This window comes from Prunus persica, chromosome G4 (genome assembly GCF_000346465.2).
Source record: "Prunus persica cultivar Lovell chromosome G4, Prunus_persica_NCBIv2, whole genome shotgun sequence".
NCBI lineage: Eukaryota > Viridiplantae > Streptophyta > Magnoliopsida > Rosales > Rosaceae > Prunus > Prunus persica.
The window spans coordinates 15,913,794-15,977,472 of NC_034012.1; the positions used below are offsets into that span (position 1 = coordinate 15,913,794).

Consider the following 63,679-nt stretch of genomic DNA (forward strand, 5'->3'; position numbering starts at 1 on the left):
CCCAACTTGTCCACAATTAAAACATGTCAACCCAGTGTGCCTAGAAGGAGCCTGGTTGTGCTAGCTGTTGGTCCTGAATACTGAGTCCAAGCCGGACGAGAACCGGATCTCCCACTACTAGAACTAGATCCCCGTCCTCCTGACCATCCCCCACTAACAGAACTGGAACTAGATCCTCCCCTCTTTGATGGACCCTGACTGGGCCCACCAATTCCTGATGTATCCCTACGACGCCTACCTACATTTCCACCAAGTTTCCTTGACACCCTCTCAGCTGCCTGAGCCAAAGCCCTCATATTTGGATAAATGTTAGCGGTAACCACTGCCTGAATTTCCCACCATAAACCTTCCTCAAAACGTCTACATCTGTCCTCCTCTGTGGCAACCAACTCTGGAGCAAATCTGGACAACTCATTAAACTTGTATTCATACTCCATTACTGATATAGACCCCTGTTTCAGGTAGAGAAACTCTGACTTCTTTGCATGTCTATAAGAAGGTGGGTAAAACTGATCTGAAAAGACTCGCTGAAATTATTCCCAGTTTATAGCAGCCGGATTTTCATAACCCCTTTTTATTGCTTTCCACCAATGATATGCATTGCCCTTGAGTAGAAAGGTAGCCAAGTGGACTCTACCTCAGCTGGGCATTCCAGAACCTCAAAAATTCTTTCCACATCCGTAATCCATGATTCTGCTTCTGCTGGGTCTGTACTACCCACGAATTCTTTAGCTCCAAGTTCCTTAACTCTCTTAATTTCTGAACTTTCCGTACCACGCCTTCCCTGTAAGGCTGTAGCCATTGTGCGAGTAAACTGGCTGAGCACATGCCTCATATCCAAAGCATTATCTCCAGCAGGTGGAGATGGTGGAGGCGAAGGAAGTGGTGGTGAAGGAGGGGGTGATGAAGATGGAGGTGGAGGATTCGGCCCCCATCTCTGCCTGCGACCTCTTGTCCTAGCTCTGCGAGCTGACATGATTCTACACAAAGAAATCATGGAATCATTAGATCAACAATGCAACAAAAGTGCAATAGTCGAAGGAAAATGAACCTAATGCTCTGATACCAAGCTGACAGGACCCGCCCTGAAATTTTCCGGAAACCGAAGCGGACCCCGTCTTTATTCCGACATCATCCCGATGTCGGGCCCACTTACTAAGAAATCGAGATTTTCTACCAAAATTTTGGCAGAGTCTCCCCTGTAATTTAAGCAATCCCAACAAAAAAAATTACTCAACCTGCAACATACATAAAAATAAAAATAATCCCAACCAGCAGCATGCTTTCAAAAATCTACAAGTCAAACTAGAGTGGCCTCCGGTCTCACAAAAAAAAAAATCTACCATGGGCAATACAGAGCATCTACTAAATTTAGATTACAAGAACAGTTGAGTAGAAGAAATTACTCAGTTCCTAACTAGAAAGATGCACAGTTTGAGCTTCGTACACCACTTGCACGCTTCCAGGAGCGACTACTGGCTGGGGGGCGCAAAACAGAAAACATGTGAGTGGACAAAAATAGATTTGCAGTTAAAAACAATATAGTAACCCCACCATGTAAAAATAATGCTCAAGTCATGCAGGCTCACAATTCAATAATTAATTACTCAAAACATGAATCATTAAAACTCTTCTAAAAACACCAGTTGTCTCCTTTTAAAAAAAAATAATCCCATTCTCTCACTCTTACACTCCTGTCAACAACTAAACAAACTCTAACTCCTTACACACTCAACTATACGTATACATATAAATATACATATATATATATATAAATATAACTATCAAAAGTTATACGATATACTCATCACACCACCTAGGTACCGGGGAAACAATCCAACTAGGGCATCGTTTGACTAGTCCGCAGGATTTCCAGGTGCTATCCTGCGTCTAGGGATGAGCGATCCAACCGGGGGACGAAACTCCAAAGCTCCCACACCGGAACATCCAACGCCATGTGTAACTCCCAAACTATGTCCTACGCGCGCAGACTGGATCATCACACACCGGAACATCCCACACCATGGTGATGACCCTAAACTCTATACAAAGTCTTTTCCATACGCCGGAACATCCAACGCCGCATATGGGAAAGTGTCTCACACGCCGGAACATCCAACGCCGCGAGTGAGACTAGTAACTGGGGAAGGTACTTACGTAGTGTAATCACACAACTTCTCTCAAAATCAAATTCTTCCACAACACCCTCCAACAACCCAAGTATCTCGTCTATAGAGAATATATAAATATGCTTCCCCACAATCCATATAAAATGCACTCTCTAAAACCCAAAATGCCAAAACTCACAATATATTGCCAAGTGCTATACAACCATCATAATCAACCCATGAATAATATATATATTCCATAAGCCATTTAAAACATTATGCAAAAATCTTTCATCAATTAAAACCATGCATATGATTGAAAACAAAGTCCATTCACAAGTATTCCCTCGCTGCCTGACTACGTGAGGGTCCTGCTTGCTGAGTACGTGCCGTCGAAACACCTATTTCGAGATACGAACCGTTACTTAATATAAAATTACGTCAAAACGGAAATCACAAATAAAGTGCTTAAATTCCCAAATTCCCCATACGTGCATGTTGAAGAAAGTATCCTAAGGTCCGATTACAGGTTTAGGAATCGTTCACGATTTTACGGTTATCGCTAACCCGCAAACTTTGCATTATTGAATCGGAACATCCGGGCATCCGATTCATAATTCGTGAAGTCCCATACGGTCCTAGGAATACCTAGAACAACATATTTTAATTCGGGAAAGATCTAACGGTCAAAACCTATCGAACTCAGATAACGCACAATATGCGAATATCCGTTCGATAGTCAAACGACATCCGAATTGAGATCCGCGAATTCCTATGCGCTTGTGACAACCTAAGGATCTCATCGGGTTAATTTACAGCTTCACCAGCCTAGCCCACGCGCCGCCACAAGCGCCGGCAGAGCGTGGGTGTGTAGAGTAATTCCGGGAACGGAAAAACTCCACACCCGAGCTCACCCTTCCTACCCTAGCTCCTACTCGAGGTCAGGATCACTTCATTCAACTACGGGAAGGTCCAATTCGGGCGGCAACTGGCCGGAATTTCATTTTGAAATTCGGCCAAAACCTAGATTTTCTAATCGATTTCCTAGACAACGAATCGGTCCAAACCTATACAACAGTCAGCTAGGACTCGAAAAATGGATGAGAAACCATACCTTACTCACCGAGTTTGGGAGGCGGAGGCGGCTGCGCGACGGTGGGAAAGCTCTGGTTCAAAACAGTCGAGCTCGCGGCCGGAGTTCGTAGTTTCCGACGGGGAAAACGGGCAGGTCTTGATCGGGACGTTGAGGCGAGTCGATCGGGACCGGTCTTGTGTCCTGCCGTGGCCGGAGCTGAGAGAACCGAGGAGAGAGAGAGTCGGTGTCGAGGAGAGAGAGGGACTGAGGAGAGAGAGAGTGTCGAGCGCGCGCGAGGAGAGAGAGAGCTGAGGTGAAAAATCTTATTTTTACCACATTTTTTTGAAATATTTACAGTTTTGCCACTAATAGTGTTTTGCCTGTAACTTTTTCGTTACAACTCCGATTCAAGCCTACCGCATGTCTACGAATTCGTCTCAGAACCACCTACTCAGAAATATCATCCACGGTCCCAAAATCCTTTCGATGAAGAAAGTGACCAATTTACCCCTACCCCAAGGGAAAATTCGTAATTTATTCTAAATAGGTTAAAATAGACATTTAATTTGGAGTCGGGGTGTTACAAATTTATCCCTATGTAAAATGACTTCTAAAACCCTAAAAATAAAACAAATTTTAAAAAGAAAATAAATTTTTTCTTTTACTCTCCATATTCTTTCCATCTTCCTGACCTCAACAAATTCAGCGAGCATTGATCTACCCATCCCAATCCTTTGAAAAGTTTAAAAAAAAAAAATTCAAATCAAATTCTCAACTCCACCTTTAATATTGTGTCAAGGTTGGTATGTGTTGATAATAGTGGCCAAATTTTATTCCATTTTAAAGATTTTTTAGTCTGATTAACCCACATACGGGTCCTTATTCCATATAACATCACTTCAATTAAAAATCCATTGTAGTCTTATTGGTTGTATGTTGTTGTGGTGGTGGTGTCGCGGTCGTGAAGCCACCAGTACTGCTAAGGGGTTGATGAGAATATTAATATGGTAGGGTAAGGTCGTGATGTTGAAAACACATGAAGAAGATGGAGAATGTTTTTTTGTTTTTTTGTTTTTTTTTTTGGGTTAAAATTTTTATGTTTTTAACTTGGACTTGATGGTGTTTGGTCGAATTAATAATTAAAGGGTATTTTAGGAATAATGGTGGGTGAAGAAGTAGGATTTTAATTTTTCAAATTTACATAGTGGGTGAGAAAATAGGACAGGTGGGTGGAAATAGCAGCACTCTATATGTATAACAAATGTTATATATATACAGAGTGAGCAAATTGTTGACACAAAGACGTTTCTAGTTGTGTTGGTTTGTAGGGCCTCAACTTCTATTCAGGACTCGACTTCAAAACCTGCTTGTGTTAAAGGCTTGTCCGATGTCAACACCAACATTCAATATCCCATCTACTTTCACAACCACAAACTGAAATAATAAATACCCGATCACAATGAATTAGTCAGTAATTATGCTCAGATATTCAATTTCGCAAAAAAAAAATGCATCCAACTAAGTCAACCAAAATAATTGCATCGAATTAATGATGTCCTTGGAATATTGATACAAAATAAATTAGGTGTTAAAAAATATTTAATATCTGAGTATGACCTATGATGACAAAGAATCATCGTCACAATCATGATGATTATTCAAAAGGTGTAACATCTCTGACCCAATGTAATCGATTTAATCCAATTTAATTCTTTTGCGAAATTTCAATTTTGTCCTTGGGAGTAGGGGTACTTTGATCACTTGAAGAAAAAAAAACATTTATTGTATGGCATTACATAATGGTGTAAGTTTGTGTTAGCTTATGTGAGGCCCCAATTTAAGGTTTGCACAGGGCCTTCAAAATCTCAAGACCGGCCCTGCCTAATACATCTATACACACCCCACCGAAAACAAGTTCAAGTGCATGGCTCAATATCCCACCACGCACCACCCCTCCTACTCCCCACCGCCTTGTCCATCAAATCGAGAGGACGGTCACCAGCTTATACATCGTCATGGTCCAGCTGCTTAAACAATAAGAAATTGGGATTTGAGGATTTTGGTTGGTGAATTGATTTAAGTTTTGGGAGATTGATAAAATGGGAAATTGGGAAACACCCCAATTTGCTGGGCGCGGAGCTTCCATGTCCCTTAACAGGGGTTTTGAGCTGCAACCCAATTGAAAAACTCAAGGGAAAGAACATAGTCCTGCTTAAATCTTTAGCAGGACAATTAGATGGCTATTTGCAACATTAAAAAATTCAAGGTCCTACCTTTGGGTTCATGAAAGGACTCACCCCGAATTTCCCAAAACCCAAGGCGAACTCTGTGGAAAATTCCGGACATCACCCCGATGTCGGGCCCACTTAATAAAGACCGAGACTTTTTGCCCAAATTTCGGCAGAGTCGACCTTATAACTTGGACATTTCCCAAAATTTCAACCTGCATAAAACACATTTAATATTCCCAACGGGCAGCATGCACAATATAATTTCATGCAATTTACATAAACGGCCTACGGCCTTCCTAAAATTCTCAACTACCAAGCATGCTAGCAAATTAATTCATGCCTTAAGCAAGGCAAACGATAAATTCAAAATATAAACTAGGACTGTTAAATTTCAACATGCATCATTTAACCTTTCACATTTCAACATACGAGGTTTTAGCCTCCTAACACAATCACATTTTCACCTCAATTTCATGACCAACAACAAGGTCCGAACCAATCTCCGTATAATGATATGACTAACATTTAGTCTACGGCTGCACCTAATAACCTTAGGCTGCCTACGTACCCTCCTTGAGGGATCAAGCCACACGTAGTTCTTCCCTTAAAACCTAAGTCCACATATAGGCAATACCTTATTTTATTTCTCTGTATATCACATAATCTCCTCATACGCCGGTACTACCAACGCCACATATGAGGCCTGTCAACACGCCGGATAACCTACGCCACGTGTGACCATACCATACTATCACAATATCTCCCCATACGCCGGTACAACCAACGCCACGTATGGGGCCTGTCTCAACGCCAGATAACCTACGCCACGCGAGACCTGCACATCATATCACATATCTCCCCATACGCCGGTACAACCAACGCCACGTATGGGGTCTGTCAACACGCAGGATAACCTACGCCATGCGCGACCTCAACATAATATCACATATCTCCCCATACGCCGGTACAACCAACGCCACGTATGGGGCCTGTCTCAACGCCGGATAACCTACACCACGTGAGACATCAACATCACATCACAGTATCTCCCCATACGCCGGTACAACCAACGCCACGTATGGGGCCTGTCCGCACACCGGATAACCTACGCCACGTGGGACCTAACTTTCACAGGGTGGTACTTGTAGTGTAACTAAAATCCGGGAAGGTACCTTAGGTAGTGCGTATAGCACTTCAAATTGACATTCTAGACTCTTTTGTACCCTCATACAAACATATATAAATATATATATATAGGGGGCGGATCCGTGGCACCATATTTTTGACACAACTTTTGACACAAATTTTGAACCCTTAGATTTAAGCACTATTAATGACTCAGATTAAATCTCACAGCTAATTTATTATTATCTTGGAAATAATACATTTATTCTAATTATTATTATTTTAATCTAATAATTATGAATTGGACTGTCTCCAAATTCTACATCCCCCTTCCTCCATGCCCAGCGTAATCTCCTCCACAGCCTCGATGTGCCAAAAATCTCCATTTGCCTACTGCTAGTTATATGCAATTACTTTCTCTCCACTCAGAATCAAAACGAATTTGGGGGAGTTCCATGGAGGGCAGGGTAATCATGCTCTTAGGTTCTTGAAATTTCATTGGGGATGATCAAAATGAATCTCAATCAACTAACTGCTTGATCCTTTTTTTGTTTTTCTCAGCAAGGGGAAATAGAGGTTTTAATTTAGCAGCACCAGAAAAAAAAAACGAAAAAAAAAAAATTACAAAGATCAACCTTCCTCCTCCCTACGTCAATCTTCCCTACTGGGTATTTGATTTTGCTATATGGGGTTGGGTTCGTTGTTTCTTGTTATGGAGGAATAGTGTGTGGGCAAAAAGAAGAGAGAAGTAAAAAAAAGGGAAAGTCATGAAAAAGAAGAAGAAGATGTCGTGAGATAGAATGTTGATGCTTTTAGGAAGAAGTGAAAATATAAATGTGGAGAGAGAAAATTGAATAGCAAAGTTAATTAAATTAAATTATAATTATTTTAAGTTGAAAGAATTAGTTTATTTAATCTCAGCCATTTATTGTAGTCTAATCTAAGGGTTTAAAATTTGTGTCAAAACTTGTGTCAAAAACATGGTGCTACGGATCCACCCCCATATATATATATTCTAATATTGTGTAAACCTCAACAATAGTCTAGCACCCGATAATCCCCCTGGGAAGGTGAGACTACTCCGGAAGACTCACGGTCAACTAAGGGTCAAACTACCCTACCCCTGGTCAAACGGGTCTACGGGGCCCACGACCTCCAAATTCCGATCCGAAAGTTCCTATGGGTTCTACAAGGTATAGGACACTTGTCCTGCAAGTTTGGTCCAGATCGGACGGTCAGATCGCTTACGATCGTACGATCTAATGGTTATTATAAAACATAAACTTTAAATTATTTAATCGGAACATCCGGGGCTCCGATTCCCGATCCGTGAATTCCTACATGATCCTAGAAATACCTAGATTATCATATATTAAATAGGAAACGATCCCACGGTCAGAACCTATCGAACCCGGATAACACACAATATGCGAAAATCCGTTCGATAATCAAACGATGTCCGAATTGAGATCCGCAAAATCCTACGCACTCGTGACAACCAGGAGATCGCATTGGGACAATAATGCCCCTATGCTACAGTGACCAAGCGCTGCCACACTCGCGGGCAGGGTGTGGGTGTCCAAAGCGATAAAGCTTCACCGGAAAATCTCAACATCTCGGGCCAAGACTTCTACCCTAGGTATAACACCCTATTTGGAGTCACTTTTGTTCTTGGGCCTACCCCAAAAAGTGACCGGAAGTGGCCGAAAACAAATTCCCAAAATCGGCAGAATTTCAAATCGAAGATCAACTATCCTAGGCTCAAAATTAACGAAATCCTATCCAACCATCAGGTAGAGCATGGAAAATAGGTGGAAAACTATACCTTACTCGTCAAATTTGGAGAAGAAATGAGAGAGAACGAGCTCCTTAAATTTTGGGTTAAAACCGGTCGGATTTTTGCATTTTCCGGCGAGCACAGGTGGTTCTAGTGGCTGAGATTGGTCGGGATGGGAAGAGGAAGATGGCACGGTTCTTTTGGGACCAGTGCCACCCCCAGCGGTGGCCGGATGCGATGGTGGTGGCCCAAAAACCACCGCAGTGAACAGTAACAGGGGGGCTGTTTCTGCGCAGGGAGAGAGAGAGAGAGAGAGAATCTGATTTTTATAAAAAATCTCATTTCGAAATATTTACGATTTTGCCACTGAACTTGTTTTGCTCGTAACTTCTTCGTTCCAACTCCGAATTGAGCCCACTACGTGTCTACGGACTCATCTCTGTACGACCTTCCCAAAAATACTAGTCACTGCCCCAAACTCCTTTCGGGTAAGAAAATGACCAAATTACCCCTATCTCAAGGGTAAATTTGTAATTTCCCTTAAATAATTTAAATAAGGGGTTTAATTTGGAGTCGGGGTGTTACAGTTCAGGAATTTTTCTTTGGGGTATAGAAGGTGGGTTCCAATTCCTTTTTCCAAATTTCCCAGAAATTGTGGGGTTTGTAAAGGTGGGTTCTTTTGCAATTGAATTGGGCAAACTACAAAACTGACGAAATAGGAACTTAATAAGTTATTAGATCAATCCGAGGGTTAAGTGGGGTGTATGGGGTTTGTGTATAAATTAATACTTAATTTGAGGGTAGTTTAGGAAGATAATGGGGTTTTCTTAGAAATTGTGAAATTTTGAATTAGAAGTTGGGGTGAACTTTGAACATGGGTGAATAAAGAGAAGTGTGGGGTTTAAATAGAAAAACTCTTTTGGAATCCAAAGAAATAATAAATCATATTTTAAGTTATATTAGATAACTACTTAGTTGGATCCTAGTCATCGGGTATTATTTGAAAAAATTGGGTATTTTAAATAGAAAAATAAAAAGAAGGGATGTAGATGATTTTAAATGAATTTTATGGGTGTAACCTCAACTTACTTTAAAAATAATCCAACATTCCATTTAGAGAAGCTAAAGATATTGTCTTCTTCTAAGTTTCTTTATCATTTCTATATCATAATCCAAGCTCAAAATTTTTGCCCATGTCACGCTATTTCTAAAAGTCAGAATAAGATAGACTTTAGTAGAGATTATCGTCATATGTGTCATTTTCATCCAATGCGAAACAAAATTATTTTTGATACTCAAGACCATCATATTATCATAGCATCATCATATGTACGCCTATAATAAAAGACCTCTTTAACAAAAACATATAACTATTGTAATAAATATCGAACTATAAATACTACTTACACAAATAAAATATATTGTTCTTTTAAAAAAATATATATACAAGATTTCACACCACTTCAATGCTGCTTCTTTGGGCAATGGTTTTGGTGAAATAGCATAAGTTGCAAAACTTTGAAATTCTATTTTAAAATTGAATGTCAAATCACATCCCCATTTTTCTCTCCATCATGTACAACCTTCCTTCCCACAATTCAAGTCTCTTACTCATTCTTCAACTTCAAAATAATAAGGAATATACCATTTGCATTTGCACCCACCTAACATTGTTCTTTCTTGGTCCCTCTAAAATTTGTGAATTCTTTTTCTCTCCTTCTCTCTTTTTCTCATCACCCACCACCCACTATCCCAATTTTTCTCTCTCCCCCTATCTTTTTCTCATCCCCCAAACAACCATTTTTCTCTCTCTAGAGAATATTAACTATCTTTACCTCTTGCCCACTCTATATACCACTTCTCACCACATCACTTATTATACTTTCCCTCGTGCAAGAGAAAAGTCTTGCCAATCTTTGTCCAAAAAAAAAAAAAAAAAACCTTTGATGTCCTAGGTCCCACCTAAAGTTGTAATTATACTTTTCTCTCTCCCCTTATCTTTTTCTCATCCCCCAAACAACCATTTTTCTCTCTCTAGAGAATATTAACTATCTTTACCTCTTGCCCTCTCACCACATCACTGGTTGGCAACTGTGGTGTGGATTCGAGCCGCGTGTTGATGGGGCAGCGCGCTGAAGTTGGAGCAATAAAGGCCTAGGCTGGGTCTTGGAGAAGCATGCACTGGTGCTGAAGCTAACGTGACTAGGTTGGCGAAGTGGGCCTCGTGCGCTAGAAGGGAGTTGGGCTTGGCTTTATGTTTACTACTCCATGCGGCTTGGGCCGCCTCTGCTTGGGCTGTGGGCTTGCGATTGGGGTGCAAGCTCACGGCTTGGGCCTTTTTTTTTCTTTTTTTTTTTTTTTTTTGTATCCTGACTTACAAAATTTTCTTTTTATCTTGCAATGGTCTAGTCATCATGTCTTCTGGAGATGGTAGTAGGTAACTGAACTCTCAAGTGCCTTTGTATTTGTGGGGAGGTTCTAAAGTACACAAGAAGAAGTTCATGGCCAATATGCACCATGTGATGTCTGAAGCTCAGTTCCAGAAGTGGCGAGCCACTTATGCTTTTGTCATTCCTGATGACGAGCATATCAAGCTTGTGGAGCCTTTGACTATCGACGTGCCTTGTGTGGATGCGAATGATCCAGATGCTAGGACCATAACCTTTCGTCCCTTTTATTTTTCCTTGGGCTTCACGTTCCCATTGTTAAAGCATTTTAAGGAGGTGTTCTGCGCCATAGAGTGTGCTTTGAGTTAGTGTACTTCGACTGTCTACTGGGGCGATCATGTGTTTTGAGAACTTGAGCCGTTTCTTCAAGCTAGAACTGACGGTGCGAGAATTCTTCTACTTCTTTGAAGTGAGGCATTATGTGAAGTATGCTCAAGTCTGATTTGCCATGCCAAGCGGTTTGACAACTTTAGCCAAGGAGATCACTTGTGGCATGATGATGTGTTAGAAGTCAGCAGATAGTGGGAAGGAGATGTTGGCAATAGTCCACTTGTTCCCATCACCTACTGCAACAATACGTCATATTGTTGTCTTGATCTGCTTTCTTTTATTTGAATTTCTTGACGTGTGACTGACTAACTTCTATCTTCTGCTTGCAGTTAATGACATCTTCAAGACACTGGAGCTTAGGTCGAACATGGCTAAGGTTGGCTGGGCTTTGAGCGTTCCCCTGAGGTTTTGGGAATGATGTTGGCTGTTGAGCGAGTATCGGGAGAAAGCAGGGGGTCTGCTCGCTGCCCAAGATGTGGAGAGCTAGAAGCTAAATGGTCCAGACTTTGATGATCTGCCGGTTGAACAAGAGGAGTGTTCTACCAAACCCCTAAAAAAGGAATGCTAACATCAAGTCTTCAAGAAACAAAGATGCAACTTATCGGGCGAAGGATGTGTCTCTATTGAGGAAGAAGCCAAGCCTCCCTTCTGCTAAGAAGACTCAAGTAGGAGCTATTCCCTGGTCATTTGCTAGGGTTAAGCATCTCATCGGTGCAGACAGCAAGAAGATTAGCAGCATGCACAATATTCGGGACCTTCCCCTCAAGCCTCCTGCTGACAAGCTTGGAAACTGTGATCTACTCCATGAAGTGGTCCATTCGCGAACCAGCTCCCCTATCAAAAGTCAAAGAGATGCTGATATTCCTTTTTGAAATTCGAATTGCCTACACTAGTCAAGGGATAGAGATCGAACTAGGTGGTCTGCTCATCCGCCCAACCATCACGATCCAGCTATTGAGTCATCAGCAGTCAAGCGTGAAGTTGATTCAGCGTCATTGACTCCTTTGGAGGTGAGGATGGTGACGACTAAGAAGGCGAGAGAGTCATCTGCCCAGACGAAGTGTTCATCTACAATACTAGTGCTGATCCCAGAGTTGACAAGTCCAACACTATAGAGGATGCAGGCATGTCTGATTTGCTGAGACGAACTTCTTGTCAAGCGCGTCTACTTTGTGTTAAGCTGGGTGATTATATCCGTCAAGCTGGCAACCTTGATACCTTTTTAAGCCTTTCCTTGGAATAACAAAGGGAAGCAACAATTCATTTGCTTCAAAAATGAGTAGTTTTTGCTATTGACACTATTCGAAACTCGTCTGCTGTTGTCCTATCTTCTGCTCAGGTCAATGAGTTGGAAAAAAAGAATGTTGAATTGACTAGCAAGCTCTAAGCTGAGCAGATCTGTTATGAAAGAAGACGTCTAAATTGAGGATGATGATATCTGAGCTGAAAAGTTCCTTTGCTAAGAAAGATTCTGAACATAGCTCTTTTACTACTGATTTTTTAAGTCGAAAAGATGCCTACTTCCGTCTTGAACTCAAGAATGGTGGCATCTCCGTTTGGACAAGCGTCTGGCTAGATTTAATGCCTATCACAAGACAATTGAAAAATCCAAGCTTGAAGCTATCACAAATGCATACAAGCTGGGCTACTTGGACTACACAAATGGGATTGCTTCCTTTTATGCCATTAGAGATGAAGACATCAAGACGCTCTGCCTTGACTTGTTTCTCGTTCAACGTGAGCAGGTCAATGTTGTGGACATGGATAGAGTTTAAGAGCAGGTAGCAGGCGATGTGGTAGCAGAAAAAAATAGAACAGGAGAGGACATGGCTGATGAGATGGCGGTAGGTGTCGCAGAGCAGACATGTGAAGCTGCTAAAGGCGTGGATGATCAGGTGGATGCCGAAGAAGCTGCAAATCTGAGGTCTCCTATTGGCATTAGGGGTGGGCGCGGTCCAGTTCGGTCCGGTTCTCACCTCTAATTGAAATCGAAACCGATACTATTTAACTGGTCCGGTTTAGGCAAAAAAATTCAAAAACTGGCCGGTTCGGTTCTGACCAGTTTTGATTTTGAACCGGATTATTATTTTTTTATTTTTTTATTTTTTTAAAAAAAATTATAATAAATAACTTATTTTTTTGGCTTAAAAATTAACAAATAATCCAATTCATACATTTAGAAATTTTTTTAAGTTGAACTTGGAAAAATAGTAGTTATAAAATTCAAAATATGGCATTATATTTTAAAATTTTGTAAAAATAAAAATATATATATATGACCAGTCCAGTTCGGTCCAATCTAGTGCGGTGGAGTGTAAAACTATAACTGGAATCGGTTTGGTCCGGTTTGTTGACTTTTTTGGTCAACAGATTTTTTTTCAGTTTTTTTTCACTAGTTCGGTTTGGTGTTCCAGTTTTTCGGTTCCGATGCCCACCCCGAATTGGCATCTCGGAGTAGATGAAGACCTTTTTTTTTTTTTTATAGCTTTTGTAGTCTGCTATCTTGTTTAGAATAATTGGTCTTGTTTGACCATCTTCTTTTTGTTGAACTTGGCGTGTTGGTCATTTTGCTATGGAAATTTCAATTATTTTTTCAACTTCAATTTGCATCTTGTCTTATGAATTGCTTGAGTAACCAGCTAGTGTCTTGGACGTGCCTTTCTTCTTAGAATGTTTGACTGTTCATCTACCGCCTGCATGAAGGGTGCGCTTCTGCTCCCTCTTCAGGATGCTTCGTATTTCTCACCCTATGTCTCTCTGAAGAAACGACTTATGGGCAATGGTCTGAGTGATCTACTTCGCAATTTTCGTCCAACATCTCCCTGAGGATGCATCTTATGGACGATGATGTGCTTGACCTGCATTATAGTTTACACCCTACATCTACTTGAGGATGCAGCTTATGGGTGATTGTCCAGGAGGATACTTTATGTCCTACATCGCCCGGAGGTGCGACTTAGGGGCAAATGCGTGTTCGACCTACTTTGTAATTTACACCCTGCATCTCCCTATGGATGCGGCTTATAAGTGATTGTCCCGGATGATGCTTTATGCCCCACGTCACCCAGAGGAAGTAGTTTAGGGGCAAAGGCATATTTGACCTACTTTTACACCCCGCATCTCCCTGAGGATGCGGCTTATGGGTTATCGTCCTAGAGGATGCTTTATGCCTTACGTCTCCTGGAGGACGTGGCTTAGGGGCAAAGGCGTGTTTGACCTGCTTTTTAGTTTACACCCTGCATATCCCTGAGGATGCGGCTTATGAGTGATGGTCCCGGAGGACGCTTTGTGGAGACCTGCACACTTCTTATAAATGAAAAGCTGAATATTGCATTGATACTTGGATGATTACATTGCCTTATTCGAAATAACGAGATAAGTAACCCAGAATCTCTGACAGCTGTTTTTCTTCTTCAAAGGTGTGCAAGAATCAATCGTATGCCAGGAGCCTAGCTTGTAGGAGGAAGTCTTATGGGTAATATCTTTGGAGGTGGTAGGCATTCCACTATCTCGGAATTTCTTTCCCTTCCATAGTGTCAAGTGTATAGCGTCCTCTGCCTCCTAACTGGCTGATCACGTAAGGGCCTTCCTAATTGGGTTTCATCTTTTTGGACCCTTGTCTTTCTGCAGTAATGAAGGTCTTTCTTAGCACAAGGTCACATGATTGAAACTGTGTGGCCTTGACCCTTTTGTCGTAGTAAGACTTTAACTACTGCTAATAGGAGGCAACTTGGATAATGGCTTTCTCACTCTCACCTTCAAGTAAGTCAAGGTAGAGCCTCATCTACACGGAATTCTAATCAATACTACCTACTTCAATACTTATGGAGGCGATAATAATGTGTAGAGGAATGATTGCTCCAGTTCTGTAGGGGAGGGAAAATGGGGTTTCGCCAGTTGATCTCCTTTTGGTGGTTCGATAAGCCCATAATACTCTGGGGAGCTCATCTACCCATTTCCCTTCAGCACCTTTTAATCTATTCTTTAGGCAGTCCAATTTAATTTCGTTGGATGCCTTAGCCAGGCCATTGCCTTGCTAATACCTCGAGGTGGACAAGTGTTGCTTGATGCCATATTTGTAAAGAATGCGGTGATCTGCTTACCAATGAATTGTGAGCCATTATCAATAACTAGTGACTGTGGACAACCAAATTAGCCGATAATGTTTCCCCAAACAAATAGTTCCACATTGGCCTCGATCCATTTAGTAAAGTAGTCAGTGGCAACGATCATCATGTCTTTCTTGGCAGGTGCCGTTGGCATGGGGACCACTATGTTGATAACCCATTGCATGAAAGGCCATGGACTATTCTGCAGATGGTAGACTTCAGCAAGAAGGTAAGAACTTGTTTGTACCGTTGCAACAATCACATCTTTTGACATATTCGGTAGAGTTATAGTACATGGTAGGCCATAAATAGCCTATGTTTAGAGCCTTATAGGTAAATGACCTGCCCTCCGAATAGTTGCCACACTCGCCATCGTGAATCTTGTAGAGCACCTTAAGTGTTTGAGGATACTTTATGCATGTGAGATGAGGGCTGGAGTATGATCTGTGAATGAGCTTGTTGTCTTGCATGTTACTCCTGGCCTTCTGCTGGACCTTCCTAGCTTCAGATTTCCTTTTTGGCAGATTTCCATTTGCCAAGTAGTCAATGATGGGGTCTTGCTAGCTAGGATCCTCGTTAATTTGCATTAAGTCAATCTGCTCAATCTCTTCGATGCTGGATCAGTGGCGCAGTGATGATGGACTTCAGATCCCATCAAGAGGCCACGAGGAGGATTGCTAAATTCTGCTGCAAGGTGGTGCGGCAGTAAGGTCGTGGCGCATGGGTCCATGTGATTGCGGACAGGTTCCGTGTGTTGGAGCTGCTGCCGTGCTTGGTGCAAGGTGGCCGTGGAATGGCACGGTGGTGCATGCCTTGAGGCCTTGCAGCTGCAGCATGGAGGAGCGCATCATGGTGACGCTCTTGGTCACGAGACCGAGAGAAGGAGCAGTGGCGACAGGTAATCATCAAAAGGAACTTGCAAAAAAGTTTAAACCTACCAAGCCAATAACTATTAATTTCATTTTTCAACCCATAAACTGCTAACTAAGTACGAAAAAATGAATGAAAGAATAGTGTCCAAATGTGCTAATTACATGGAGATTAGCTCCTCAAAGAGAGTCAAAACTCCAAAAAGAACTTGCAGAAAAGTTTAGACCTACCAAACCAATAACTATGAATTTCTTTTTTCACATCTAAATTCTGCTACAGCACAAAACTTTACCACAGGGTAAGCAAATCCAAGCTACGAAATGATCAAATCAATGAAAGGGTGGCTTGCTCATTACTATCAACTCCTTTTCAGGATCCATATGAACCAATACACATCTCTGAAAATAAGTTTGACTTAAACAGGGATGAGTATTCAGAAAGCATTTGCTTATTTGTTTTGGTGCTATCGATGATGGTGTGGCATTTACATTCCACTTGCAAAAGACTTTTATTTCCCAAAGTATTGCAATGGCATGTAATTGTTTCTGACCATTCAAACCTCTCATTATTTCCGTCTCTCACTTTATCATCCAATGAGTTGTTGAAACCTCATCAGCATTTGTTCTTCTCTCTATTGCAAGAACATCCACAAACACTGATGCAACAATATCATGGGCATCCTCTGCAGTCCATAAGAAAGGGAAAATCTTTTTCAAAAGATCTGTCCCTAGATATTTAAAGAACAAAGCCTCATTTAGATTCTCCATAAATATAAGAGGAGGTGAACAAGGTTAGGAACCACAACTATAAAAATTCAATCAAAACAAAAACACTCAAAGTAACACTATCGAATTAAAAAAAAAACATCAGTTGATCTCAAAAAGTCTTCAAACTCTGAAGCAATCAAACCCTTTGATTCACAAAAGACAGATCAGCCAAAACTCAGGTTTTTAATTCCAGTTCAATTCAAAAAAGTAGTTTACAAAGAAAACAAGATTTCTCTCGTTACAAAAATTTGGTTGAGCACAAGCCAAATCAAGCAGAATTCGGGTTTTTCATAACATGAAAACCTGAACAAATTTACAGAAATGCCTTGATCTCTCAAGATTGCTAGAATAGCTCTTGGATGATTCATAATCAAGCAGAACATGTAATATGGTGTAGCTCCAGACCAAAAATCATCAATCCAGCCACTTCTAGCCTCATCCAGACTAAAGAAATCTCACTTCTGCCTATCTAGCAAGCCTCTCCATGGCTAGGTTAGATTAAAGCTCTGCCAGTCTCGACATTGGTATCGATTTCCAGCTGAACACTAACCAGTTGAAGATGCTGACACTTGAATCCAGCATAGATACACCCAGTCCAGCCTAAGTTACAGGCGAAAATCTAAATAGAAATCAAAGCCCACTGTTCTGTCGTCCCTTCAGACATGGTAGTCCCCTTTTGTCTTAAAAGTTGTGTAATAGGCAGTTTTTCTTGAAAAATAGTTTGATTTATTTTCAATATTCATTCTTGCCAGAAGTACCAGTTTACTATGATAAATTATGAAGTCTTCACCAGTCTGAGGCAACAAAAGAACTTACTTGGGAGATATTCCTCACCCAAATTCACAATCACTTGTTAAAGCAGTAACTTGGGGCGCAAGGTAGCTTTGTTTCATAAGTCTGTTAAGATTTTTAACTGCTGACAATGGCACACTCGCACACCAAAGAAAGGTGATTTGTTGCCACCGATGGTTTTTAAGTCAGTGGAGAATTTTACCCTACAATCACAGGATCAAACCAAAATGGGTGAACAACTTGGCATGCCCAGTGGGACTTCTTAGTATACATACTCCTAAAAGACATCTTCTAGTGTATGAATATTGGAAATTCTAGCCAGAATCCACGCCTTATCATGGAAAAAGGTCAACCAACTTTCCAAGAAGAAAGACATGAATCAGTAGAAAGTGATGTTGGGCATTCAGCTCATGGTAGTGATAGCCATAATGCAGTGACAAGTCAACAGGCAATTCAGGAAGGATCGCGAGGCTGTTATCGATAGGAATCCAATTCCAGACATTATGGTCTAAGAGCTAGATCTCCCTTTTGGACCTCCACCAGGGTTGGCATGGCTATATCAAGAGAACCCCCTTATTGCACAAATACCTGGAGTGCCTGAACAGGTAGAGATCCAGGTCGGACAAAGGGGAGGGGCTTTTGTTGCCCAAGAACAGGGAGCTACAGCTCTTCCAGCAGGTCCAGCACCCGTTCAGGCCCCCTAGAACCAACCAGAACTTCCACATGTTCCACGGCTAGCGGCTCCATGTAATCAGCCAGTGGCATATCTGCCTGAACAGCCAGCTGTGTTACCCTACAGACCCAGAAGGATGGATCCCAATCCATTTCCTCTACTTGCAAGAGGCAGAAGAAGCAGATAGGGGATCAACCCTTTTGCCAAGACATGAATAGGCTGGGAGCAAACTGGAGAAATCATCTAGATTTCGAAGACAAAGAAGAACAAAGGGAAGAGATCGTACAGAATGGAAAAAAGGGCTAAACACAATCAGCCAGAACAAGGACAGAACCTACCTAACACCGTGAATGACATGGGAGCACTACAGAGAATGATTAGAGAAATGATGGACCTTGAGGCCAAAAGAGGTGAAAGACCCACTTATAGGAACCATATCCAAGTTACATTGATCAGATGCCTCTATCCCCTAGTTTTAAAGTACCAAACTTCACTCTGTTCAATGGAGAGGATGCTCATGCATCATCATTGGAACATATAGGCATGTGTTCTATCCAGTGCATAGTTATAGAGAACAATCCCTTATTGAAGCTTGGGCTTTTTGAGAATTCGCTGTCCGGGCAAGCTTTTACCTAGTATCCCAACTTACCAGCCAATTCTGTCCAAACATAAGACCAAATGGAGAATGCTTTCCACGATAACTATTTCAAAACTCAGCCATAAGTGACCATTAGTGACCTCGCTGCTCTGCAGCTGCAGTAGCTCTCATACCTTCAGGGTCTACAATGGTTCCTCTAACCCCTGCATTATTTACCTATAGATTAAGTTAAAACTTACTGAAGGAAATTGAGGTTCCAGCCCAAACCTAATTGGCAATGGGGTGGAACCTCAAGTTCCTTCATGGTATCAGAGCGGGTTAGCCCACATGTGAAAGCCCAACGACCACACATGCTCTACATCACCTAATATGTGTTGTCCATGTGTTAGGCTTGAAAAATCGTCACACGTGCGGGGGCGTGTGAGAATGTGAAGTGAAAAATATCCCACATTGGAAAGTTGAGAAACCTAACAAGGGCTTATAAGGAGTTGAGCTACTCCCCCCATTACCAATTGATTTTGGGCTGGAACCTCAATTTCCTTCGCTCACCAGTAAGTAATTTGATTGTTACATCAAGTTGAGGAAAAACCACCAGGTCAGAGAGGCCACACTCTCTCAATTTTTCAATTTCTTTTAAAATCTTCAAGTTCTGGTCTTTGATTGCTCTGTATTGTTTGTTGATAGATTCTTTTGTAGATGCTCTCTTCTTTTTTGACTAAACAAATCAAGGTTGATCCAACAAATGAAACAAATTAGCAATAGTATTATATTGCAAACTTGTGGAAGATATGTTATTTCTTGCTTGAAGAACAATAAGATAATGCAAATGAGAATGTGATAAGGCCGCTGCTTGCCTCTTAAAGCAAATCCAAAAACATCTCAAATGCAATTTGAATCCAATATCAAATTTCTCCTTCCTTTTAGAAAAAAGTGCCAAATTTATTATTATGTTAGTGAAGAATCCACTGACAATATGTACTAAAATAATTGTATATGTATTTAAAAAAAATAGCCTCACTCACAAGCAAAAGAAACATATGGGTGTAGCATCACCCTGCTAACCAACAAATTAAGAAGTGAAGAATATCCAAGAGCTTAAGCCGCTATGATTAGGCCAATAATTTATATCAAGGTGATGGCCTACTTTGGTCCCATTACACATAAGTAATGCATACGTTTGGAAGAACAAGCAAAATGTTCACAAGCATGTGCGATTAGCAGATTAGCACTTAGGAATACTTTAGAGAATATATTTCCTTGTATTAAACAAATTACACAAAGTCCCTATTTATACAAATATAGGAAGTCTACTTAAGGTAGGAAATAATATAGACATGAATACCATCCGATTTACAACAGGAAAGCTAATTGCTAGGAGGAGATTGTGAAGTTGACTTCCGTGTGTGCTAGGAAAGGAAAGCTGCGTCCCCCAGTGCCCCCCCCCCTCCGGGCGGGCAAGCGACGGGCAAACTAGACGTCACAGGATGCACAAGTTTGGAACACACATGTTGATGACGTGGTTTGTGAAGGGCCTTTGTAAACAGGTCCGCAGGTTGATCGACGGAAGGAACAAAGCAAACTTTCATGGACAAAATGGTAGTCCAACTCAATGTGACATGTGTAGGCATGGAAAACTGGGTTGGTAGCCATGTAAGTGGTGCTAAGATTGTCACAATAGAACCCTAAACCGTAAACCCCCCCTGGGCAAGCGACGGGCAAACTAGACATCGCAGGATGCACAAGTTTGGAACACATATGCTGATGACGTGGTTTGTGAAGGGCCTTTGTAAATAGGTCCGCAGGTTGATCGACGGAAGGAATAAAGCAAACTTTCATGGACAAAATGGTAGTCCAACTCAATGTGACATGTGTAGGCATGGAAAATTGGATTGGCAGCCATGTAAGTGGTGCTGAGATTGTCACAATAGAGTAGGACCGGGAACTCAAGACGAACACCCAATTCATGAAGAAGGGAGCAGAGCCAAGTGATTTCCATATAAGCATGAGAGAGGGCATGATATTCCGATAGACAATGGGTTGTTTCTTGGATCACCAGGAGATAAGGTTGGTTCCAAGAGTAATCACATAGCCAATGGTTGACCGACGAGAATCAGGCCACCCAGCCTAATCAGCATTGGAGTAGGCGGAGAGACGAGCTACGACAGTCAGTGTTGACAGCAAAAGATATGGCAGGCGAGTAAGAATGAGACATTGTAAACTACCAACAAGCTTGCAATACTCAGTTGGGTTGGAGATGAGAGCACCATCAGAGACAAAGAGGAGAACCTTGGCAGCCAATAGGGTAGATCCGAGTTTGGAGTTGAGAAGATTGGCTTTTATGTAAAAGATCATGTGAATATTTGAGTTGATTGATGTGGAGAGTACCGTCCTTATGAAGAACTTGTAAACCTAAGAAATAGTTGAGCGAACCAAGGTCATTGATGTCAAAGTGGCCACCTAAAAGAGAGATGAATTGTTGGGGATGGGTGGAATCACTGCTATCAAAATTAAATGGTGCATCCTTAGCCAATAAAGTGCACAAAGGTCGACTAATCTTGGAGAAATCCTTGATGAACCGACGATAAAAACCTGCGTGTCCTAAGAAGGACCTCATACCTTTTACTGATGTAGGAGGTGGCAGCTTTGCAATAACTTCAATCTTTGCTTTGTCAACCTCGATGCCTTTGCTAGAAATTGAATGACCCAAGACAATTCCCTGTTCAACCATGAAATGACACTTTTCCCAGTTTAGCACTAAATTTGTCGCTTGACATCTCTGAAGAACTAATGATAAATTCTGTAAGCACTGATCATATGAATCCCCAAAAACAGAAAAATCATCCATAAAAACTTCCACAATATTTTCGACCAAGCCAAAAAAAATACTCATCATACAACGTTGAAACGTAGCAGGTGCATTGCATAATCCGAATGGCATCCTCCGATAAGCATAAGTGCCAAATGGACAAGTGAAAGTAGTCTTCTCTTGATCCTCTGGTGCGATTGGAATCTGATTATACCCAGAATACCCATCAAGAAAACAGTAAAAAGCCCGCCCAGCCAACCTTTCTAACATCTGGTCAATAAAAGGCAATGGAAAATGGTCTTTTCTTGTCCCTGTGTTAAGCTTCCGGTAATCTACACACATTCTCCAACCCGTAGTCAATCGTATTATCATTTTTCACCACTGTAATACCGGTTCGTTTAGGCACAACTTGAGTCGGGCTAACCCATTTACTGTTAGAAATAGGATAAATCATACCTGCATCAAGTAATTTCATAACCTCTGTTCTGACCACCTCTTTCATAATTGGGTTAAGACGGCGTTGAGCATCAACTGTTGGCTTTACGTCGTCTTCCATTAATATTCTGTGCATACATAGTGCTGGGCTGATTCCCTTGATGTTCGCAATTGTCCATCCCAATGCATCTTGATATTTTCTCAACACACGAAGTAATTTATCCTCCTCTGTCGGTGTTAAATCTGCTGCAATTATAACTGGCAGCGTCTCTGCAGCTCCTAAATATGCATATTTAAGATGTTGTGGTAAAGGCTTCAGCTCCAATTTTGGCGGCTGTTGTCTGGATGGTTTAAGGGGCTGTTTGGGCTCCCCTAAACTCTAATACACATTCCTAAATTTTGGCAACACTGTGGGCAGAATGTTCAATGCGTGTATGTACTCATGAACACCTTCATCTTCAGAATCTGTCTCAAATGCCCCTTGTAAAATATGCAGCAACTGATCTGTTTTTGAATTAGTATAAAATCTGTCCTGCACATACTGTCTACCATGTCAATACGCATACAATCTAGCTGTTCAGCAGGACGTTTTGCTGCCTCAAACAAATTAAACACCACAGATTGGTCCTGAACCCGTAAAGTCAATGTTCCAGCTTCCACATCAATTAAGGTCCTAGCTGTTGCCATAAACGGCCTCCCCAAAATAATAGGTGTTTGAAGGTCTTCATCCATGTCTAAAACCACAAAATCTGCCGGTAGATAAAGATTATCAACCTTAATAATTAGATCTTCAATAACACCTCTTGGATAAGTGATTGAACGGTCAGCTAGTTGAAGTATAATTGATGTAGGCTTTAAATCTCCTTGCCCCAATCGCTGGAAAACAAAAAAAGGCATCAAATTAATACTTGCACCCAAATCAATTAAAGCACTTTTAAAATTAGAATTTCCAATAGTGCAAGAAATATTAAAACTCCCTGGATCTTTTTTCTTAAGTGGTAGTTTGTGTAGCAAAACTGCACTGCACTGTTCTGTCAAAATAACTTTGTCCAAATCTGAAAGCTTCTTTTTGCTGCTGCAAACTTCCTTCAAAAATTTGGCATATGATGGAATTTTCTTGATTGCATCCAGTAAGGGAATGTTGATTTGAACCTTGGATAATGTCTGCATAAAGTCCTTGAGTTGTTGATCTTTTGCTTTAGGCTTCAAACATTCTGGATATGGAATTGGGGCCTCATAAACACGCACAGGAACTTGTTTTGGAACAGTTTCTAGATCTGCCAAATTATGTTTTTCTGCACGTTTGGCAAGTTCTGCTGCTGCAAAATTTTCTGTATTATCCTCTACTGTTTGCTGCTCCTTTTCAATGCTATTTTCACGATTGTCATAGCTTTTTCCACATCGTAAAGTCCGAACAACTTTGCAATCTTCACGTCCATTTGGATTAGGAATTGTTTGACTAGGAAATTTGCCCTTTTCTCTGTCTGAAATCTGTGTAGCTAGCTGTCCAAATTGTTGCTCCAAAATTTTAATTGATGCTTCAACATTTTGAAATCTTTGATTGTTGCCCTCGATGAATGATTGAGTTGTTGCTGCCAGTTTAGCAAGTTGATCTTCCAGAGATGGTTTGGAGGGAACAAAAGGTTTCTGTGCATGCTGGAATGGTTTGGCATTAGTCTGATTGTCACCCCATTTGAAATTAGGGTGATCCCTCCATCCAGGATTGTAATGAGTTGCATATGCATCATTCCTAGGCCTTTGATAGCTGTTCATCATATTGACATGTTGTTCAACAAGCTCTGGGTAAGAGTCTCTATGTGGGCAGCCCATTATGTCATGTGTAGCCATACTGCATATAGTGCAAACTGTTGATGTAGGTGGCTGCTGTGTAGAACTTGCTATATGTTGTAGAAGCATATCAAACTTTGCATCAATTTTCTTATCCATTTTTTCCATTTGTGCAGACATGTTGGGAGAACCTACTGATAACTCAAAAATGCCATTTTTCTGTGAATGTTCTGCTGCCCATTGCTGAAATTCTGTAGCCATCATATCAAACAGTTCAAATGCCTCTCTTGCATATTTATTTGACAATGATCCTCCAGCTGATGCATTCACATGGCTCTTAGATGTAGGATTAAGCCCATCAAAGAAAATATTCATTTGTGTATCTGAATCAATTTTAACATGTGGACACTTTATGTGCATCTCTATATATCTCTCCCACGCTTCATGAAACTCTTCATTGGGCTTCTGTGTGAATGTCAAAATCTCCCTCTTGTAATTCAATGTCTTGGATGCTGGATAATATTTGTTCAGGAATTTTGTGTGTAACTGCTGCCAAGTAGTAATGCTATTAGCTGGTAGAGTGAATAACCAAGTTTCTGCCTTGTCCTTCAAAGTAAAAGGGAAAAGACGTAACTTAATAGCCTCAGCAGAAAAACCCCTAATCAAAATATTCTTGCAACCCACAATAAATTTTGCAATATGTATGTTTGCAATATGTATGTTTGCATCTTCATTAGGCAACCCTCGAAAAGTAGGTAGAATTTCAAGCATATGGTGCCTGATCTCGAACGAATCACCCTCTTCTTGTTCAGGATACACAATGCAATTGGGAACATCAGTGGCACGGGCTTCCAATGACTCCCTGAGTGGTCTACCTGCCGCAGGTAATTCTAACGCCATGTTACTCTCGTTTGCAAACAGATTCTGCAGAAAAGTGCCTTGCAGTGAACAGTCCCAAGCCAAGTAACTTCTCTCCGCTGTCTATGCAGTGTGCGCTCTGGTTCTGGATCAAATTGTACAATCTGTGCAGTTCCTGATCTGGTCTGGACCATGCAGTCTGCAAAATCTGCAACAGAAACAAAATTGTTCAATTTCAATTTTTTGTTTTGTTTTTTTTTTTTGACGAAAATTAAAAATAAAATAAAATAAAATAAATCAGAAAAAGGTTAAACAAAAATTGTCTAAAATAGTCCCCGATAGCGGCGCCAATTTCTTGATAGGATTTTTAGTACTTGTGCAAACAGGGTTAAAATCACATAAAATACTTGCAAGAATACAAGACTATTGTAGTATAGATGCTCATGCAAGGTCGTTTTCCTCAAGGACTAATTAGCAATTTATGTAAAAACAAATTCCAAATAACTACTTAAAATAAAAGGTCAAGAAAGATGATTATGAATTTGGTTGATTCTAAAAACAAATACGATTGAAGGAAAGAGTTTTCAATATCAATTTATAAAAACACTAGGGTTTCACCATCACCTAGCAACCCTATGAACTTTTACCAATTACTTATGATTTGCACATGCCACTTTGAAGGTTAGGTTTTCCTAATGTATATTCTACTTGGTACCTCCAACACAGAACGTATATCTAACATGCAACCCGTCCGGACGTTCGGATCAAATCTGAACATGAAAGATTCATTAAGTTTTGTGAAAACCCTTTAAAAAACCATGCAACCCTTAAGACGTGGTATTCATCTTAAGTGAAATTACAATTATTAATCACAAGAAGCTAGCATCAATTTCAGGGAACCTTCCGACCAAAATTGCATCCAATTACTTTTCTAAAGATCCTACCGGTAATTAGGCATTAAGACAATTAGATAGTTTAAAACAGTGATTAACAATTCAAGTAGGCATGCACTCATCATAAGCAATTAAATAAAAATCACATATTCATGCTAAAGTTCAAGGCTTCACCCTAGCAAAAGAAATTTAGTTACGCATACTCATAATTGAAATCCAAGAAAATATCATTAAGAAGAAAAGAACGAAAACACCTGAAAGTTGTGAAAACCCAAAACCCTAGCAATTGCTCTCCACAATGCAAAGTTCAAAAGTGAAAAAGGGAGTCCTAAATTCCTTGTGAGAAAGAGCTTAAATACCCCTTAAAACCTAGCTGCCAATGTATAGCTTTTCTATCCCCACAAGGAAACTAATTAAAATAAAATAATACTAGAAAATAAAGTCCAAATTGGAATAGGAAAATCTGCCCAAAATCTGCCCAGCCACGTTTTGGCCCCAAATATCCTCCAAATCTGGCCCAAGATAGCTTGTTTTAAAGATAAAAATGTTCTGAACACTTCTCTAGAAGGCCACGAACCCATCCGAGGTCATCTTGGGCTCCAAAAACGCAATAAAAGCCCAACACATCACTATTCCAGCACCGCGCACTGCTCCTTTATTTTATTGCTAGAAAATAACCGCTTGGAAGAAAAATCTGAAATTTTGATACGATCAAGCTAAGTGACTCAAGAACGTCCTCCAATTGGAATTACTCCAAAATTCCTCAATTTGATTATGTTTTGCTCCAGAGAAAGTCGAAAGTCCTATATTGGAAATATAATTCAAAGTATCAAAATTCTTCCAAAATATTAACCAAAATATACTAAGAATGAGGTTAAATATATAATATAAAATATGTCCATCACTCATGTATTAGGCAACTATGTTGACAACATAGGAGATGTCAGGTCGAGTTATGCACCAATATTGTACGCATCCGAATATTTCACGAAATTCAGACTGGTTGGCAAGCAAGTCACCAACAGTAGCCGAGATGGAGGCTTTAGTGGTAACAGGAGTTGATGCGGGTTTGTTGTGAAACAAATTAGGGCGCTGCAGTAGATCAATAGACTACTTGAGCTATAAGATATGGAGGTTGCTTGCAGATGAGAGAACTTGGAGGCCGAGAAAATAGTGTAGAGGGCCAAGGTCTTTGATGTCGAAGGTGCAACCCAAGGAGAAGATAAATTATTGGAGTAGGGTGGGATTGCTGCAGTGGCAACGATGTCGTCCACATAGAGTAACAAGAAAATTGTGTGAGTTGAGTGCTAAAAAATGAACAAGGAAGAGTTAGAGCCTTACTTTGGTTGAAGCAAATGGAGCAAAGGAATGTACTTGTCCTATGAAACCAAGCCCTCGGGGCTTGTTTGAGACCATATAAGGCTTTGTGTAGTTTGCAAACATAATCACGATGATGGGGATCAACAAACTCGAGTGGCTGAGTCATATACACATCTCTCTGTAAAAACCCATGTAAAAATGCATTCTTGACATCAAGTTGGCAAAGAACCTAGCCACAGGAGACAACCAAGCTAAGAACCATGCCTATAGTGGCAGGTTTGATGATGGGACTAAACTTCTCCGCATAATCAATACCAAGTTGTTAGTGAAAACCCTTGGCCACCAAGCGGGCTTTGTACCATTCAATAAGCCCGTCCGAATGATGTTTAATGAGAAAGATCCAATTGCAACCGACCATATTCTGAGAAGAGGATGGAGGAACAAGAGTCCAACTCTGATTTTTGAGAAGGGCATTAATTTCATCTGCCATAGCTTGACGCCATTTAGGACTTTTCTATGATTGAGAAAAACAATAGCGGTTTCGATTGGTGCACACCCTAACATAGCAGTGTCTGTCAACAAGTCTAGAAATTTATTGACCCAAATTCGGAGCCATCAAGCCTTCCCTTCACACTTTAACGTGATTGAATTTCAAGGACCCACAACTAAGTCATTTTCCTATTGTTCTCTGCCTTTGTGATCAATTTTCTATTTATAAATGTTATATTTGAATGATTCATTAACCAAGTTTGGGAAAACTTTAATTTTTTATTAACAAAGTTTGGGTTTTTTTTTTTCTTTTTTTTTTTTTGTAGTTCATGAACCCATGCTTGAGTTTCTACAAATATATTGTATTTTCATCTATGATATTAAACTCTTTTTTTAAATTAGTTTTAATAACCAAAATAGTGATTTACTGCAATAAAAGTAAAATAAAAGATGACATATTTATATTTAAACCAGTTTTTTCTCAACCCTTAGATTAGATCCAAGGGTAAGTAACCACAACTTTCTTGAAACCAGAAAACAAAACTTTTATTATATTGACACACCACCCACCCAACCTCTAGTATGTTCCCCCTTAAAGCACTTAGAGCAACTCCACCCATAAGTGCTAAGTCTAAGGCAAGGGCAAGCAAGGGCTGCCACTATTCACATGAATAGTGGCAGCCTTGCCATTTGTGGTTCCACCCACGAGGGTTAAGTCTAGGGCAAGTCTAAGGCAAATACTATTCATTGTACTTTATTTTCTATTTTTTTAATACTTTAAACCATTAATTTTGATAATCTTTTGTAATTAAATTTTCGGATAATATTTTTGGTTGTCACGTGTCCATTATTTTTCAGAAAAGATTTTCATATGAGAATCTCGATTGCCACGTGTCTTATTCCAGATAAAATTTTCGGATATTCATTAAAAAAAAATTATAATCTCAGATTTCAGATAACATTTTCACCCTCTAAAATTGTGTCACGTGTCCCATGTCAGATAAGATTTTCAGATATTTAAAAAAAATTATAATCTCATATTTCAGATAAGATTTTCACCCTCTAAAATTGTGCCACGTGTCATCTCTGTCAGATAAGATTTTCATATTTTTTTTAAAATTATAATCTCAGATTTCAGATAAGATTTTCATCCTCTAAAATTGTGCCACGTGTCATCTCTATCTTCTGAATCCCTCTATAAAACTACACCATCAACTCATACCTCTCACACCATCTCTTATCTATTCCTTCATTTCTCAGATTTTACAAAACACATTCTACTCTCAATGTCAAACTTGAGGAGGGTGTTAGAGAGGCAACAGAAAGAAAGGGAAGAAATCCGGCATAGACGTGCTGAAGAAGATCAGGACGCCGATGAAGAAGAGGAACAAATGCTTGCAGCAGCGGTGTATATGCTTAATCAATCAAGGCAACACCGTCGTCCTCGTACCCCAAATGTGGACAGACGTAGAGAGTCTCAGGGTAAGAATCTCTTGGAGGATTACTTTATCCCAAATTCGTTATATCCTGCTCATAAGTTTCGAGAGAGATATAAAATGCAGCCACATTTGTTTCAAAAAATCATGCATGATATTTGTAATTACGACACATACTTCATTCAAAAGCATGATGTTGTTGGAGTTTTGAGTCTTATCCCGAAGCAAAAACTTACAGCTGCTTTGCGGATGCTTGCTTATAGGGCATCTGCAGAGCAGGTGGATGAGATTGTAAGGATGGGAAAATCAACTATCCTAGAGTGCTTGGTGAGATTCTATGATGCAGTGGAAAATTTGTACATGAGAGAGTACCTTCGCAAACCCACGCCGAAGGACCTGCAAAGGCTGCTACAAAAAGCAGAGGCTCGAGGTTTCCCAGGCATGATTGGAAGCATTGATTGCATGCACTGGCAGTGGAAGAATTGTCCTACTGCTTGGCAAGAAGAGTAAGGGAATTGAAAAGGCCAAAAAAGTATAATTTTGGAGGCCGTAGCTTCATTCGACTATTGGGTTTGGCATGCCTTCTTCGGGGTTGCCGGATCTCAGAATGACCTCAATGTCCTTGGTCAATCCCCGGTGTTTGACAAGGTATTGCGAGGTCATTCCCCCCAGGTCACGTTCCAAATCAACAATACCGTATACTCTGGTGCGTACTACCTTGCCGACGGAATTTATCATAGGTGGACGACATTCGTGAAAACAATTCTGAATCCCCAATTCGAGAAGGAAAGAAGTTTTGCTTCATTTCAAGAAGGTTACAGGAAAGACGTGGAAAGGTGTTTCGGTATCTTGCAAGCTGTTGGGCAATTATCAGGGGTGCTGCTCGGATGCTAGACGAGGAGGTGCTGCGGAGTATTATGATGACTTGCATCATCCTCCACAACATGATTGTGGAGGATGAGTATGACTATGATGCTCCAGAGGTGTTTGAACCTGATCCCATGAACACGGCGTTGACAAGAATATATGAAAGGCCGATGGGACCAAATGGACTACCAATGGAGCCCGAACCGTTAGTTCGGGATGGTCAATTCAACAACCCCATGATTGATCGTTATGAAGAAATGCAATCTTCATATGTTCACGAGAGACGTCAAGTTGACTTGATCGAGCACTTGTGGGAGATGAAAGGCAATCACAATGGATGAAGTCAAGATTAGTGCTTTGTTTGGAATTATGCTTTGTTTTTAATTATGCTTTATTTTGTGTGTGGTGTTTTTTGGAATTATGCTTTTATTTATTATTATTATGCTTTTATGTATAGTTTATTTTGTGTGTTGTTTGCAATAAATTAAGGTTTGATTTTAATTAATCTTTGTTTTGATGCTCAAATGTTTTTAATAAATAGTCATATTATTTAATGCTTTTTTTATTTAATGAAAAGGAAACAATACAACAAATTAAAGGATAATACAACAATACAACAATACAACATATGGCAAAGGTGTTTCAATACAACATAATGATTTTCATCATTTAACAATCCGTATTGCTAGGTCCGTCGTCATGGAAAAGTTTTCTTCTCATCACATCCCTTCGTCTATGCTTCCAATAGGCCTTTGTTTCAAGAGACATATGGCTCGTATCCATGGCCATGATTTTCATCTCTCTATCATCCATGTCTTTTTCTTGTGCATGCTGCTGTTGAATTGCAAATGTTTCCTCTCGTGCCTTGTCCACTTCATCTCTTTTCAAGTCTCTCTCAATTCTTAGTGAGGTGTTCTTAGCTATTTGCTCCAATAATTGTACACATTCATTGTTCGAAGTGCCCCCTCTCTTGGCCTTTGCCGCCTTTCTCCTAATCGGTCTCGGCGGACGTGGGAGTGGTGACTCTGTTTTCATTGGGGAGTCCAATGGCGAATCGGTTGATGGTGAATTGTGGAGCAGCGTCTCATTCAACACAACCGGCGGACCGGTGGGAATAATTTTGAATCTCGAACAATCTTTCACAACTTTCCAACATTGAAAATGCACGAAACTTTTTTTGCCTTGCCCCGTGGTACCAAACCACATTTGTGCTTGTATGATCTATTAAAAATAAATAATTGGAAGTGCAAGAAAAAAAATTATTATGCAAGAAAATATAAACTATTTTGAAATGCAAGAATAAAATTGATTATGCAAGAAAATATAGACAAATTGGAAATGCAAAAATAAAAAAAAAAAAGATTATGCAAGAAAAAGAAATAGAATATGCCAAAAAAAAAACAAGTTACATTAAATTGATGAAAATGGCAATTATAAATATTTTACCTAATCAGATAGATTTTGACTGCTTTAAATGTTCTCCCTTGCTTTTGTCAAGGCATTTCTCCATTTGCCTAACTCTTTATTCAGAAGTTTCCATCTACTAGACATCGCCATTTCTGTCCGAATGGAACCCAATCTTTTACAAAATTCTACATGAATTTTGCTCCACATATGATGGAACTTCATCTCATTGCCCGTGATAGGGTCATGACTAACGTTCACTCAAGACTGACACAATGCAATATCTTCCTTAATTGACCACGAGTTTCCGGTTTTGACAGAAGATGCCATTTGTTTTATTTTTTTTATACAAATGGAAAGTAGTAGAAAAATGTGAGTGAAGAGTAAAAAATATTGGAAGGAGAAGAGTTTGTATGGAGAATTGGTGTGGGAAGTGAAAAATTGTGAGTGGAGAGTAAAAAATATTGGAAGGAGAAGAGTTTGTATGAAGATTTTGTGTTGAAAGTAAATAAAATGGTTAGGTATTTATAGGGGTGAGGAAAGTAAATAAAATGGTTAGGTATTTATAGGGGTGAGGAAAGTAAATAAAATGGTTAGGTATTTATAGGGAAAAAATACATAATTTTTTGGTATTTTTTAAAAAAAAATTCAGAATTTTTTCGAATTTTTTTGCAATTTTTTAAGCCAAAAAAATGAGGATCGTCGGATTTCTGCCAGGGCTGATTCTCTCGTGCTGGAGCGTTGTTAGGCTCGCCTAGGAGGCCTTTCCCCCGGGTTGGGTCTTGCGCTGGCGTTGCTCATACACCCATTTGCCATTGTAAAGGGTAAGGGCAAGTAAGGGTGGTGCTGTTCGTATGAATACTATCTGACCTAAATTTTTTTGTGTTTTTCCATCCATTGCCATGGTAACTCAAAAGCAATTACTATTCACATATGTATAGATTAATAAATAAAAATTTGCTAGGTATGTATTTTAAAAATTTTCTGAATTTTTTAAAATTTTTTTCTTTGCTGACGTCAACCATTAAACAACAGTTCGGGCTATCTTGCCTTGGGCCTTGCCAGCTCTTGCCCGGGCTGGATGTCACCGCTGGAGCTGAATTTGGGGGACCAGGGGCCTTTTGCCTGGGCTGGGCCCTTGCAATCCATTCGTCCAAAAAAATCCTCTCCGAACCCAATATCTTCCCTTCCCCTTTGCACTCTCTCTCATATACCCTAGATTGCTCGTCTGTTGTCCGTGGTGAGCTGCTGTTCTGTAGCAGCGAGGTCGTCTATCAGGTATTGTTCTCGCCGCTGGAACTGAGTCGTTAAATGTTTCGTTCCAGATGGATACCGTACCGCGATTGGGTACGCTTTTTAATTTGTATTATGTGATTATGGTTTTATAGATTCTTGCCGAGGCTTCCCCGTGAATTTTGACAACAAACCGAGAGCGACAAACTCTCTGCAACCATGGTTCGTTCTCCATCTCTCTCTGTCTTTTTATTTTTCTCTAACTTTCATATTGTTCAGGACATGATTTCATATGGTATACTATTGTTGTTTGTGAAATACAGCCGCAGGGAGATTACATAGAGCTTCACAGGAAGCGGTATGGATACCGACCAGACCACTTCGAGCGAAAGCGCAAGAAGGAGGCTCGTTTGGTCCACAAGCGTTCAGAGACTGCTCAGAAGGTCATCAATTCTCTCATTTTCTTCTATTTTCCTTAAAAGTTAAAAATCAAAGTGAAAATTATGCTTATTCTGTTTCTTTCGAATGTTTGTCATGGAACAGGCTCTGGGTATCAAGGGTAAGATGTTTGCTAAGAAACGCTATGCAGAAAAGGCTCTCATGAAGAAAACGTGAGTTCTATTATGCATATTTTAATCCAGTTTATCATTGTGTTCTGTTGATTATTCTCTGAAAAACTACTCATTAACTCTTTAAGTTTCTTAGAAATGATAGCTTCTTACTTAATAGCTTTTCATGTAGTCAACCATATTCCCTTTAGATTGTTAAGATGAATCTGTAAGAACTTACAATTGCATTAAATTGATGCTTTTAACTTTTATTTTTCATATTGCACTGGTGACATGTTTATTAATTTGATGTAACATTACACCTAGACATAGCTACGTTCATATTTACTACTGCATGACTCTACGTATATACCTAGACATAGCTACGTTCATATTTACAACTGTATGACTCTACATGAGTTTATCTGCGTCTTTTTATTGTTTCTAAATGTCTATCATAGGTAGTTTGCCTGTATGTCAATACATCAGTGTATTAGATTTATGTGCATGCAACTGGTGAATTATATTTATGTAAAATAAAAATATTGTTTGTGAATGTCGACAGGTTGGCTATGCATGAGGAGTCATCAACTAGGCGCAAGGTGGATGATGATGTTCATGAAGGAGCTGTTCCAGCATATCTTCTGGATCGTGACAACACAACACGTGCAAAAGTAATGTGTGCCCGCTATTATTGATTTTATGAAAATATATTTCATCATGTTTTTTATCTAACGTTATGCTGGAAACAGATTCTCAACAACACCATCAAGCAAAAAAGGAAGGAGAAAGCTGGGAAATGGGAAGTCCCTCTACCCAAGGTAAGAAGATCTGCCACATTCTTCCTTTAGCCTCTTTACTTTTCTGTGTGAATGAATTTTCGGTACAGTGCGATAGCATTTCTCTTTTGTTAATCTTGATATAATTTTCTGACTGAGCTATATCTTCTCCAGGTAAGGCCTGTGGCTGAAGATGAGATGTTCAAAATTCTTAGATCTGGAAAACGCAAGAGTAAGTATTCTCTAACTTTTCCGCACTATTCCCATACCAACCACCACAGTCTTGGTTGTTTTTTCCCCTAAATTTATGATTATTAATTAGGCTTATGGGAGTTAAATTTCCCTCATAACGAGATGAAGTTATTCATTATCTTGATTTTTTCATGCTAAGCTTGTATAAATAATATTTATGATATGTGAAAACTGATGCCAGTATTTTCATTAAATTTATTGTTTTAGTTCCTGGCAGCTTATATACTTGGTTCTGTTTTGTAGCCAAGCAATGGAAGAGGATGGTCACAAAAGCCACATTTGTAGGACCTGGTTTCACGAGGAAACCTCCGAAGTACGAGAGGTTTATCCGGCCCAGTGGATTGCGATTCACCAAAGCTCATGTGACACACCCTGAACTTAAGTGCACTTTTAACCTTGAGATCATTGGTGTGAAGAAGAATCCCAATGGTCAAATGTATACCTCTCTTGGTGTTTTGACCAAGGGAACCATCATTGAGGTACCTCATTTGTTATGTGATGATTTATTGCATGTATAAAGCCAATCCACGGTGTATTTCGTTATTTACTCATCTATTTTGTGGATATCAGGTGAATGTAAGTGAACTTGGTCTAGTCACACCTGCAGGGAAAGTTGTATGGGGTGAGTTCAACCTTTATGTACCTTTTTGCTATCATGCATTCTTTTAAACGTGGATTCTTTAGATTCTGACGTGTGTTGGAGAATTTAACTTTTGCTTTGTGGTCGATGCAGGGAAATATGCTCAGGTGACGAATAATCCAGAGAACGACGGATGTGTAAATGCAGTCCTGCTCGTTTAAGAGGGCCGCTCAATCAGCATCACTGAATTGTGGAATGGACGCCATCCATGTCTCATCATGCACAGCCAGCCAACATGTCCTCGCCCCAAAAGTTTTTGACACAAAAATATGGTTTTAAACTGAGAGATCCAACGTTTGTATGTCGCGTAATTGTCTCTAGAACCTGAATGTTGAGTGCAGATTGTGGCTAATTCAGAATAACTCTTTGTTCAAATTTATTACCAAATCAGTGTCGATTAAGAAAATTTTCCTGGTGACGTTTTTGTCAAAATTGTATTGTGGTTCAACGAACTAAAAAATAGTAGGGATTGCAAACATTTGCCATTTTGATGACACAATTTAAGCTGATTAATGTATGATCTTTGTCACCTAGCATTAGTTTTACCCTGGTAAATGCTAGCACACAAACCAAATTCTAACAATAACAAGCACTGCATGATATCCCACTCCAAGCCAAAGATCCTTCTCCATGCTATGTGCAACGAGGTGTGACAATGTAATGACCAAAATGTCCAAATTTAGCATAGGTACTCCCAAGATATTGGAGTGTGTCAAAGAATAAAATGCCCATAAATATTTTATTTTATTAAATATTCTTTCAACCAATATTTTGCTCATCTCATCTCGTCATTATTTTTCATGGATTGTTTGGTTGAAAACAAAATCTATCTTATTTGCATATCAGTAATCTTAGATTGGAATTGTGTTTTACATTCCTACACAAACCAAACTTGAAAAATGAAGATTCATTTTCCCATCCCTTAGAAAAAATCAAGAAAAATTATTTCCCGAAAGCCAAAACTCAATAAAGCTCAAGCTCTTTCGCATAAGTATTTTGGGCGGGCTTTGGGAGGAAGAGTTTTTCAGTGTACCGAACCCAAACCTCGACCCAAAACCCCATTTATGCTCAACTCGACAAAATGTTTGAAGTCACCGAGATAACGGCTAACCCAGTCTCCTCTCTCCGCAAATGTTCCTCTCTCTCACTCCGAGTAGAGTTGATAAGTCAAGGCTTGGCTTTTTCTGCACTCTCCATCTTTTCCTCTTTGCCCAGTTCAGGATTGTGACCCAAATGATTCGTAATATAGGTGCATATATCCATTAAGTTTTTTATTTAGGCGATTTTCATGATCATAATTGATATGCGTCGGTTGGAAATTTTACTAATTCTTTGTTTTTCTTTTACAAAACCTTTGTAAGTTGGTGATTTCTATATTTACTTTGGGTGTAGAAAGCTAATTGCTTTGTAAATCAGTCTCTTTGCTGCTAAATCTAGTAGTTTGTGCAGCATGTATCTTCTTCGGGTGACCCCAACTTATTTTGGATTAGTTTTTTGTGTGATAAATTCCGCAATTTTAGGCTAGTGAGGGAGGTTTTATGATAAAAATGAAAGATTATTGAGTAAGGGATTATTCATTGTTAACATAATAAGGATAGCTTCAACAGAAAATAAATAAAATTATCAGAAGAGATTGGTGAGGTGAGATTTCATGAGTGGAAATTCACCAAATGACCCGGGCACTAGACTTGGGTCCAGTTTTCTTAGTAGATAGGCCTACCAATGGTTTATTTTAAGATTAGGTTATTTGTCTTTTAAGCTAAATCTACCTTGTTTCAATATTGTATTTGATTTCATAGAGACACCTTGTTTTTGAATTTTACACTAGTTTATGTCATGTAATGCTGATTATACTTCTATTTTCCTATCTCTCATCTGGACCCAGTTTTGACCCAATCTTCTCCTTGAATGAGAATTTACCAAGAACTGGATAATCTTTCGTTTGTTGGAAAATGGCCAAGAAAGGAAGCTCAAAGTTGAATATTGCTATTATTCATCCCGATCTGGGTATAGGTAATTTCTATTTCTTCTTGTTATCATTGAAGATTGTAAAGAAGTTGTTTTGGCCTTATGTTGTTGCAATGTGATGTGCAGGTGGAGCTGAAAGACTAATTGTTGATGCGGCTGTGGGACTCGCATCCCATGGGCATAACGTTCATGTTTTCACAGCGCACCATGACAAAAATCGATGTTTTGAGGAGACTATTTCTGGTGTGCCTTTTTTGTACTTCAAATTTATCTTTGAAATCATGGTATTTGTGAAAATGTGGTGGGGTTTAGTTAGTGCTGGAATGTCTATGGTACAACAAATCAAATAGGAGTGTGTTCGTCAATCACTAAAACTCATGCCCATATTCTTTTCTGAATACTATTGTTTTCTTTTGATATAAATTTGCAAAAAGAGGCATTGTAATGCCATTTGAAAGTTGAAATCGGAGATGTACATGATGACCTAGTTTACATACACAAGAAGATAAAATTTTGTACACATCCTTTTGAGGAAGAAAATAAGTCACAGTAAAATACTGAAAAGATTTCAGGTTCAAGTAGTCTTGGTGTGTGTATTCTAGGAGTAGCATGGTTAGAAATACAACCTGCCTTGAGAAATTCATGGCATATGGGTACTACTAAATAGTCGGATGGGTGTTAGGCCGTAGAGTTGGAAGGTGACTTATACTTTCTGCTTCCTTTTGGGGAACCTGTTCTCAGTTTGGTGTTGATTAGCTATCATTCAAAAGCAGTGCATAGTTTGATGTTTTAATGTTATCGGTTTGTCAGGTACCTTTCCTGTGACTGTCTATGGTGCTTTCCTACCCCGACATATATTCAATCATCTTCATGCTTTGTGTGCATATCTACGGTGCCTTTTTGTTGCTCTGTGTATGCTAGTCATGTGGCCATCATTTGATGTGATACTAGCAGATCAGGTTTCTGTTGTCATCCCATTGCTGAAGCTGAAGAAGTCAACAAAGGTGCTTGAACCTATCTTCTACGAATTGTTATCTAGCAGTGTTTGCTATTATAGTTGTTTTATGTGTTACATCTTTGTGTGCAGGTTCTATTTTATTGTCATTTTCCAGATTTATTGCTGGCTCAACATACAACTATTCTAAGGAGGATATATAGAAAACCAATAGACTTCATAGAAGAAATGACAACTGGTCTGATTCCATTTCTTGGTTATATCGTTTTTATGTGATGTGTCTACTGCATCTCTTTAGTTTGCTATGTGTATACAACTATTCCTTACCACTTTGATTTTTAAAATGATACTGCTGCAGGAATTGCAGATAAGATTCTTGTTAATAGCAAATTTACAGAATCTATGTTCGCAAAGACCTTCAAGCATCTTGATGCACGAGGAGTTCGGCCAGCTGTTCTTTACCCAGCTGTCAATGTGAATCAGTTTGATGAACCCACCAATTCTTACAAGTAACGAACATGTTTGTTTATCTATTGGTTCCTTACGGTTTTAGACATGCTTTTATGATTCCATATCTAACCATTTATTTGATGACTTTTCTTTGAATTTTATCTGGTGATTTACAGTTTCGGTTCTTCTTTGTTTATTTCTTTGCTGTAGGTTGAATTTTCTGTCCATCAACCGTTTTGAGAAGAAAAAGAATATAGACTTGGCAATTTCAGCCTTTTCTATGCTTCGCACCCTTAGAGGAGATGTGCTTCAAGACCTTAATCTGGCTGAAGCTTCCTTGACAATTGCAGGCAAGTTCCTACTTAGTTATCTGTCTGGGTATATTGAAGGATGTTTTATGCTAATTAATAAGTACATCCTTCTTAAAAAAATATATATTTTATAGGATATATATAGCAAGGCAAACAATAAAATGGACTTTAAATTACTATATGAGCTACGGGTTAGTTGTGCTTGGTCCTTGTTTTCGGTAATTCTCGATGATATTTATTTGGCCATATACCAAAGGATCCAATGCCTACTCGAATGCCTGCCTGTTGACATTGATACATTAATGCAACATCATTTCATACTTTGCTTGATAGAAGTGCATGAGTTTCTCTCCATACGGATGAAAAAATTGATACATGTATTGTTTTAGGTGGTTTTGATAAGCGCTTGAAGGAAAATGTTGAGTACTTGGAGGAGCTCAGAAGTTTAGCGGAAAGTGAAGGAGTGTCTAGTCAGGTTAACTTCATCACATCTTGCTCAACAGCTGAAAGAAATGCACTTCTCTCCCAATGCCTATGTGTTCTTTATACGCCAAAGGTGCTAATTACTTCATTGTGTTCCATTGATTGGATATAGTGAAGAAATAAATTTGACATGCAGTATTCTATAATGCAGGATGAACACTTTGGCATTGTTCCTCTGGAAGCGATGGCGGCTTACAAACCTGTTATTGCATGCAATAGTGGGGGGCCTGTAGAGACAGTTAAGAATGGTGTAACAGGATTTCTTTGTGAAGGTAACTCAAGAGAATTCTCCTTGGCTATGGCCAAACTCATTCACGACCCACAGATGGCACAGAGAATGGGTACGGAAGCTCGAAAGCATGTCACAGAGTCGTTCTCTACAAAAATATTTGGTCAGAACTTGAATCAATACCTTGTTGATGTTGCTCGGTCAAAGAGAGACTGAGAATGAATTAACATAGCAGGATACGCAGATGTTTTGTTTTCTCTTGTTTATACATCACTCTTCACTGGTGTGTTTCTTTTTTAATTTCTTCGACTTACCATCCATACATCAATAACTGGTTGACATACAATACCATACCAATTTGCTGTATTTATGAACATTGGAGATTCTATGAATCATAAGTGGCTTGATATATCCTTGTTATACCTAAAACGTTACTAGCTAGTCCCAAGATCAACACAAAAATTCATCTATTTGTTAATTTAGTTGACAAATGGTTTGTCAAAAGGAAGACACAGATGTAGGTTGCCCGCTCATTTGCGCCTAAATTCGAATCCCCTTCTTTATTGAGTAGTTTTCGACTATCACTTGTATAAAGAAAAATGGTCCCAAAAACAATGGTCGAAAGGAAGGTGAGATTTGTTTTGCCAGAAACGGAGGGTGATCCGTGTAAGGGCAGAAATTGGAACACATTTTTAATCACTCGAGACTGCATATTGTTTGCACAGACCTGAATGGATGGTATAGTAGTGACCAAACCAAAAGAGAACCGATCTTATTCTGCCCAAATACATGTATACCAATCAACAAATGAGGGTGTTGGGAACCGAAAAAATAGGGTAGAAATTTTTGACGAACAAGTTACAGAATCATTTATTCTCAGGGTATTACAAAATATAAATTTCTGTGAGCAAAATTTCAGCTAAATTGATGCCAAAAATACGATGTCAACAGCCCAAAGACTGAACTGATCAATCAGATTTAATATGCCGCAAAAGAATTATATAATCAATTCAAAATTTCTCCGGAATTGGCTTGAGCTTGATAGCTAACACTGACTGGAAAACCAGCTGGAAGTTATACTTGAAAACATCACCTAGTCTTTACAATATTCTGACTCGGTCTCCTTCCTGACCTCAACGTCTCCACAATCGACCTTGCTGCTTCTGTTCTTGCATTCGCCTACAATGTCATTTGAATTTTGTAAAGTAAGAATTTGTGACAACTTGTAACATTATAAAGTATATGACAAATGGATGGTCAAGCATGTTCGGCACAAAATCTGAATCACAAACCCAGGCCCCCTGTGCATGTGTGTGTGCAGCGAATCTCAGAACCTAATAACAAAAAAATTTTATAAAGAGGGGAAAGGTGGGATTTCTAAGCTTTTTTATTTATCAACAAGAATAGAACAGCTCCTCAGTCGCCTGACTTATAAATTTCGAAATAAGTGAAAACATCTCCCAAAAACCGAGTTAACCTTGTTAATTACAAACAAAGGTTAAACACACACACATATTAAGAATATACTTTACCTCTGATGCTCTTTAGAACGCCTAATGAACTCTGCAGGGATATCACGCCCTTCATATGATGCTAATACTTGCCTAATATCTGCTGGAGGGTTACGGGCGACAACTGCACATAAACCAAGCACAAGCAGGCGGTAATGCATTTCTCAGAAACTTTAGTTGATTTAACACAAACATGATGAATAGAAACAATACAAAAGCTACTGGTGCTAGAAAACAAATGAAAATCGCAGACTTACATTCAAGAAATGGTATGAAATCCACAAGAGCTGTGTCATCCATCTCATACTTGTATGGCTTTATTATGGCACCATTTTCAGGCTGAAGGCTATTTTCTCGTGCATGGGCACTCAGATAGATGATTTTATTTGGATCTCTATTAAGTTTGGAAAGGTCCTGCCAAGAGAAACTACACCTCATATGCTTTACTAAACACATGTGTCAAAACCAGATCCAGACTTGTAACAGATGGATTAGCCAATCAAGAGGGAACAGAATTTTTGAATCATTAAAGAGATTGGAGTTTATCAATTATTTCATGGTTTGACATGGGACGAGAGTAAGCTTTTTGGTTGCAGCAGACAGTTTGTGCAACTTGTAGTTAGCACGGAAATTTGCTGAAAGAAATACTAAGAGATTGGCAAAGGCTAGGTTCACCAATCACATAAAATAATTCCATGCTAAAAGAAGCAATTCAAAGATGTCAAACATCAAGAAGGTACAGGAAAGAAGGAATTGAACATCATTTAATGAAACAAGTACCCAACCAACTTACCCTATAGTGTTTTCCGTTCTGATACTTAGTGGCAGCCTTTCCTAGCCTATATCTTACACAATGCTTTGTGTCCAGTCTCTCCATTACAGGATCTACATACTACATATACCAAGAAACAGTTAGATTCTGTTAGTCTAATTAATTTCCAAGAGAAAGAATGGTAATGTGAAATATTGAAATACCATATTAGAATAGTCTGAATACACGATGATTTCATAAAATTGAGCAAGATGTTCCAAGAAAGCATCAACTCCAGGTCTTTTGATAGTCTGCCAACCCTTTTCTCGCTTTACAAGCCAAAAAGAAACATGAGTATAAGTAACCACACCCAAAAAAAAGAAACAAAAAGAACTTTCAAGGCATGAGGACTGTAATGCAGAGCATTTTTACATGACATGAAAAATGTGGGAAAAGATCATTGCCTAGATGTCATGAGATCACCCAAAACAAAAACAAAAGACTACCCACTACATCTTCTAAGACCGTGCCAAATCTTGCCATCCTGAAAGAAGGAATTTTTTCAAGTTGGAGATACAACCACCATTTTCCAGTCCTAGCCTTACCGTCCAATAAGAGTAAAGTAATGTCTCCTGGAGATCCAAAACAAGTGTAAAAACATGTCGTTCCATGGGATGCAAATCTGGAAGAAGCTTCTCTGCGTATGGTTCAGTATAACCCTATATGACAGTAACAGGAAACTGTGTCAAACAAATCAAAATGATGATGCTACACTGTGCCGATTGCCAAAGCAGATAACCAAAATTGAAAGAAGAGGAAAAAAAAAAAAAAAAAAAAAGAGAGAAAAGTACACACTCGAATTTGTTCTTCAATCGTCCTCCTTGCATCAATATAAACTTCGGCTGCTTTAGCAGGCACTGAAATATAAGACAAAAACGACTCAGCATAATGTCGGTAACAAATAGAACTATAATTAGAAAGGATGGCTTGTTTGTGGTACTAAGCAAAAAGTTGCTATTATCAAATCATGTGCTGCAATCGAATCGCGTTTTCGAGATACGAGACATCTAAGTCATACAAGTAAAGAGATCTATTCATTGATAAGAAAAAGAAAAAACATCAAGCCCATCAGGTGACAAGTGTCAACCAAAATGAGCAAAGTCAATATACTTCAAAACAATAATTATTAACCATCAGTATACTTTTTTTACAATATACCATCACTACACAATACACTTCTCTGTGATAAAGAGTTGGATCAAAAGCTCACATGTGTATTTTTGTCATTTTCTGATGTTCACCAACATGATAAAGTTATTATATGCTGAGTAATTAACATATATGAACTATACAGTAAAATAAAAGTAAAAGATAATTGAGGTTAATCGATGCATCCTCTACGTAACCGGCTCCAACATGAAGTGAATTAATAGCAGTCAAAATTCACAAAAAGACAGGTAAAACTGCTGAAACTGTGTAGCAGACAAATGTAATATGTGAAGCATGGCTATTACTCAACAGAGGTGTAGTTCAGGAACCCACCTGTAATTGCAGAAGAGTATACCCGATTTTTGAATTTCTGCAGAAAAAATTAATAACAACATGTTAATCTATTGAAATTGCATCCCTTCCAAGTACACAGGTAATAAGATAACATAACGCATCATAATGATAAAGGCCACACAACTTCATATGACGGAAACTAATGCAACCTACCACTTGTCTTTATTCTGTGTGAATTTTTTTTTTTTTGGGTCAGAATATTCTGTATGGATTAAAACACAGTTTTTTTGGTTAACAATTGCTAAAATATTTAGTGATGAGTGACTCAATGCATGCAAACTACAGCATACCATGTTTGTTTATACCAAAACTGGATATGCGGATACAATTCATTGTTCTTAAAATCAAGGGACACAAAACAATCCTAAATAAAGGCGTGGTTATCTGGTTTTCCTCAATGAATTTTCGGATACAATCTTGAAAACAACACAGTACCTGAAAATAATAATGTCAATTTTGCCATTTTCAATGACCTTCTATCCGAAAACTCTGAAAATATGCAATGCTTGACTAAAACCCCAGCTCACTGCCATGCTTAAGTATTTGGTCAAAATACGCCTGAATTTCAACTGAACCAGCTTGACCAGGTCAAAGGCAGTCGACCAAATACTAATGGCAGTTGACTGTCATCCTCTATACATGTCAAGAATTTTAATATTAAGCAGTTGACAGGAAATTGTTTCCGAAACAATGTGAACTAAATGCATATCCTATTTTCACTCTTCTCTGGAAATATTAAAAATATTAAAACACAACTTCAATTTTGGATTGAATGCTAGTTTTTCAAAAAAGTTTGAGAAATTAAAGAAGCCTTAGATTTTGTTCTGTCTCTTCCCCTCTCTTTTTCAGGTCAAGTTACTCGGATATCATTTTTATGCAAAGCTAACCTGATAATATTTCATGCCAAAGAAACGTAGAAAAATATCAAGTCATTCCCAGAGCCAAGTAACTGCATTCGTAAAAAAAAGTTCCAAGTCATACTTACCTCAAGAGCAGGTGCATCATCTGCCACCTTGATATTTGAAGGTGCTGCCCGGAGAGCCTTCGTCTTTTCCTCGATTTCATCCACAGAGTACGCTACAAAACAAATGCGAATCCAAAATTCACTCTCCCTCTTTCACCAACAAACATAAAGACCCACAAGAATACCAATTAAGCCAATATTACCAACACAAAGCTTTTCTTTTTAGCCAAAACCCACATCAAATTTCGCTTCTACAAGCCAAGAAAAAAGAAGAAACCCAAATTTCATAGTCAAAATCAAACCCCCAATCTTACAATGCTGCATTGGTTTATAAAATCAGCTATAAATGGAAATTTCTCATCATGAATTAATCTAAAACACCCAACACCAAACTTTTCTTGTTCTTTTCACCCAAAGCCCACATCAAAGCTCTCTTCCGAATCCCAAAAAAAAAACCACACAAAAAATGAACCATCATTTCCAAATCAGCGCAGCTCATACCATAGGAGGCATAACCAACAGTGGCAGTGGCTCCAGTGATCGCGCCAATGAGCGAGTACTTGAGGAAGTTCCAAGCTTTTCCACTTGACGCGTTCGAAGCCTCAGTGCTAGGTGGTGGTGGCGGTGGTGGAGGGGGAGGTGTGAGATCGGAGACTAGGGATTGAGCCCCGATGAGCGGCTCTTTGGGAGGGGTTGAAGCCACATCGGAGCTGAATAGGCGTCGATTACGCTTTAATACCCGGGAGACTAAACGGCATCGAAGAAGTATCGAAGACATTTTTAGGGTTTTAGAGAGGTTTTGCTTGTGATCGCCTGTTTGGGGTTAATAGGGTTTTGCGCAGAGAGAGAGACTGAAAGAGAAAGAGAGAGAGAGAGACGCAACGGGGTGTTTGGGTATTGGAATTGTTTTTAACTTTTGAGGGTTAATTCGGAGGGGTGTTTGGATGTCGGTTAGTGGTTGGTTTCTAGTTTAGTCAAGAAACTCTCTGTTTGGCAGCCGACTTTTTTCTTTTATACGAGAAAATCAGCGATTTAGAGGAAATTGAAATTTGGACCTAGGATGCAGAGTAAATCATCTTCCAAATTTATTATTATTATTATTATTTTCCATTTTTTCTTAAGAAATGATAACCGGACTTAGGGGTGGTTGCGGTTCGGTAACCGCGAATTTTTACTCAAACCGCAAACCGACCGACTATTTGCAGTTTGGTGATTTTTGAAACTGCAAACCGACCGCGTTTTGCGGTTTAAAATCGCAAATTCTCAAGCATTCACAAAAATATAAATTTACAACCTAAATAAATAAATACACAACCTCAATTTCTCAAGCATATATAAATTCACAATCGATTCCAATTCTCAAGCATTCACAACCTAAGAAAATTAAAGTTACAATTCCAAACATTCCAATTAAAATTAAACTTCTCAAGCATTCCAATTCCAAATCCTTTAAATTTACAAACCAAAAGCAAAATGAATTAAAGTTACAACCAAAAAGAAAAATCCAATTCACAGTTAATTAAAGTTACAAACTAAAAGGAAAAATGCAATACACCAATGTTACAAACTCAAGTGTTGGTGGTGAGTGGATTTGAAGAACCCCTTTGTGTTGTTTGAGCACCAATGCTATCTACAAATAAAATAACATAGTTTAGTACATTTTATTATAAGAAGAAGCATAAATAAACTAATTACTTACAAGTTGTCATATCTTCCATTTCCTTGTAGAATTCAACCTCATCATCTGTTGGTTCCTTGTAAAAGGAAAATTCGTCCGCTCTAAGCCAATCACTAGTACACACTAATGCCTCTACCATTTTAGGATGCAAAGAGCTTCTAAAAGGATCCACAATCCTCTTGCCTATGCTAAAAGCATTTTCACTAGCAACCGTAGAACTTGGAATTGCAAAGATATCCTTGGCAACTTGTGAAAGAATAGGATATCTTGTTTGGTTCCCTTTCCACCAATTCAAGAGAAGAGAAGGGTTTACAATTTTACTTAATTATTCATAGAGTATAGCCGTGCGGCTATACTTTGCGGTTTGCGGTAACCGTAAATTTTGAAAATCAAATACCGCAACCGCAACCGTAAATGTGGTTCGGTTTTTAATACCGCGATTGCGGTTCGGTTTACCGCGATTGCGGTTTTATTGCGGTAAAATATCGGTTGGTTTTTGCGGTTTTTCGGTTTTTCGGTTTAAAATGCCACCCCTAACCGGACTTCTATCTTTTTCCATTTAACTTTTGAACTATTCTTCCTCATCCGACTAAAAAGATGGAACTATTGTTCTAAAGTCTCTTTTACCATCCGTGCAAAACCCCTCGTAGTCCCGGAATTATGTTAAACTTAAACGCATCATTTTAGTCTTTATCCGTAAAATTCGATTAATGTCATCGCCATTCTCTTGTTCTCCACATCAATGTTATTCTAAACGTTGATTCTGTCCAAATTTCTTCTGGTCCTCACATCAGTTTGGTCTTTTTCGTCACATTCAATCAAAATATTCTTTTAATTCGATCACGTTACGGCACATGACCAACTTAAAGCGTTATTTTCGTTAAAATACAACATATTCAGCCATAAAAAAACTAAATCTCAAGTATTTTGCTCGGTAAAGCTATATGCTCTCTTTGATGGAACCCAAATGTAAAACCTTAAACGAAAATAATATGACTATTTTGAACAAAAACATGAGTTGAAGGACTAAAATAAGCTATATTTTGATAAAAGCACCCACTTAAAGTTGGTAACAGAACCAAATTTAACGAAAATTATACGACAATATTGATCAAATTAATGTGTAAACCAAAAAAAAAAAAAATTAAATATCACATTTAGTGAGTATAAATACTAAAATAAAACTTAAAAAAAAAATTCATGAACCACTTGTGATACAACCCTGAATTAAAAGTTGTGATGGCTTTATTAACCAGCAACATCATGGCCTTGTCTTCCTACCTAGACAAACAACAACCTGACATGAAATACCATTTTGATTTTTCTAATCTTGCTGAAATGTGAGAAAGAATCTTCTCTTTTTTCTCTTTTTCTCCTTTTTGGGAAAGCATAAAACTGTATAGAAGGTTGTTGTTAGGAAGATAAACAAGTTTGGGGTTGTGCCCATTAAAAGTAAAAGGTTTAGAAAAGCAAAGAAGATAATGAAGATGGTCAAAATCACTTGGAGCCGTGCGCTGCATTTGCAGATCTTCTTTTGCCTAACTAATAAAGGTTAATATATCATTAGAGTTTATGAATATATATATATATATATATATATATATATATATATATATATCTCTTTGACATGTCATGTCATGAAGTAATATAATTATGTAAAAATAATAAAAAGTTTACGTGTAAATTAATTATTTATGAGAGAAAACTGCTTAAACTTTTCTTAAGTTACAACTTACATTAAAATCAAAGCTTCCATTATTATGAGAAGTAAGAGCATGATATTTGCTTAGAGATGAAGGATTGAACACCATCCCAAATCAAAACCAACCACAAGTGTGTGTGTGTGTAGCATTATTATTCTTCTTATGATTTTCCAAGCAACAACCATACAAAGTAGAATTTTCACCCGCTATATGTCACAACCTCTTGGTTTTGGCTTCCCTGGTGGTAGGAAAGAAAATGTAGATTAGCATGCAGTTGTACACATTTGTATGTTGCCAACTATATTTCTAATAATTAATTACTTGCTTCTTAGCAAGGACGGACTTAGGATTCAAAATAAGATGGGTTAAATTTACCTTACGTGTAGGGTGGGTGAAGTGCTGAGATTTATGCTTGCCGACATGCAATGCATGGTTATGCATGAAAGAGGGGTTGATTTGGGTGGATTGGGAATGTCAATATAAGGGTCTGTCTCTACTTCTTAATTCAATGATATTTTTCTTGCCAATGATGAAAGAGATTTTAAGTTTGAATCTTCTTCGATTCATTGATTAGAAAAGAGAAAAACTAGTTGTAAACTATTTGTACAAGTTAGTCCCATTCTCTAGCATTACTTGTGGCAATGACATTATGCTATATTTCAAGGGTTGGTTATAGAACAGACAGAGTCTTGAATATCAATTATCAGATCTCTTTTTTGGTCCCAGCTCTCCCAAGTGATTGCCTCTATCATAAAAGAAGTCAAATCTGAAATTGGTGAACATCAAGATTACTCTTACCTGATGCCTGAATGGGGTGACAGCTAGAAAGTTCAAAATAGTCTAGAAAATAACATGTCAACATCCTCTCCATCTCAAGTCTCCAAATGGCAATTTTATACTGATCCACAAAAACCCTGATAGGAACACCATTTAAGGATCCTCAATCCAAGGGTATTTTTGGAAAACCACCCACACATCCAAAATTACTTTGAAGCCTGACCTATATAACCCTCCAATCCAATCCATGACTTTGATATGTAGATACAAGCTTGCCAAGACTCCTCCAAACTCCTCTCCCTTCCATATCCTCCTCAATTTGCCAGAGTTGCCTCTTTAGCAATTAAAAACTAGCTAGATATAGAGAGAGAAAATGAATCAAACTGAGTACCATAGCCAAAACCAACAAACCTTGACTCATAGTTACTACATGTACAACTCCATAGACAATCAGCTTCTGAAAAAAGCTACCAAGTTTTTGCTTTCAGTTTCTGTTGTTACTTTCTGCATTCCCAACTCATCTTTGCTTTCATGCCTCCATTCCCTCAACTTCTACTTCTCCACATTCCCTTACCAGCTTTTCACCCACACCATTGACAAGAACTGCATGTTCCTCATCTGCAATTTGCTCTTGGTTGTCCTTGCAAAATGCTCTGGCTTAATCCGGTCCCCGTCCCAGTCTCATCGTACTAATGATGAAACCACCTTCAAGAATAGAGAAGGTGGTTCCGGGTTCGAATCGCCAATGTTAGAGACTGAAGAACCAGCTATGCAGAAGGAAGATGTTAAAGTGGAAAGTATGGAGTCAGCAGAACATGTTGCTGCAGAAAAAGGACAACAAAGTGAGTCCTTGATCAACCAAGTAGAAACAGATGCAGAGAAAGCAGCTGAAGAATATAAAGATCAAAAGGAGCAAAAACCAGAAAATGAGTTTATAGTCTCGGAAGAAGAAGAAGAAGAAAATGGAACACTTGCTGAAGAAGATGAAGATGGAAATGGCACTGAAGAATTAAACAAGAAATTTGAAGATTTCATTAGAAGAATGAAGGAAGAATTGAGGATTGAAGCACAAAGACAACTAATCATGGTTTAATTAGTGTTTTAATTAGTATGTTTGTGATAAATACTTCCTTCTTTACTCATTCATAATTAATTTTCATTATGTTAATTAGTTGTGTATTATGTATTTATAGATGTTAATTAGTAAAAGATTTTATTTTCTATCTTCTTTTGAGTGCATAATAACTATATGAAAACGGTGCTTTGAAGCAGAGATTCATACTGCAAGTTTCAAATATTTCATAATGACAATTAGATATAGATATACACTTGTCCTGCTGCATTGGAGTTTATGGTTGGCTGGGCCCCCATTGACTTACAATCTTTTTGTTTGGTGGGAATTTGACAAACTTACATTTGTTGTGTTCTTGGAGAAATGACAGAGGTGATGAAACACTGAAACCCTAGCTCTGTCATGATCTTGTCAATCCAAATAATTTTGTTCATCGTTGCTATCAGGATAAAATGTAACAATGACTAATCACAAAGCAATCTGTCTAATTGTCTCACTGGCTTTACCACTTAAGATCCTTGTGATTAATTTGCTAAGATGAAAATTAGTGAAAAGGTAAAAGTAGCATACAAAGGTAGTAGCAAAGTGGCAAAAAAGATAAAGAAGAAGGAATAATAGCATATATGAGTTCAGGCATCTATAGCCTATAGGTACACCGTGCCCTTAAGAAATCATGTTGCTAGTATTAATCTTACCCAATTTCAGCAACATGGAAGAGGTATCCAGAAGGAGAATAAAGTCAAAATTCTAAGATGTGACATGGTTCCATTATTATGAAATTTGTAGGAATACGACATGAACGTTTAAGTACATGCATGGCTAATTTGGTTTAGTCCAGCAGAAAAAGATCTTGATTTGCAAACTAGAGATCCCATGACATCTTGTTTGTGTGTGTGTGTGTGTTAATCCCCTAGTCTCCGTAAATTGATGCAACTTATCACCTAGATAAAGTTTTGATCAATTTTTATTTATTTATAAAAACGTATCATGTGCCCCACACATAGAGAGGTATTTAGTTTATCTACATATATATGGGGTGATGGTTTTACCACTTAAGACCAATCTAATTAATTTGATCAAATGAAAATTAGTAAAAAGGTAAAAGTAGCAAGTGACCAAAAAGCAAAAGAAAGAAGGAATAGCATATAAGAATTTTGGCATCTCTAGCCTATAGGTAAGCCATGCCCTTAAGAAACTATATTGCAAGTATTGATCTTACCCATTTTATCCAATATTACTAGATGTGACATGACTTCATGATATCCAACATTCACTTCCCCAGAACATCCAAATTCATTTCAGGTGGGATAATTTTGTTGCCCTCTCTGAAGTTCTGAACAAAATCAGACTTACACATGTCAAGTTCCTGATCAGTAGGATTTCAAATTCCAAACCATTTGGCAGTTGTTTGAATAAAGTTAAATGCTCGAAAGTAAAACTAGTGCATAAAAAAGCCACGGAATTTTGTTTCCATTTCTGAAAGGGATTGATTTTGTATTCTGCTAGTGTTGATTTAAGTACAGGTGGCTGGAAGAATCCCTGTAGTCTTTACACTGAAGTGGTTGGAAACTCAGGAGCCTTCATTTTCACCCCTTATTACATCAACAAAACAGTTCTTCATAAATGATATATGGGTCCTTCCTTCCTTCAAGGTGAAGTTAAATCCCAAACTTATTTGTTTGATTCTTACATTCCACATACCAATCAATGAAAGTGAGAGAGACATGTTAGCACTTGTAGCACCTAAGCTTAAAAGCTCTCTTTTTTCAGTACAGGTGATAGTCTAAACTACATGGAAGGAGGATTTCTCTCACACACACAACTTAAAGCTCATTTTTTGTTAAGAGAGTTTCACCTAAAACCAAAGAGAGACATTCATAAAATTTATCAGGCATCTAAATCCATCGATTTTGAAATTTATCCCTTATATGAACTATGCCCAAAATGACATCTAAATTTATCAATTTCTTAAAACTCTAAATAATGGCAAGATGAAGAAGCTTTGTGTCCTCATGCAGGTTAAAAGCAATATCATTTATCCGTAGAAAAATTTGTCTCGTATTGAGGCATTTTATCGAACACATTGACTCCAAGGCACTAATGAAAGAAAATTATATATGATTGACCCCTTTTGGCCCTTAATTGATACCCAAGTGACCTAGTATTCATGAGTAGAGATCCAAGTGAAGATTTTTTTTATACTCATCGTTTGTTACATAGAGCCATCAAATTTGTTCACCAATTAATTAGCAGTACACATGTTAAAGTTCAGAGTGCACTTATAGTTCGAATGAAACCCTGTCACATTAATTTGGTGAATAAAATTCACAACTTTAGACAAAAATCCTTCTAACATGAAAGTTGAAGGAAATAAACACAAACTTCAAATTGAGTATTTACATACTGCGCATGTCATCATCAAGAAAACACTTTGCTAATTAATAGACATTCAGCCCTATACCAACCTAGACTTTGCTAATTACATGATAACGCATATAGACTTTTTACCCGAGCTGGCCTCTGATTTGGCCACCCTCTTTGTAGCATTACTGGCCTGTGGAAGTGCTGGTGGTTGTGGTGGCAATGATTGCGTTTGTGATTGTAATTGTAGTGGCTGAGATTGCTGTGGAACTGACGACGATGTTGATGGTAATTGCAAAGGTGGCGGTGGTGGTGGCAGCGGCGGCGACAATGGCATCATTATGAGACGACTTGGATCATAATAATCAAACCCTCCAAATGGTGGACAGGGATAATAAGGTGGCACCGCATAAGGGTTATATCCATGTCCATATCCATATCCATATCCATGTTCATGTCCATATCCATATCCATATCCATGTCCATGTCCATGTCCATGTCCATGTCCATGTCCATATCCATATCCATCTTGTCCAAAACAATCGTAGCCTTCCTTGACCTCACCATCAAACGTAAGACTTTTTAGCTCTGCATGTTTCCCTGACCCATCAAGCACCATTAGAAGTGTACTTGGATTTACTTTCCCTGAAACTTTCACTGTTCCTTGCTCTGCATCTATGTCAATTTTATAGACACCTAAATTTCAAAATAAATAAATAAATAAGTAACAAATCCATAATAAAAATAAAAGATATGCAGTAGCAAAACCATTTGTTATCTAGAAAAAGAAAAAAAAGAGAGAGAGAGAGAGAGACGAAAAAGGGAAAATACCATAGATGTTCTGCAAGACATCATAGATCTTTGTCTTGCATGCTTTACATTTGATGTTCACTTTCAGAACACAAGTCTACAAAAGAATGAAATAAAATATATATCAAATACCAAGAGATATACCAAGAATAAAATTTATAACCACCACTATAATTAAAAATAAATAAAAATAGCCAGTGGGTATAGCTCAATTGGTTGAGCTCTTCCACATCCATTCATGTGGGTAGAGGTTCGAAACCCGATACCCAATGAATATTTGTGTAAACCCTCAACCCCATCGCTTGTACTCACCGTATCAAATAAATAAAATCAAAGTATTGTAAGGATTCTAGTCTAACCATTTGTGCAATGGAAGAATCCATGAGAGCAAATTCTGATAAAATTTCTGCAATGGGTTCTTGCAGCTTTGCTTGAAAGGTTCATATAGACCCTTGACTTTTTTCTGTGTCATCATTTATAAATTAATTTTCGTTGAGATAATTACTAGTATTTGTATATTTTGTAGTTGTATTTTGGCTGTCACATTCGCAATTAATTCCTAAAATCTCTCTTCTCGATATTCCTTGTAATTTTGATTGGGACGAAATATTATGTCCAGTTGTGAAATTACTGTTTCCATAAACCTTGCAGAAGAGGAAAAGGGCACGTTATGGTGGACGAATTCCCAAATATAAGTTACATTAATTTTACATTTCAACTTTTGATTCAGAAATTTAAGTGTGAATATATAGGACAGTTGTCTTTGTAAATTCGTCACAAATTCCAGCTATGCTCACTTTCATCATGCTTATAAGAGAATCTCTCCTTAACTAGGCAATTATGAAAGCAAGACAAAAGTCAAATTAATTAAAAAGAAGATAAATATCGAGGAAATACCAAAAAAAAGTAATTTCACTTCTTTTTTTTACTGGAAAAAGGTATTGTAATTTCTTGATGGGTTTTTAAATTTTTTTTTTTTTAATATCGCAATGTTGCATGAACTTATACCCAAATTTCAATTTGGTCTCGAAGTGAGTTGCAGAGTATGACCATGGTTGATTGGAGGGTTAGGAGAGGGGAGAGGAGAAGATGAGTTTTCAAATTGATGGTTTTAACTCTCAAATAGAATGTGACGGAAAAACTCAAATGTCACAACTGAGAGAGTCTGATGACCAAATTGACTTGAGGACTAAATTGAACCTTTTCTTAATATATGAGTAAGGAATGGTTGGCCCACCTCTGTAAAGGAAAATTTGATTGTTTGGGCAGAAGCGATTTAGCCTTCTTCAATTTTTTTGGAATAAAATTTTCGTGAATTAATTATCACTTTGAACGTTGAATTTAAATTTGGGCCCTTGAATTTTTTTTAAAAGTTAACTCAAGTTTAATAAGTAATATCTAATAAGACTCACGGCCCTCAGATTTCATCACATTAAAGACAAGGCGTCACAATTCTGGAGGATCAACATTCAACATGACAATTTAGTATCTGGATGTCCCCCATTTTTGCGCCACACCGAGTAAGAGAAAGAAGGGGGGAAAATAAGGAAAAACAGAGATTCGGGTGCGATTAACTGACATTTAATCAAATTCTCTCCCCTATACAACGGTTTTGAAATGAAAATGTGGGTTATGCTTTGCAGAAATCCTATAATTTTTTTTCTCCTATAGGGTAACAAGTACAGATGTAGAAGATGTTAGATGTAGACTCCACCTTGAATTTTGGATGGTATGTACACCGCCGACAAAAAGTTAAGTTCATGCACAGACAACGCTTCTAACTCAAATTTCACTCCTCTTTCCAGCATCAATTGTAGTTCCAATCTAAAAGAATAAAACTACTTCATGTTACTTAATCCAGACATATGATGGATGAAATAAGAAAGCTAACAGAGTCTTACCTCCACTCTGGCGCTTCTCTTTGTAAGTAGCATCTACGTAACATGGCTTCTGTTTTCCTCTTGTCTGGCATGGTTATAAGGAACCTTATTTAATGTTACTAAAAGAAATAGTAATGCCAATGTAAATAAAGCACCATATCTCTCACCTTGTGCTGTCAAGGGAAGGAGACACTGTTGTGGAAGTTGGTACTTCTCCGAGTCCAAAAGGAAGCCTCCAAGCCAGAGTATCTCAGGGACCCGTAGAAATTTTGCATCGTAGGCCAGTTGCTTACATCACAAAAGAGTGGGTTAAAATTGGATTGTAACTTTATTTACATTACACTATATGAGCAGTCTACAAAAGAATTGACTTATTCAGCAGTTCTCAATCCTCTATATTTGCAATCTTCCTAGGTAGTTCACATGTTATTTAAGTTTGTAAACTACAGATAACAAGTTCATAGAGTGATCTGGAAGCCTAACCATAGAACCAAACCGATATGTGGACAGGATGTCAAAACCGTACGGATCACAGTCTACCAAGCAATAGGTAGGGAGATGCAAAGTATCAACAAGAAGCCCCAAAAACCTGGCAGACATAAATGAAAACTATGTAAAGTATATAGACAAAAGGGAAAAGAAAGTGCAAACAGATAAGGCAAGGCACTCTGTAACCTTCTTGTGGAAATATCAGGATATCCACGTCCCTGTGAACAAAACAAAAATAGCACACCAACAAAAAAGTTTAATAAAAGCTGTTTCATGGATCAATGAGAGTTATTTGGCCAAAAACAAGGGTGTATGCTTACAGTGATAACGATGCAGTGGTTTGTTTTGCAGAACTGGTCATTTGCCAATCGTTGAAAAACTGTACAGAATATGAATAATGGTTTGTTCATAAAAACACACGTCAAAATCAAATGATATCCAGCTAAAGCACCAGGGTTGCTAACAAAAAGAGTAATTACCTGATTCTTTCTCCACAACAAGTATGTATTTCGCTACACTAACAATATCTGCAGGTTAGAATTAATTATTTGAGCATGTTTTTCAACTTCAAATGACACTTAGGGTTGATTATGTAATTACGAATGAACTTGTAAAGCTTACATTATCGAATTTGAATATCCATTGATTTTAAACATGGAAATTTTAATATTTTAATTATTCTCTCTTAGTTAATCATCTGAATACCTTTGACCTCTTCAACATGAATGGGAACAGGAAAGGCCTGTATGTGAACCAGATGCAGATGTTTAAGTTCAGACACAATAAAAATACGATTATGCAGAAGATGTCATCAAATCATTGTTTTAAAAAATTTTAAAAAAAAAACATGTTGCATTCTTACAGTGTTTGGCCTATTTATGCAATCAAACATGTTTCCAGCTTCTGAGAACCTTAACCAGCCCATTACCAAACTATAACGAGATAAAAACATTAATTATCAGTATAAGTTGACAATACTTAAACCATGATCATAGTGATATCAACTCAACGAACAAGTACCATAAACCTTTGAACAATTTTAGCAACATTGTAAGGAAAGTTGAACCATACTGAACTAACAGGTGCAACCCCCAAGATTAACAATGTATTCAACAGACCAAGAATACACAAATGTAAATGTAAATGATGATTGGCATAAGTCATTTTTATGAAAAATCAAGCAGCAATGTACGCCATTATCTTCTTGTCTTCGAAAATCAAGCGAAATTTTTTCATGCGTACCCTTTTCCTACAGACACCTGCCAAAAGGAGGCAACATGAAGTAAATACCCCAAATGCTGTATGCTGCCTTATAAAATTATTAGAAGCTCATGTGGCAATTTCAAGAGTCTAAAAAATACTACTACTATTACTAATCATACATAACACGTTGGAGCGCATTACTATATATAAATAGCAATAAATTTGATAAGGCCGATATAAGAGTACCCACCACGTTCAGATTGTGGCGACTACACTGCATAAGGATGCATATGTCATTGATCGCACGGTCTACAATTGACTGATCTGCATTGTAAATTAAGCAGAGAATATTACTAATGACTTGGAGAGGAGAGACCATGGACATAATGCATCAAGAATTTCCAATTAGAAAATATCACATCTAAACAAATATACCATGTTCTCATATTATCTTACCACAAATCAGCAGGCCTCAATTTCTATGCCCATGATAATTTGAAAGATACAATGCATTTTTACCAAGGTTTAATTAATATACAAAGAAGAATAACATTTATCATAACCCAAGTTCAAGGTCTTATAACAAACTATATCTTACAGCCCATATACTAAGGATTTATTCTTTGACATTGGAAATGAAAAATAACGCAGATTCACCTGAAAATACAGAAGGGTGCATGTAATAGATATCTCTCTTAGACCCGTGTCTGTTTTCTTGCAGAAGTTGCTGAACAATTACTAGAACCCTAAACAAAACATCTGAAACAGATTCGGGGAACCGGGTAATCAGTAATTCGTACATTACATAAATCTCTTGTACATTTATGATAGAGTTCAATTATCTGTTATGTCCTTAGGCTGCCAATCAAAAATGGAAGATGAACACTTATCTAAGCTCATTCTGAAAAAGTAGTCTGTGTATTGTTAAAAACAAAAAACAAAATCTAAGCTGCACTACATGAAACGTTAAATACCATACCAAGCGCAACATAACCTACCCAATCTACGCAAATGGCTTTCCCTTCGAAGTGTGAGAGTCTCCTTCAAAATTGGCAAATCAGAGCTACAATAGCTGCCCATAACAATGTACCAGTTTGGATAACTAATTAGTAATTACTACCCAATCTACGAAATTATTATTAATTTTCCCGGAATATCGCACCCATAGAAAAATAGAATACTGAACATATTAAGAACTCTGTGGTGTTGGTTGCTGAGAAAAAAACCAACGAAAATCTGAACGATCAACTAAAATCGAGAAAGTAAGCTTAGCATTTAACCAATTCGAATCGGGCTTCGTGCAGTAATTTCTGAAGCGATCGATGAGAATCTCCGGAGACCGTCCATTGCTGAGATCTTCAACTATAGCTCGAGTTAATTCTGCGCTCCAAAAAAATTTAACAAAAAAATAAATGAGAAACTATAAATTAGCGTCTACTTGAAGAAATTGATTTCGAATTGGTTTACAATATATAAATTGACGAGGACCTCTGATTTTTCTTAGCAAATCGCAAGGCCGAGGCTGTGAGCTCCATCTTGAGTGCTTTCCCTCCATAATTCTTGCGTTAATGGAGATTCTTTTAAAATGATTTCTGGGTATTTATAAGCTTGCTTGTGGGCCGGGTCAGTTTAGATCCGCTTGGTAAGGAATAGAACTTATAGAACTCAAGTGTTTGTCAAACTTGGGCCTTTTAAACTTGGTTCTGGTGTAAAAACTAATGACATGTTTACTTTCAAGTAATCGGGGATCTTAAGAATGAGAGAATAATGAATTTGTAATGGATATCCGAATTATTCCAATTACTTATTCTATGGTAAATTTCTTAATCAAATACTTTCCAAATTAGAAATCATATCAACTAGAGGGAGTAGTTGATCCAATTCCAATTCTTTATTCTCAAATTCTTCAATTGCCCGATTCATGACTTCCCAAAGTAAACATGCCCTAAATCAGTAGCAATTGTAAACAGGGAAAATATGAGCTAATTGAACAAATGCTAAAGGTAGCAATTGGATTCAATAAAGAAAATGTGACCGACCAACCTTTATCGACCCATAAGATTAAAGCTCACGTCTTTTATTCAACAGAGTCATTTACTCTTCTTGATGGAAGTCCATTGTGAAATTCTAAATAGAGAATAGATGACTTTGTTGAGCAAATGATGAGAGTTTTATTTTGTGTCTAAAGTGAATGAGATATATTTTGATGAAAAGTCCTTTTTTTTTAATTTTTTTTTTAAAAAGCTTGTTACATAATGACCAACGATAAACTTTAACGAATATTTTGATGAAATGCAATCACCGAGACCAAATTGATATGTGGAGTCAAAAATTTAACCATCATATTGATGGATTTAAATTCAAGGAGCATTTCTGATATAAAAAAATTCTTAACAAAAAGCGTGCGTTGGTGTATTAATGCCGGTGCCTCGTCCACATGTTGTGGCCCATTGTCCTACACGTCGCACACGGATCAAACACAGTTGAGAGGCTTGGACTTCCAGACTGAGATCTTCCAGACGTGTGAAGAATTGAGAAGCAGAACTCGAACATGCAGCTTATTCTGGTCTGGTGGCTGGTGAGTTTTCTCTCTTAACTAACTTTGATACTTGAAACAGGGTTAGTTATTTCAGTTGGTCTGAGAGCAGCAACAACAACCCTCACTCAGCTTAAGGTTTTCATTTCGAACTGGTGTGCCATCTTTCGCAACCCGCCTAAACTGTCTAGCTTTGCAAGTCTTCTAATTTGCTGAAATCTGAATCGTGAATCGTCCTAATTAATGGCTGTGGATGATGTGAGGGAACCTATGATTTCAGCACTAGGAGATCCTTCACCTCAAACAAATCAAAAGAATCCTATGAAGAGTAGAACATATCGCCGTTGCAAAAGTGCTCCTCTTGCAGAGTATGTACCCTTAAAGACAACCGACACTGGCTCAGTTCCAGTTACTGAATCCATTCTTCAAAATTTACGCCCGAATTTTCAGAAAGTAGCTCTATTCTTGGCTGTCTACTTAGGCATAGGAACTATCTGCTTCTACCTCGTCAGGAACCAGATCAAGGGAGAGAAGACAAATGGAGTTCTTGATGCTGTTTATTTCTGTGTTGTGACAACGACCACTGTTGGTTATGGAGACCTAGTGCCAAACAGCGTTCTTTCGAAACTACTTGCTTGTGCTTTTGTCTTCACAGGAATGGCTCTTGTTGTGTTGATCTTGAGCAAAGCAGTAGACTACTTGGTAGCAAAGCAGGAAATATTTCTTGATAAAGCCTTACATATGCATCAAGGAGTTTGTTGTATTGAAGTTCTTAAAGATGTTGAGACTAACAGTTTGAGGTACAAATGCATTGTGGCCTTTATCCTTCTGTTGGTAATCATAATTGCTGGCACAATCTTCCTAGCTACTGTTGAGAAATTGGACCTTGTGGATGCATTTTATTGCGTTTGTTCTACCATCACAACCCTGGGGTATGGAGATAAGAGCTTTTCAACTAGAGCAGGGCGTGTTTTTGCAATATTCTGGATATTGACAAGCACCATTTGTTTAGCTCATTTTCTCCTCTACGTTGCTGAGCTAAACGCCCAGAACAGGCAAAGGGCATTGGTCAAGTGGGTTCTTTCTCGTAGGATGACAAATGTAGATTTGGAGGCAGCTGATCTTGATGGTGATGGGGTTGTTGGGTATGTGGATTGTGTTTTTTTCTTCTGTTCAAAATTATTTCCATATCATGGGCTTATTTCTGAATTCTAATTTGCACATGGTTTCATAACAAACTTTCCATTCTCTTTCTTGTCCTTTCTTTTTCATAGGGCTGCTGAATTTATCATATATATGCTCAAAGAGATGGGGAAGATTAGCCAAGAAGATATTAGACTTGTGATGGAGGAATTCGATGATCTCGACGTTGATCAGTCAGGGACCTTGTCGACATCAGATATAATGCTTGCTCAACCACCTCAAACAGAAAAGTGACTCTGGGATTATGCTGTGGTTTCACGTTTACCTGGAAATGCTGAGTATTCTGAAAAGTTTCCTGTTAGTTTGTGTTATGTATGTTCGCTTACCCTTTCTGTGATATAAATCTTTATACATAAGGCCATATCAGAAACACTACCAATATATCTCTTCCCTATAAACACATTGGTTAAAATGGTTAGACTGCCTCTAAGCATTTTAGTGATCATTGTTCATTTTAGTACTGGATTGATACCATATGTGAAATCAACTTGCACAATGACAATTGCTTGCATTGAAATTTTGCATTTCCATGACCACGAAAGGCTTTACTTGTCGGCGACATCTAGTGGACGCACAAATTTTTGTTCCTTCATCAGATTGCAAAATAGGACTACTTCTAGCCACCTAAAGGACCCTCTAGTGTAGTGGTTTGGAGTATTTACTCCTTCAGGCAAGGTCCTGGGTTCGAGTCCTAGCATCCGTGTTGTGTGTGTGAGTTTAATATGCTATCGCCAGATAAACTTCAACGGTACAATCAAAGACATCAACAAGACATCTAAAATATCAATCCCAAGAGGCAACAAACTAACTTGCTAAAAGCAAAACTAACGCGGACAAAAGCCGCACCAAAACTACTAGCCCACATCACCACAATTAGCCATAAGCCCAAACAAGGCCTAGAAACCCAACATAACCAAAACCCTAAATCAACCCATGAGTCTAAACAAACCCTACCACCACTACCTGAAGAAGCGTCGCCGCGGCCACACCCACCACCGCATCCGTAACAGATCTGAGGAAAGTATGATTTCCAGCGATCTATACCTGTGCATAAGAGCGAACAAATAAACGAAAACAATAACTTTGCCAAAGAACAATTGGGTGATTTGCAGCAACCTCCATCAAAGACGATATAAAATCAAATTTAAAAAACATGAGCGGCGTTAGAGAGCAGGTTTTGAGAGTATGATTTGATTGAGAACATAGACTAAAAGGAGTGATGGGGAACTTCAATCTAACCATGGCTTAGAAGAAACCACCACAAGAGGCTTTTTATTCAAACCGCCCCAGTGGACTTATTCACTAACCTAAAAGGAAAAGATGAGAAGAGAAGAGGGGAAGATGGGCAGTGACGCTTCTTCCTCCTCCCCCCTTTATGGAATTTTCCTTTTGGACTCACAGAGGGAGAGAGTGGCTAGGGTTTGGGAAAAGACTAGCTAGAACGGATTGTGTATGAAAGAAGATTAAACACACCATAATCATTTATTTATAATGATTTACTACAATATTTTACACTCTATATCTTGCATGTAAGATACATGAGTGACTTAGTACCACATAAAGTTCCTATAAGGTTCAAATTTGATTTATTTACACTAACACCTCTTGAGGTTTTTGGCTTTTTCATAAAACTCCTTGATGTTTTTGAAATTACAAGAACACCCCTTGAGGTTTTAAATTGTTTTCACAAAACTCTTTTTTATTGATTTTTCATCTAAAGATTGATGATTTTATATACAAAAAAATTCTCCAAATGATAAAGTTTGCCTTTGAGATTAGATTACATATACTTCATTAAGGTTAATTGTGTCATTTGCATAAGTTTTTTTTCAATTAAATCATCAATTTTTGGACAAACAATCAATGAAAAAGGGTTTTGTGAAAACAAACTGAAACCTCATGGGGTGTTCGTGTAAATTTTGAGACCTGAGGGGGTTTTGTGAAAACACAAGAAACCTCAGGAGGTGTTGGTGTAAATAACTCTCCAAATTTTTCATTGGCTTAATCATCTCGATATTATCAACATTGTCGATATTGTAGCGATATTTTGGCCAAATATTGCTGAAGTGTGAGATAAATTATCAACATCGATATTTTTCGATATTATCGATATTTATACAATATGTGTATGGATACGTTCCAAAATATCCTTGACTCGGAAAAACAATAATATCCCTAATATTTCGTTGATATTATCAATATTTAAGACTATGCTCAGATGTCAAATGGAAATTATTGTGGGACTATTTATAAGAGGTTGATGACTAATCCTCTTGAAAATGGTGGGATTATGAGGGGTAAGTTTTAGTCATCAACCTCTTATGAGTAGTCTTCATTCATCCTCCAAGTTAGACAACAATATCCATATTATGCCTTAATTGCAAATGAAATGTAAGCATTTTGCTTGTGTAGTCCAATCTAGTTTAGTCCTCCCCTAATGAACAAGGGGCAATTTTTTTCGCCTCTCTCTCTCTCACTTATATCATCTTGGGCTTTGCCAAGTTGGTTAGAGTGAAAATTTGGTTAAAATACATTTCCCTTATAAAAAAAATAATAATAATCTTACAAGTGTACAAGATATAAATAAAACTTTATCACTGTTAACTAATCCAACTTTTCTTATTTAATTCTTGTATTGCCCACTAATTGATCTGAAAAACAAAAGAGGTGAGGGATGAGCAAACCACCGCTCAATGCATAAATTATGTAGTATATATGCCAATCAAGCAATGTCATTTTACACACTCTAAAAAATATAATAAAAAGATACACAATCCAAATCATATCACATCATTATTTCGTATCTTGGTCATCATTCACAAATTGTACCTAGCACGTGACCCATTTTGGCCTCACTACCCTATGTCCTCGTCTAGTACATTTACTCTTTAGATACCCCGTCACTAAAGTTCTCATGTTCCATGAATAGTACGTACTTCACAAAAACTCCAAATAATATCTATTATGTGAAATATTGCACAAAATAGACATGCTTGATTTTAAAATGGAGAGAGATTTGTAAATAGAATAAATCCATGACAATCCATGATTTTCACATTTATCACAAAATAAGAACTTCTATAACACATTAGCTAACCCATTCACTATGATAATGATAATTATAAAATCTTGCAAGACAAACCCACATGTTCTCTCTCTCTCTCTCTCTCTCTCTCTCTCTCTCTCTCTCTCTCTCTCTCTCTCTCTCTCTCTCTCTCTCTCTCTCTCTCTCGAAACACAACTACATGTGAGAAATCTATTCTAAAGAATTCGAATGAATAAATGAAGCAAGGAATGAGCGCATTTATAGGAGGCTACAAAAGTAACAGGCATATTAGAATATTAAGGGAATAAATGACTCATTCCTTTACACCAATGATATTATAAGGGAATATGTGACTCATTTATTTCCACCAATGATATCATAAGGAGGGTGTTGAGGCCCAAAAAATTCATGGTTCGGCCCAATGCGATACCTTATCAAGAAGAAACCCGATTTGGGCACGCGAAAGTTCGTCATATACGCTTTGCACCCATGTCACGCCAAGCAAATAAGCAACATGCTACGCTACAAACTTAAGTGGGCCTAAGCCACGCAAGATGTTGGGGCTTGTTTGAGTGGGTTGTGGTATGGATGATAATAAATTGTCATGAGGCCCATTGATGGGTCGAGAAATAGAGGTTCCGAGTTGCTTGGGAGCCTCGGAACATAAGCCCATTTCTTAGGCCCAAATATATGGGTGAGCACAAAAGGGAAAGTAGCCTAACCGAAATAGCTCATCACTCCAACCAAAATAGCCCATCACCTCAACAAAAATAGGCCAACACTTGTTGAGGTTAGCCCATTTATTTTGACAAACCAACCCATTATCCTAGAAGGCCCATATAATTAAAATAAGAACTTGCAAAAGCATCAGCACCTTGCTGAAAAAAAGAAGCCACAAAGGGAAGTCTGGAGGTCCACTATGTAGAGCTGCTATGAGGCTCCAGCACATGGGAGGAACAAGTTTCAAGCAAAAACTTCCAAATAACCAAGGGATATTAGAGCGCAGATTACCCTTTGAACCAGCATGCATACCCATTTCTTTCCCTCATCAGACCTAGCCTTGGAAGAGGAGAGAAAAGAAGAAAG

At 38.2% G+C, this 63,679-nt stretch overlaps 7 protein-coding genes across 8 annotated transcripts; 4 read left to right on the forward strand and 3 right to left on the reverse strand.

Annotated features, from left to right (window-relative positions):
• On the forward strand, positions 32,372–35,167 carry LOC18780000 (ribosome biogenesis protein NSA2 homolog). Its single transcript, XM_020563030.1, has 10 exons — positions 32,372–32,476; positions 32,587–32,653; positions 32,755–32,874; positions 32,975–33,042; positions 33,545–33,653; positions 33,732–33,800; positions 33,933–33,990; positions 34,254–34,489; positions 34,581–34,632; positions 34,744–35,167. The coding sequence occupies exons 2-10, from the start codon at positions 32,651–32,653 to the stop codon at positions 34,809–34,811; spliced, it is 783 nt and encodes a 260-aa protein (XP_020418619.1). The 5' UTR covers positions 32,372–32,476; positions 32,587–32,650; the 3' UTR covers positions 34,812–35,167.
• Positions 35,703–39,458, forward strand: LOC18779540 (alpha-1,3/1,6-mannosyltransferase ALG2). Of its 2 annotated transcripts, none has more exons than XM_007211895.2 (9): positions 35,703–35,899; positions 36,536–36,663; positions 36,745–36,861; positions 37,429–37,622; positions 37,706–37,811; positions 37,932–38,082; positions 38,234–38,373; positions 38,724–38,890; positions 38,969–39,458. In XM_007211895.2, exons 2-9 carry the CDS (start codon positions 36,603–36,605, stop codon positions 39,260–39,262), a joined length of 1,230 nt encoding a protein of 409 aa, XP_007211957.1. In that variant the 5' UTR covers positions 35,703–35,899; positions 36,536–36,602; the 3' UTR covers positions 39,263–39,458. The 2 variants fall into 2 exon arrangements, with proteins under 2 accessions (XP_007211957.1, XP_020418622.1); XM_020563033.1 differs by lacking the exon at positions 35,703–35,899 and adding an exon at positions 35,958–36,006.
• LOC18778734 (mitochondrial import inner membrane translocase subunit TIM50) lies at positions 39,794–44,729 on the reverse strand. The gene is made up of 10 exons (XM_007211412.2): positions 44,337–44,729; positions 43,857–43,948; positions 42,851–42,887; positions 42,164–42,225; positions 41,914–42,027; positions 41,533–41,637; positions 41,351–41,449; positions 40,815–40,971; positions 40,579–40,681; positions 39,794–40,225 (listed from the first exon to the last, which is right to left on the reverse strand). The coding sequence occupies exons 1-10, from the start codon at positions 44,611–44,613 to the stop codon at positions 40,180–40,182; spliced, it is 1,092 nt and encodes a 363-aa protein (XP_007211474.1). The 5' UTR covers positions 44,614–44,729; the 3' UTR covers positions 39,794–40,179.
• On the forward strand, positions 48,232–49,164 carry LOC18778276 (AT-rich interactive domain-containing protein 4B). Its single transcript, XM_007211948.2, has one exon. It carries the CDS (start codon positions 48,367–48,369, stop codon positions 49,084–49,086), a length of 720 nt encoding a protein of 239 aa, XP_007212010.2. The 5' UTR covers positions 48,232–48,366; the 3' UTR covers positions 49,087–49,164.
• LOC18778783 (heavy metal-associated isoprenylated plant protein 32) lies at positions 51,389–52,685 on the reverse strand. Its single transcript, XM_020562875.1, has 3 exons — positions 52,596–52,685; positions 52,258–52,333; positions 51,389–52,122 (listed from the first exon to the last, which is right to left on the reverse strand). The coding sequence occupies exons 1-3, from the start codon at positions 52,617–52,619 to the stop codon at positions 51,545–51,547; spliced, it is 678 nt and encodes a 225-aa protein (XP_020418464.1). The 5' UTR covers positions 52,620–52,685; the 3' UTR covers positions 51,389–51,544.
• On the reverse strand, positions 53,796–57,372 carry LOC18779872 (meiotic recombination protein SPO11-1). The gene is made up of 15 exons (XM_020561424.1): positions 57,297–57,372; positions 57,089–57,188; positions 56,807–56,880; positions 56,466–56,567; positions 56,059–56,132; positions 55,848–55,864; positions 55,468–55,537; positions 55,311–55,347; positions 55,085–55,132; positions 54,926–54,984; positions 54,792–54,823; positions 54,600–54,705; positions 54,284–54,404; positions 54,138–54,201; positions 53,796–54,060 (listed from the first exon to the last, which is right to left on the reverse strand). Exons 1-15 carry the CDS (start codon positions 57,361–57,363, stop codon positions 53,934–53,936), a joined length of 1,098 nt encoding a protein of 365 aa, XP_020417013.1. The 5' UTR covers positions 57,364–57,372; the 3' UTR covers positions 53,796–53,933.
• LOC18780560 (two-pore potassium channel 1) lies at positions 58,342–59,917 on the forward strand. Its single transcript, XM_007214357.2, has 2 exons — positions 58,342–59,489; positions 59,619–59,917. The coding sequence occupies exons 1-2, from the start codon at positions 58,588–58,590 to the stop codon at positions 59,779–59,781; spliced, it is 1,065 nt and encodes a 354-aa protein (XP_007214419.1). The 5' UTR covers positions 58,342–58,587; the 3' UTR covers positions 59,782–59,917.

Coding starts and splice junctions, on each gene's coding strand:
- LOC18780000 (XM_020563030.1), top strand. Junction 33,801..33,932: donor GGGAAGTCCCTCTACCCAAG/GTAAGAAGATCT, acceptor TATCTTCTCCAG/GTAAGGCCTGTGGCTGAAGA. Junction 33,991..34,253: donor TAGATCTGGAAAACGCAAGA/GTAAGTATTCTC, acceptor TCTGTTTTGTAG/CCAAGCAATGGAAGAGGATG.
- LOC18779540 (XM_007211895.2), top strand. CDS start 36,603: ATGGCCAAGAAAGGAAGCTCAAAGTTGAATATTGCTATTATTCATCCC. Junction 37,812..37,931: donor CATAGAAGAAATGACAACTG/GTCTGATTCCAT, acceptor ATACTGCTGCAG/GAATTGCAGATAAGATTCTT. Junction 38,374..38,723: donor AGCTTCCTTGACAATTGCAG/GCAAGTTCCTAC, acceptor GTATTGTTTTAG/GTGGTTTTGATAAGCGCTTG.
- LOC18778734 (XM_007211412.2), bottom strand. CDS start 44,613: ATGTCTTCGATACTTCTTCGATGCCGTTTAGTCTCCCGGGTATTAAAG. Junction 42,226..42,850: donor ATACTCTTCTGCAATTACAG/GTGGGTTCCTGA, acceptor CTTATATTTCAG/TGCCTGCTAAAGCAGCCGAA. Junction 41,638..41,913: donor TACTTTACTCTTATTGGACG/GTAAGGCTAGGA, acceptor TGGCTTGTAAAG/CGAGAAAAGGGTTGGCAGAC.
- LOC18778276 (XM_007211948.2), top strand. CDS start 48,367: ATGAATCAAACTGAGTACCATAGCCAAAACCAACAAACCTTGACTCAT.
- LOC18778783 (XM_020562875.1), bottom strand. CDS start 52,619: ATGGATTCTTCCATTGCACAAATG. Junction 52,334..52,595: donor ATTCTTCCATTGCACAAATG/GTTAGACTAGAA, acceptor ATTCTTTTGTAG/ACTTGTGTTCTGAAAGTGAA. Junction 52,123..52,257: donor TGTCTTGCAGAACATCTATG/GTATTTTCCCTT, acceptor TTTGAAATTTAG/GTGTCTATAAAATTGACATA.
- LOC18779872 (XM_020561424.1), bottom strand. CDS start 57,363: ATGGAGGGAAAGCACTCAAGATGGAGCTCACAGCCTCGGCCTTGCGAT. Junction 54,824..54,925: donor ACCACTGCATCGTTATCACT/GTAAGCATACAC, acceptor TTTTGTTCACAG/GGACGTGGATATCCTGATAT. Junction 54,405..54,599: donor CATATCGGTTTGGTTCTATG/GTTAGGCTTCCA, acceptor TTGTGATGTAAG/CAACTGGCCTACGATGCAAA.
- LOC18780560 (XM_007214357.2), top strand. CDS start 58,588: ATGGCTGTGGATGATGTGAGGGAACCTATGATTTCAGCACTAGGAGAT. Junction 59,490..59,618: donor GATGGTGATGGGGTTGTTGG/GTATGTGGATTG, acceptor TCTTTTTCATAG/GGCTGCTGAATTTATCATAT.